Source organism: Lepidochelys kempii, chromosome 3, assembly GCF_965140285.1.
Source record: "Lepidochelys kempii isolate rLepKem1 chromosome 3, rLepKem1.hap1, whole genome shotgun sequence".
NCBI classification, from domain to species: Eukaryota; Metazoa; Chordata; order Testudines; family Cheloniidae; genus Lepidochelys; species Lepidochelys kempii.
The window spans coordinates 127641563-127713651 of NC_136382.1; the positions used below are offsets into that span (position 1 = coordinate 127641563).

General features: G+C 40.8%; 2 protein-coding genes across 6 annotated transcripts; both read left to right on the forward strand.

Annotated features, from left to right (window-relative positions):
• Positions 1 to 2008: 2008 nt before the first annotated feature.
• On the forward strand, positions 2009 to 52914 carry CEP43 (centrosomal protein 43). 5 transcript variants are annotated; one of them, XM_073337913.2, is made up of 14 exons: positions 2009 to 2323; positions 11947 to 12000; positions 15109 to 15163; positions 15888 to 15976; positions 18634 to 18768; positions 22501 to 22581; positions 34168 to 34227; positions 38880 to 39100; positions 45288 to 45368; positions 45580 to 45692; positions 45985 to 46053; positions 49264 to 49303; positions 49918 to 50011; positions 50924 to 52912. In XM_073337913.2, the coding sequence occupies exons 1-14, from the start codon at positions 2240 to 2242 to the stop codon at positions 50996 to 50998; spliced, it is 1251 nt and encodes a 416-aa protein (XP_073194014.1). In that variant the 5' UTR covers positions 2009 to 2239; the 3' UTR covers positions 50999 to 52912. The 5 variants fall into 5 exon arrangements, with proteins under 5 accessions (XP_073194014.1, XP_073194015.1, XP_073194016.1 ...); XM_073337914.2 differs by lacking the exon at positions 11947 to 12000 and having other exon boundaries at positions 50924 to 52914; XM_073337915.2 differs by lacking the exon at positions 34168 to 34227 and having other exon boundaries at positions 50924 to 52755.
• Positions 52915 to 55711: 2797 nt separating this feature from the next.
• LOC140908282 (myb/SANT-like DNA-binding domain-containing protein 7) lies at positions 55712 to 58861 on the forward strand. The gene is made up of 2 exons (XM_073335240.2): positions 55712 to 57716; positions 58308 to 58861. The coding sequence occupies exons 1-2, from the start codon at positions 57143 to 57145 to the stop codon at positions 58394 to 58396; spliced, it is 663 nt and encodes a 220-aa protein (XP_073191341.1). The 5' UTR covers positions 55712 to 57142; the 3' UTR covers positions 58397 to 58861.
• Positions 58862 to 72089: the final 13228 nt, after the last annotated feature.

Genomic DNA, 72089 nt, shown 5'->3' on the forward strand with positions numbered 1-72089 from the left:
GAAATTATTTAAAAAAACAAAACAAAACTTTTTCCTAAAGTTCTGCTGCTTTTGCTGTGAAACAGTCTACTGAAATGAATGTTACTTAGTGAAGCTGAAACAACTGGGAGAACTACTCAGTTATATTAACAGTAGAGCGGATCAGAAACATTTTCACAAACTTTTTAATGAAAAATACATGATTACATTTTAGTGATTTTTTAAAATTTTGATCAAAATTTTTCAAAACTAAATTTTTCTGAAACTTTTACACTCTTCCCCCCAACTGAAAAAAGCAATGTGGGGACATAAAAGAGTGAAAGTAGAGAAAAAATACCACTCACTCTCTCCCTTTTCTTTTACTCCTTCCTCTTTTTCCCCCCAGCAGGAAAAAAAAGCATTGATCCCACTGACACAAAACTGAAAGGTACGGGGAAAAAAGTATTGAAAACCCCGAAAATATTCATAGGAAGTTGTTGAAAGTGAAAAATTCATTTTTAAATATTTCATTGAATATACTTATCTGTTTTTAACCAGCTATAATTAATATGTGAAAGTATCAAATTAAGATAAAAGCAATTTTAATTATCTGAATTTATGTTTTCAGTTTTCACACAGCAGAACCACCCATTATCCTAATTATTCTACACCAGAGTTTCTCAAACTGTGGTCCACGGGCCACCAGTGGTCCACGGGCCACCAGTGGTCCACGACCTCCATTCAGGTGGCCGCACACAAGAGAAAGAAGGGTCACCCTCCTAATTAGTGGAGATACACAGGCGTGGCTCCACTAATTAGGTGCCTGGACCCTGGAAAAGATGCACAGGTGAGGTGATGGCCTTGGGGGAATAAGGGGTAGGTGGAAGGGGCAGTGGGGTGAGAAGAGGGAATATGGGACATGTAGAGCTGTGGTGGCCAGAGAAAGAGGTGACTTTCTCCAGGGCTGTGGCTGCCAGGGAGAGATGGCCCTCCTCCCAGGCTCAGCTCTGTGGCGGGGGGAGACCCCCTTCCTTCCCAGCTTCGGGGCTGCCGTGGTGGGGGAAAGAGGGCACATCCATTGCATTAGAAAGGTAAGACTATTGATATTAAAATGAGTTGTGTGCTTTTAATTTGTAGCACAAAAAAAGTTAATAATTATTAAGTGGTTTTTAGATAGTGCTTTAGGATAGTTAGCTAATGGTACAAACAACATTTGGAAAGATCATGAGGTGGTCCACCGAGACTCTCAGCAATTTTCAAGTCGTCCATGGGAGGGTTGAGAACCACTCTTCTACACCATTTTGCTGTTATGAGTCAAACTCAGATGGTGATTTTAAACTACGTAGCTGGTGTAAATTGATCAGCAAAAGAGTGGGACTTGATCAAGAAGCACTCTTTGGACGGATTTCACATTCAGGCCATTTCAGCAAGGCACTTTAAGCATGTACCTAAATTTAAGCACAAAACTCATCCTTATTTGACAAAACACTCAAACCACCTGGTTAATTTCAGGCACGTGCACAATTTCCCTGGATTTCCAGGGATGCTTAACCGCCCCCCTTGATTTCCTTGAGGTCCATGGGACCGTGCCTCCTTGAGCGCTTTGTTGAGCAGGGAGAGGATTGCTCACGCTCTCCACGTGAGGCAGCAGTTTCGCTGGGGGGGGCATTGGCTAGGTGCCAGACAGTGAAATAATTTGCTTGGGGAGCTGTTAAGCGTGAATAGCCTGGGCAGGAACGACCGGGTCCCGGCCCTCTGTCTGACCCCTTCCGTTACTAGCGGGTTTTCCAGCTGCACCCCGGCCCGCGCTCTCCACCCAGGGTTCCCACAACACACCCCGACAGTAGGGACGACGTTGAGCCCAGGACACCAGGCAGCCGCCAGCCCGAGCCGCTGCCCCACAAACGGGCCCCTCCTGGGAAAGCCCGCCCCGCCCCTGAGCAGCTCCAGGGAACCCCGCGATTTCCCCGGGCGCCGCTCCCCGACCCAGGCCCGGGCCTAGCCCCGCCCATTCCCTTTAAACCTCCCGCGCCCGCCAGCCAATCGCGGCGCTGCCCGTTCGCAGCCGCACATTCCGCGCGCCGGGCCCGAGGCAGGTCCTGGGCAGCTCCGGTCCCGCCCCGCCGCCTCTTGGGTGGCCAGCCGGTCGCCGCGGCCGCTTGGCCCCGTCCCCTGGAGCCTGCCCTGGCGTCGGCGCCTCTTCTCTTCTCTTCCCCGCCGCGAATCTGCGCCGCCGCTCCCGCCGCTAACATAGTTTGGGCGGTTGTCAGGGAGAAACAAGATGGCGGCGGCGGAGGAGGACACGGAGCTGCGGGACCTCCTTGTGCAGACGCTGGAGAGCAGCGGGGTGCTCAATAAAATCAAGGTATGGGCGGGGGAGGGGCTTGTCCCCTGGGGCGCGAGACACATGCGCGCGTGGTGGTGGGGGGCGGACAGAGCGCGAGGTGGTGCCAGCTGCCCTAACGGCCCTAACCGCCACTCCGCCCCGCGCCAGGGGGAGGCGGGGTCGGGGACTCGGTTCGCTTCCTCCTGTGCCGCCCCTACCCACGGTAGTCCGGGCCGCGATGGCGGCGCCTGTCTGGCCTACGGGCACCGTGGGTTACGCAGGAGCCGTGGCGAGCCTCTGCCCTGCGCGAAGGCCCTATGGGATGTTCCGCGCCCGGGAAGCGCCGCAGCCCTCGCCTCCGGCCCACCCGGGGCAAAGTGCTCGTGAAACGTCCCTGATGGCGCGGGGGGTTGGCCGGCCCGGTCAGGGATCGCTCTGCCGCTGCGCTCCCTGCGTTGCGGGCGAGTTTGCTCCCCACGCTAGTGTGGCAGCTCCGGGCCCGTGGCGCTCCTAGCAAAGCAAAGGAGTAGCTGGAGCGGATCAGCTCTTTCAGCTCATCAGAGGGGTAGCCGTGTTAGTCTGGACCTGTAAAAGCGGCAAAGAGTCCTGTGGCACCTTATAGACTAACAGACATATTGGAGCATGAGCTTTCGTGCATGTATCCGACGAAGTGGGTATTCAACCACGAAAACTTATGCTCCAATACGTCTGTTTGTCTTTAAGGTGCCACAGGACTCTTTGCCGCTATTTCAGTTTAATTTCTTATGTAAAATTCCACTCCCCCCCCCCCCCCCGTGTGTGTAAAATACACACACACACACATCCTTACCTAAATCCTCCCATTCTAATGTTCTACAAGTTATAATTGGGCTTGGAAGGTTTTTGATTTTTATCAATAAATGTTGGTATCTATTGATTTCACCAATAGAAACAAACAACACAAATATTTTCATCAATAGTTGAAATTAACAACTAGGCAAAGTAAGAAAAATGCTGCTTGAGAACTTCTTAAAGTTGGATTTTAGGATGTTTACTTTCTATGTTTTGACACGTGACATTGACTGTTTGTGTTTTAATGGTAATAAAGCTTTGCTTTTATATCCTGATGTTTACTGTCATTCTCTGATCACCCATAATTTCTTGCAAATGTGGAAAATTAAATGTATAAAACATTGGAAAATTTTTTTAAAAATACACATTGGATTTATGGGTCAAAATCATTTGAAAAAAATTGAATTCTGCCACTTTTAGCCCCCCAACCTGAAGCAAATATTCTCTAGCAACTACACACCACACAACAAAAACACTAACCCAGGAACCAATCCCTGCAACGGACCCTGTTGCCAACTCTATCTGCATATCTATTCAAGGGACACCATCATAGGACCTAGCCACACCATCAGGGGCTTGTTCACGTGCACATCTACCAATGTGATATGTGCTAGCAATGCCCCTCTGCCATCTACATTGACCAAACTGGACAGTCTCTACACAAAAGAATATCTGGACACAAATCAGACACCAACAGTTCTAACATTCAAAAACCAGAAGAATACTTCGATCTCCCTGGACACTCAATAACAGTCTTAAAAGTGGCAATACTTCAAAAATAGACTCTATCAAATTAGGCCTGAATAAAGACTAGGAGTGGATGGGTCACTACAAAAACTAATTTTCCCCTGCTGATACTCACACATTCTTGTCAACTATTTGAAATGAGCCACCTTGATTACATTTTTCAGAGTAACAGCCGTGTTAGTCTGTATTCGCAAAAAGAAAAGGAGTACTTGTGGCACCTTAGAGACTAACCAATTTATTTGAGCATGAGCTTTCGTGAGCTACAGCTCACTTCATCGGATGCAACCGATGATTACATTGGCCTCATTAGCACTACAAAAGTGATTCTCCTCCCCCCCCCCCTTGGTGTTAACCCCTTCTTGTTAATTGTTGAGAATAACCCACTTCCACCTTAATTGAATTGGCTCGTTAGCACTTGCCTCATCCCCACTTGGTAAGACAACTCCTATCTTTTCATGTGCTGTGAATTTATACCTGCCTCTGTATTTTCCACTCAATGCATCTGATGAAGTGGGTTTTAGCCTTTGAAAGCTTATGCCCAGATACATTTGTTGGCCTCTAAGGTGCCACAAGGAGTCCTCATTGTTTTTGCTGATCCAGACCATTGCGGCTGCCACTCTGATGTGGTTAAATTAAGTTGGCCTTGGTTGAGATAAAAGTAGCGAGAGACTCCTGGAAGTATACGCTACATCCTGCTCCTCACTTGGTCCGTATGCCCAACAGAGACTTGTAAATGGCTCCTGTAGCTTCTGCTGATAGCGCTTTTTTTACCAGTGGCTCCCACTGATGCCATGCGTCCCTGAAATTCAGTTTTCATATCTTAAACACAGTATTCTAAATGGCCATGTAGTAGCAGCTGTCTGAATGGGGGTAAGCACAGACTTTTGATAGGTAGTGGCAATTTATGGGAGTTGCGCTACTTCTATTGATCCAATCGATTTTGTTAGGCATCTGCCCTTCAAGTTGGTTTATATCATGCATAAGGATTTTTTCTTACAATACATTTAAATGTAAGGATGCTCAATATATTGTTTGCTTGAGTATTGTGTACCTGTTAGGGAAAACAAGCTATACTCTGATATTGCGTATTTATGTAGGATTTATACCCCAAAATTAAACAGTACTTTCCAAGGATGGGTGAGGGTAAAAGCTAGAAAGTAAGGCATAGAAGGATTTGTGTTCAGTATCCTGTGGAGATCAGTAAGACATAAATGAGAGCAAACTCTAAGAAGGGTGTGTATACGAGTCTGATGCAGATGAAGTCAAGAGAACGTGAACTTGTCATAAGAGACAAATGTGGAAGGATTCTAGTTAACATAGAATATTATCAATAGAAGATGTATTGTAAAGGTGACCAGCAATAAAACTGGGGAAAATATACAAAACCTATTTAGTTAGTTTTAGGCCTTCTGCAGAGACTTGTGAAGGAACCAAAGTGAGATCTTTGTCCTACAGTAGTTTGTATGAGGTTGTAATAATAATAGTAGTAGTTTGCTTGATTTTTGGCTTTTCTGTGTATAAATATCTTGTGCACATTGGCATTTGCGTAAATTAACTTGACAATGCAAAATGTCTATTATCCTTTAAAACTGTTAATGTTTAGAGTAATGCTGGGCAGTTATTTTAGAAGTGTTATATTTTATTTACTAGTTTTTGAGCACAAGAGAATGAGTAAAATCTTAATTTGTACATTGGCAAATACTTAAACATGTATAATTGGTATATTATCCACTTGCAATTGATACACATTTCTTCTTTTGCTTTTAAACTGAAATATATAATAGTGTTCATAATCCATGAGCATGAAAATTTACTTAGATTTTAGTAAGGCGTTTGATACTGTGCCACATGGGGAATTATTAGTTAAATTGGATAAGATGGGCATCAATAGGAAAATTGAAAGGTGGATAGGGAATTGGTTAAAGGGGAGACTACAACGGGTCCTACTGAAAGGTGAACTGTCAAGTTGGAGGGAGGTTACCAGTGGAGTTCCTCAAGGATCAGTTTTGGGACCAATCTTATTTAATCTTTTTATTACTGACCTGGGCACAAAAAGTGGGAGTGTGCTAATAAAGTTTGCAGATGATACAAAGCTGGGAGGTATTGCTAATTTAGAGAAGGACAGGGATACCCTACAGGAGGATCTGGATGACCTTGTAAACTGGAGTAATAGGAATAGGATGAAATTTAATAGTGAGAAGTGTAAGGTCATGCATTTAGGGATTAATAACAAGAATTTTAGTTATAAGCTAGGGACGCATCAACTAGAAGTAACGGAGGAGGAAAAGGACCTTGGAGTATTGGTTGATCATAGGATGACTATGAGCTGCCAATGTGATATGGCTGTGAAAAAAGCTAATGTCGTCTTGGGATGCATCAGGAGAGGTATTTCCAGTAGGGATAAGGAGGTTTTAGTACCGTTATATAAGGCACTGGTGAGACCTCACCTGGAATACTGTGTGCAGTTCTGGTCTCCCATGTTTAAGAAGGATGAATTCAAACTGGAACAGGTACAGAGAAGGGCTACTAGGATGATCCGAGGAATGGAAAACTTGTCTTATGAAAGGAGACTCAGGGAGCTTGGCTTGTTTAGCCTAACTAAAAGAAGGTTAAGGGGAGATATGATTGCTCTCTATAAATATATCAGAGGGATAAATACCAGAGAGGGAGAGGAATTATTTAAACTCAGTACCAATGTGGACACAAGAACAAATGGATATAAACTGGCCACTAGGAAATTTAGATTAGAAATTAGACGAAGGTTTCTAACCATCAGAGGAGTGAAGTTTTGGAATAGCCTTCCGAGGGAAGTAGTGGGGGCAAAAGATCTATCTTGCTTTAAGATTAAACTCGATAAGTTTATGGAGGAGATGGTATGATGGGATAACATGGTTTTGGTAATTAAATATTCATGGTAAATAGGCCCAATGGCCTGTGATGGGTTTTTAGATGGGGTAAGATCCAAGTTACCCGGGAAAGAATTTTTTGTAGTATCTGGCTGATGAATCTTGCCCATATGCTCAGGGTTTAGCTGATCGCCATATTTGGGGTCGGGAAGGAATTTTCCTCCAGGGCAGATTGGAAGGCCCTGGAGGTTTTTCGCCTTCCTCTGTAGCATGGGGCACGGGTCACTTGCTGGAGGATTCTCTGCTCCTTGAGGTCTTCAAACTACAATTTGAGGACTTCAATAGCACAGATATAGGTGTGAGGTCTTTTTTAGGAGTGGTGGGTGAAATTCTGTGGCCTGCATTGTGCAGGAGGTCAGACTAGATGATCATAATGGTCCCTTCTGACCTAAATATCTATGAATCTATGAACATTCAGAAACTACCCAGGTGTGTGTTCTTTCCTGTTATTTCATGTATTCTTGTGACATGTTTCTACAAAAGCCTGTTCTTCACATTCATACTCTTTTTTTATTACTTGTTTCCACTAAGACTGACAATGTGGTGAGTGCTGTACAAACACAAAAGAAGACTTGGGCCCTGTTCTGAAGAGCTTGTGCTTTTTCTTTTCTTATTTCAGGGAGACAGTTTTCATATGAAAAAGGAAGGCCTCTACTCAGGGCTGTCCTTAGGCATGCGCAGAATACGCATGCTGCGTAGGGCACCATGAAATTTGGGGCACCAGACTTCCCCAAATTTCATGGTGTCCTACACAGCTGCGTGCTTCATAGGTGGCAGCGCCCCCAGCGGCCAGCCCCATTCCCCAGCTGGCCCCCCATGTGCGTTCTGGGACAACTCCCTCTACCCCTGCTCCATCTCCTTCTGCCCCCACCCCACCCCTTCTCCCAAGCCCCCTCCCCCAGCGACGGATGCGGCCCAGGCGATTACCGGGGGGCCTGGCGGTGGCAGCAGGGGGTCAGGCCTACCCCTGCACTCACCGGCAGTGGTGGGAAGCAGAGCGCCCTAGCCTGCAGCACTCTGCTGGCTCCCTGCTGTGTCGCTCAGCTTCCCACCACTGGGGGGGAGAGGGGATCCCTTCTCCCTGCCACCAGTGGGAGGGGGGGGCGGAATGGGCTGGGGCCGGGTCATTCCACTTCCTGCTCCCGGCCCCCTGCTAATCCCCTGGGCCGCTCTGGGCCTGTGGGGGGCCCCCAAAGCAGCTCCCCACAGCTCCTGTCTCTTCCGGCCCCTCAGGCCTTGAGCGCAGCCCAGACCTTCCGTGGGGAGCAGGTGCTCGGGCTGCCTCTACTCTTTCCCTTCCCCCTCCCCCATATCCTGCATTACAACCACTATTTTCTGATTGGCTATGACTTGTTCAAAATCATTTTATATTCCTTTAGTTGGGTGAAATGTCACTAGTAAGGTGACCAGATATAATGGAGAAAATATCAGGACACATGGGGAAAGAAGGAGGGGGAAAAATAAAAAAGCCAGAGTGGCCAAAGCCGCAATATTGGGACAAATGGCGTCCTGACCGTGCATCGGTCAGGACATGGGACAAAGACCTAAAAATCGGGACAGTCCCAATTTTATCGGGACGTCTGGTCACCCTAGTCACTTGTGACATGGGGTTTGCAGCACTTGCAACACCTCTCGCTTGTAGCAATAAGCGAGCAAGACACTCTTTGACAACATAAAGCTAACAGCAGCCTTGATAAGTCAGTTTTATTAGTTCAGCCTAAAACTGTTTCTGTTGGGCAGTTATCAGGATTGCCACAACAGAGGGTTAAAAAAGAATAAAATTATATTAATTGTTAAGATGGTATAAAGTTGATTCTTTATTTTAAAGAACTAATTAGTTTCCACAGCCCCTTCTGTCACAGTTCAGGGCAACTTGCACCTATATTCCCCTCCCTTTGCTCTTGCATGTATGGTTACAGAAGCAGCTTCACTTCAGGAGGACAGCTTGTTCATTAAACTGGAATGACTGTCTAGGTACCATTATAAATAATGTTACTATACTTTTAACATTTTTTAGCTTCTTTGAAGTAAATGAGTATTTTTAAGAAATAATTGTTCATATTTTAAATTTAAAATTTGTGCTTGAGCTAATTTCAAGGGTCCCCTTCTTTTTATTTGTAAAGTGGCTATCTTCTACCTTGTTAATGACATGAGAGCCAGATCTGCTTGTGGTACATGAACTAAATCACTATGATAGAATCTTAGCAGGGACACTTATTTGCATTGATGTAATGTGGACTTCTAATAGGACTGTGGGATCACTTTGTATGTGGCCCAGGAGGAGGTGTCACCAGAGGCTCTCTTCTTTGAGGGATGTTTGGAAGGAGTACCAAGGTGTCCAGGATGAGTAATTCTCTCTATCATGAAGAACCACTGAGTTTGCCTCTTAACCTACCTAAGGAGCAGAGACTGCGTACCCCTTTATGCACCAGTTCCTGTCTTCCATTCATAAACAATTAACAGAATACTTTAACTGTTCAGTCTCATCAGGGAATGTTTCGTTTAACTGGCTGTTCCCTTCCTGCTGTAAGTGCATCTGGCTTCTATGGCATTAGTAGAGTGAGAGAGAAATACATTTGAAACCAATCAGGAAGTTAGTTGGCTTGTAAAGAAACAAAATGAGGTAAACTTTAAATGTTAGGTGCAGGTGGGGAACTTAACCATACTCTTTAAATTTGTAAAAATAGTATTATAATTACATAGTTGATTTCTTTAAAAAAAAAAAAAAGTAGCTTGTAAAAAAAGTTGACTGATTCACAAGGGCTGTTTTACAGCATTCCCTGAGAAAATCAAGCACTTCGTGAACTATTACCGTCAAATGCAATTGTAAACATTGAACATCCCACTGAAGGGAAATCTTTGCTGTGAACATTGTGTCCCGAGAAACCTTCTACTAGAAAACTTTTATTATAGTAACTGCTGTGCCTGAAATATTGTCATTTCAACTTCTGTGAGGGACAAAAACCCTAGTAATGTTCTGTTGTCTTAACTTGTGCTCAGAAAACATATATTGAGTAACAATGTGTCATGTTAACACCTTCATGCTAATTATAATATGTGTATAGAAGTGCTGATGAGTTGACAAAGTACTGTTTAGTGTCAGTGTATTAATATTTTACCTTAAAAAATAGCAACAGTATAAATTGAAACTTTTAATGAATATGGACATGAACAACATATACTAAAGAATTAGATTAATTTCATATCTTGTACTGCTTTGTGAGGTTTTAAAGAGAACTTGAAGAGAAGGTCAGAATCCAGTTAATTCCCAAATGATTCATTTTGGAGCAGTGATAACTAAGATCAGCTCTCTTTCTTTAAGTGTCCTGGAAAATTCAAGCACTCTAAAACCTGGAATTACTATTTTAATTTAATTCTACAAATCAAAACACACAGTTCTTGGAAAACATTGTCACCCTTGCTCAATTGAAAACACTGGCATAACTTTAACTGCTGTTGCTATTGCTCCACTGTTATCCTCAAGTATTCCTGCCTGATACTTCATAACAATAATGGCCATACTGGGTCAAACCAATGGTCCATCTAGCCCAGTATCCTGTTTTCTGAAAGAGGCCAAAACCAGGTGCTTCAGCGGGAATAAACAGAACAGACAATTGTTGAGTAATCCATCCTCTGTTGTCCACTTCCAGGTTCTGGCACTCGGAGGCTAGGACACACAGAGCATGGGGTTGCATTCCTCAACATTTTGGCTAATAGCCGTTGGTGGACCTATCCTCCATGACCTTATCTAATTCTTTTTTGAACCCAGTTGTGCTTTTGGCCTTCACAAGATCCCCTGACAATGAGTTCCACAGGTTGACAGTGCATTGTGTGAAGAAGTACTTCCTTTCGTTTGTTTTTAAGCTGCTGCCTATTAATTTCATTGGGTGGCCCCCAGTTCTTGTGTTATGTGAAGGAGTAAATAACACTTTCTTACTCACTTCTCCACACCGTTCACGATTTTATGATCATGAACCTCTATTATGACCTCTATCAGATCCTCCTTTAGTCGTCTCTTTTCCGATCTGAAAAGTCCCAATCTTATTAATCCTTCCTCATATGAAAGCTGTTTTATAACACTAATCATTCTTGTTGCCCTTCTCTGGACCTTTTCCAGTCCTAATATATTGTTTTTGAGATGGGGTGAACAGAACTGCCCGTGGTATTCAAGATGTGGGCATTCCGCTACTTTATGTAGTGGTATTATGATATTTTTGTCTTATCTATCCCTTTCCAAATGGTTCCTAAGATGCTGTTAGCTTTTCTCCTGCCGCTGCACATTGAGCGAATGTTTTCAGATAACTATCCACAATATATGAGGGACATAGGGAAACTCAAACATAAGGAAGTATTCATGCAAGACTAACATTTGAATGTTCAAGAAGAAAAACCGATGAATGAAAATGAGATCCATGAGCACAATGAATCCAAAAAATAAAGAAATAGTTTTATACCTTTAATACTGCTCAGATTCCTGAGTTTAGATTCTGTTGCATGTCTCCTGACCAGACACTGAAGAAATATCTGTACTTTACTATTAACATTTTCCTAGTTTTGAGTATGTTATTTGTGTACATTTCCTTATCATAGAATTGTATATTAAATGTGTGAGTTTCAAAGACACCTAAGGGACTTAAATGTCCCACTTGTATTCAAAATTAATAGGAATTAGGTGTCCAGTCCCCCTAGGCAGTGTTTAAAAAAAAATCCCACACTGACAGCAGAAATGACCTAATGGGCCATGTACAGTGGAACCTCAGAGTTACGAACAACAGCATTTTTTCTTCTGCATAGTAAAGTTTCAGAGCTGTATTGAGTCAATGTTCAGTTGTAAACTTTTGAAAGAACAACTATAATGTTTTTAGAGTTACGAACATTTTAGTTATGAACAACCTCCATTTCCAAGGTGTTCATAACTGAGGTTCTGCTGTAGTTCACATTCCTATTTCTTCCCTTTTTTTTCAGATTAAAAACTCTTCTTTCTCAGCCCCAAGCCACGTTGCATATAGCTTTAGTTTAATGAAGGCATTTAGGTGTATTAAATTCAATACAAGTACCTCAGGAAGAAGCTGGGGTCAGTTTTAAACAAATACCTGGCAGGCTACTTGTTGCTTGTTGTATTTGAATTGTGGGGAGAAAACTGACCGCAAAAATACGGGTTCTTTTTTCATTTGGTAGGCAGAACTACGAGCAGCTGTATTTTTGGCACTTGAAGAGCAAGAAAAAGTAGAGGTAAGGAGATAAAAGAATGTAATTTCTACTTCAGCTTTCAGTAAATGTTTAATGCAATAAAAAGTACAAAAATACAAATAAAAAGTTCATTTTTTTGTCACTTTGCCAAAAGTATGTTGCTATCCTTAAATTCTCACTGATTTCAGTGGTAACAGGGTCAAGCTTTAAATATGACAGAAATATCCCTGAAAAATATTAAACTGTCTGTTTTCTATCTTTTCCTTTTTATAAGATCTGGTTAGATTCATAACATCTCATTTACAATTGGTTAGCTCTCTTGGGTAAATATTGATCTTGGGTAGTTTTGAAATAGCATGTTGTCCAGAATGACTCTAAGGAGGATAGGAAAGAGACAAGGTGGAGGAGGTAATATGTTTTATTGGACCAGCTTTCGTTGCTGGAAGAGACAAGTTTTTGAGCTTCACAGGTCCCTGAAGAAGAGCTCTATGACTCTCAAAAACTTGTCTCTTCTACCAGCAGAAGTTAGTCCAATAAAAGATACTAGCTCCCCCACCTTATCTCTGTCATATCCTGGGACCGACGTGGCTGCAACAACACTACAAACATCTAAAAAAGATACTCCAGTTCATCAAGTATGTTCATAAATTCTTTTAACATGTTTCTTATTGACCCCATCAATATCCTATCGATCATAAAAGACTTCTGAAATACTTTCAAAAAGCACATTATGAAAAAATAATTTAAAAAAATTAAGTACTTCTGCATTTTAAAAAAAAATTGAAAGGAACTTTATCAGTTTACTCATGTATAAGCTTACATTTAAAATTAGAGCCTCTGAATTCTAAATATAAATTAAAAAAAAATATTTCTCATTTGCAAATTTTTGTGCTTCTGGTGACTCTGCAGCAATAGTTAACACAGACAAAGGCTGTTCCTGGAGATGTACAGACATCGTTATTAGACTGATGCATGAACAGTGATATTTTGGTATGATGGTGATCTTGGTTTAGAATTTGGCATTATCTAAATTATACAGTGATTTTTCAAACCAAAAACTGCAAGTTAATTTCTTCTTGATTTTACTATGTAAGTTAAATAGAACAGATCTAGTAGGGGAAATTAACACTTAGACACTTACAGGAATTTATTGCAAAAAATAGAAAATAAAACTATCATTTAGTAATCCCATGTTAACGAATAGTTTAGTCCATATTTTGCCTGAAGAATCTGCAAATTCTATTTTAAAAAACAGAGCGAGTGCAAAATAGTAGAGCTGTCAAGCAATTTAAAAAACGAATCGCACAATTAATCCCGCAATTAATCACACTGTTACTCAATAATAGAGTACCATTTATTTAAATAATTTGTGGATGTTCACATTTTCAAATATATTTTAATTACACCACAGAATACAAAGTGTATTTTTATTACAAATATTTGTGCTGGAAAAACAAAAGAGTATTTTTCAGTTCACCTAATACATGTATTTTAGTGCAATCTACATTTGTATGTTCAACTTTCATGATAGAAAATTGTGTACAAAAAACCCCTGCATTCAAAAATAAAACAATGCAAAACTTTAGAGTGTACAAGTCCACTCAGTCCTATTTCTTGTTCAGTCAATTGCTCAGACAAACAAGTTTGTTTACATTTACAGGAGATAATGTGGCCCACTTTTTATTCACAATGCTGCGTCCATGCTGATGACGGGTTTTGCTTGATAACTGTCCAAAACAGTGCAGACCAACGCATGTTTATTTTCATCATCTGAGGCAAATGCCACCAGCAGAAGGTTGGTTTTCTTTTCTGGTAGTTCAGGTTCTGTAGTTTCCACATTGGAATGTTGCTCTTTTAAGACTTCTGAAAGTTTGCTCTATACCTCATCCTTAGATATTTTTGGAAGGCTCTTCAGATTCTTAAATCTTGGGTTGAGTGCTTTTAGAGATCTCACATTAGTACCTTCTTCGCATTTTGTCAAATCTGCAGAGAAAGTTTTCTTAAAATGAAGAACATGCTGGGTAATCATCCAAGATTAGTATAATATGAAATATATGGCAGAATGTGAGTAAAATAGAGTCCGAGACATACAGTTCTCCCCCAAAGGAGTTCAGTCACAAATTTAATTAACATATTATTTTTTTAATGAGCGTCATCGGCATGGAAGCATGTCCTCTAGAATGGTGGCCGAAGCATGAAGGGGCATACGAATGGTTAGCATATCTGGCACGTAGATACCTTGCAATGCTGGCTACAAAAGTCCTGTGTGAATGCCTGTTCTCACTTTCAGGTTGATGATGTTGTAAATTAGTGGGCAGCATTATGTCCTGTAAATGTAAACAAACTTGTTTGTCTGAGCGATTGGCTGAATGAGAAGTAGGACTTAGTGGATTTGTAGGCTCTAAAGTTTTGCATTGTTTTTGAGTGCAGTTATGTAACAAAATCTACATTTGTAAGTTGCACTCTCATGATAGAGATTGCACTACAGTACTTGTATGAGGTGAATTGAAGAATACTGTATCTTTTGTCATTTTACAGTGCAAATATTTGTAATAAATATAAAGTGAGCAGTGTATTTTGTATTCTGTGTTATAATTCAATATATTTGAAATGTAGGAAAAAATTCAAAAATAATACATTTCAATTGGTATTCTGTTTAACAGTGCGATTAAAACTGATTAATTGTGATTAGTTTTTCTTTCTTTTTTTTTTTTTTTTTTTTAAAGTTAATCAGGGGAGTTAACTGATTGACAGCCCTACAGAGTAAAATTGGCAAACTTCTATTTTTCAGTGGTTGTTTCGCTCAACTGCTGAACTTGTAATTTGTTTAACTGTATGGAAAAACATAAAAATCTGTAACCAGCTGATACTGTTCCTATCTATAATGTTTTTATAGCCAAACTAAAATCCCCTGGGGGTTGGTAACAGAAATATTAAGCCTTAATTATGACCATCTAAATGTGCTGCTTTACTAATTACTACTAGTACACTTAGTATAAAAGTACATTTTTTTTTGGTTAAAATCAGTTGTTTAAGCTGTTTGTTATACTAGTGAGGCCTCTATGGCCAAAACTCTTGATGAGGTGTTAAATGTCTTTGCAGTACAGGGAAATCCTTATTAATTGTCCTTGATTTTTCATCTTTCAACAGAACAAAACACCCCTGGTAAATGAAAGCTTGAAAAAGTTTCTAGGTACAAAAGATGGTAAGCTTTTCTCTGTTTGTTAACTTATACATTGCTCGGATATTGACAAATATTTTGAAGAAAAGTGAAGGTAAATCCATTTGCTCTTGTGTTTGCAATATGATCCTGATGTTGGTCATAAACATAGTAAAGATAGAAGCCAGTCCTTCTCCCATTAAGTAAATGTCAAAAGTACCATTGCACACACTGAAGTTAAGATTGAGTCCAGAGCTTTTAAAGCTAATATTCTGTTGTTGCCATGGTCTTAGTTGAGAGGACTGATTTCTGTAGGTATTTGAATTAATTGCTGAGGAAATTTTTTTTCCATTGTTTTGTCATTTGTTGATTTACAGTAATTCAACTGAGCCTTTTTAGGGCAGCAGAAACAGCAACCTAAAGCTGTAATATGAAAGTAGACTGTAGAGGCACAGCATTAAAAGTGTGTGTGGGACAGACACCAAGATTAAGGTGTCTTTGAGCTAGACTTTTTTTTTTTTTTTAAGGTTAAACGGGGTCTGAATTTTAGAAGGAGCCTTGAGTTTTGTTCCAGCAGTTTTGGTTTAATTTAAATGTCTTCCTGATTTGGATTGAGGATTAGGTAGTTAAATACCTAAACCAGACCTGCAGAATTATGGGTGGGACAGAGGAGACCGGATTGAGGATCTCTTAAAAATCAGGTCCTTAATATAAGAGAATTTTAATTCTGTTTAATGTACCAAATTATTTTTTTCCTCTTTCGTTTTAGGTTGCTTGGTTGCTGGTCTTGTTGCAGAATTTCTTCAGTTTTTCAATCTTGACTTTACATTGGCCGTTTTTCAGCCTGAATCAAGCACAGTAAGGAAGATACTGTTTTTAATCATTTGCTAACTTGACTGTTAGAATCTGAAATGAACAAATGCAGAAGCTTTATTGGATTTTGTATTGGTCTATACCAGTTACTCAAATTTATGCTCTAAATATCAGCCGGAACTTAGTAATGTATACCTGTGTCCCTACACTAACCCAAGTCATAGACTGTCACAAGTACAGAAAAGGATGTTTATGTAATTGATGATTCATGGTGGTGGGTTTTTAAAGCTGACTAAAAGCATACATGCTTCATCAATTCTTTTCTACCTTTGTTGCTTAAAATAAATTAGTTTTGTCTGTGGAGCTATCTGTGCTCACAATAGTCGGGGATTCTATTAATCAAATGGTGACATTCCTTTGGACTGTGTGCCAAATTTTACATGTCTCTATCAGTGCAGCAATACTGAATTGAGAATAAAATAACTCACAGCAGAACCACTTTGTGGCATTATACAGTAAGAGAAACTGGAGGAAAAACAAGTGATTGTATGCAAGTGATCCAGACAACACATTAAGCAACAAGGTAACGTGCTTGGGGTGTTGGCCTAAAAGTCTGTTACAAGAGGAGGAGACTGAAAACCTTTTTTTTAAGTAGTACTATATTTTGCTAGGTCTTCAAAACACTTTTTCAGTTATCAAATACTTATATATGACATTGATTATTTCGCGTTGAAAATATTTTTCATCTGCTTTAAAAAAGAACATTTGTTTCTTTTCAAAGTTTTTTTTATTCTTATTGATCACTTTCCAGTTTAGTTTGCAAGAAGTGTTGCTAAACTAGTTATTTAAGCTTGAATTTGATCAAGGATGAATTTTTTTTCACTTGAATGAAATATTGATTTCATATCCATTTTTAAAAGTGGCTACATATAAGGCATTTGTTAATTCAATCTAGATAAACTGATAAAAACTGGTGCTTCATATTCTATCCTAGTGGAAGGACTTTTGCCCTGTTTCACAAAAGAAAATTCAGAAAAATCTGCAACTGACTTAATCCTAAAACCACCTAGACTCCATGCTGTGCCAAACGTCCCCAGCTCCATGTGTCTTCAGAATCAGCTCCCATTAAGAGGAGCTTGTATGCTAGAGAAATATTTCAAGTATTCCTGTTCATTACATAAAATGAGTGTCTGTTCTGAAAATGGTACTTCCTCACTAACAGATTTCTCCCTTGATGTCTCCAGAGTCACATCTGCTGAGTTCAGTAGCCAAAAATGCTGTTTCAACACTGTTTCTGTTAGCCCTACAGAACCAACATACGGGAGAGTGCAGGCTGAGTTCTTTGTGTTATCAACAGATTTATTTTTTACTAAAATGCAGTCAGCTATACCTATGCAAACTTAAGGAAGAGCATAGTTTGATATTGATTAATGAAAAGAAAAATGACTCTGAAAATCCAAATTGAGATTGTGGGGCTGGCATTTTTGTGGTGTGGGAATCTTTGTTTGTAAACTGAGCATATTTGAAAAGGTGCTGTATTGAAATAATGGCACATTTACAGTCATTTTTCAGATTATCATCTATTTTGAAATCTGTTTATCTTTCAGTAACTTTCCATAATTTATTTCCTGTATTTGCTATTGATTTTTGTTTCCTCACAGCACACTCTCTTATACAATCCTAGAGTGAAGTAATACATTCACTGTGCAATCTTACAATTATTTCTGTAGTAGTAGACCATTAATTTAATGGGATTGAGTGATTCAGAGGATTAGATGGTTGTATAGATGTTTTCAGCTCAAGGTTTTCGGTTTAAGTAAAGCCAGGCCTTTATGGACTAAATGAGTATATAGTTGTGATGGCTCATCAAGTTGCCTATGTGAAATATGTTGGCAATTTTAGTCTGTTTTCAATGAGATGATGTCTACATAACAAGTAAAATTTATTGTTTGATTTCCCTATATTTTTGAAGCGGACTACAGCTCCCATTAAGTCACCTTAAGAATTTAAAAGAGGAAGGATGCCATTTGTAGCCATTCTGTACTCATGTCAGTGAAACCTGGACAAACCATGCTATCACATTTTGTGTCAACGTGTGTAAGAGTTGAATTTAGAGCTACCTTTGTTCATTTTTTATTGAACTGATCTACAAGCTATTCTATAATCTTGTTGCTGATGTTGAGAACAACGGAATTTGGAAAAAAAGAATAGGAAAAATTTTCATCTGGGTCGTTAGTTAAAATCAGACTTTTTGGACCCATAGAGGCTGGAAGGTAAGGCTTTGATTCTGCATACTGCTCCACATAGGTGAAGCCATGTGCTTGCACAGTTCCATTGAAGTCACTGAAACCCTGCATGGAGGCCGTGGTCCATTTGTGCTGAGCTTGTTGCAGAATCATTGGTTGAAGTATGGTATGACCCAGTTTTAAAAGGTAATAGACTAAAATAACTTGAATATAAAATTTATTTTAATCTTAATTGTTTGTTAAGTGACTTGGAATATTTATTTGTTTTGTTTTTTGTTAGTTCTATAATGTGGAATATAATAAAGATGCTGTTTAGTGTCAGCTAGTCCTGATATGTACACGATTACAACTGGGAAATCTTGATTGGTTGGCCAAATTGTTGCTGTGCTAACTCCTAAAAAGTTTACCACTTTCATTTGCATTGAAGATTAAGATTATATGTTAACTTTTTTCCAGCTAAATGGGCTCGAAGGGCGAGAGAATTTAGCCCGAGATTTAGGAATTATAGAAGCAGAAGGTACTGTAGGTGGCCCCTTATTGTTGGAAGTGGTCAGAAGATGTCAGCAGAAAAAGGGTTCCAGTAGTGGAGAAGTAAGTATTGTTAACATGCATTATACTTTTTTTACAATTAAAATTTTTATGTAGTTTATAAACTGCTTGTCTCAGGGGTGAACTGTTTGAATACTTTGTGTGGAAATAGTATCTTTAGAGAGAGTTTCCATCTTCAGGATTTTCATTCCTGGGTCTTAGCTCTTAAGTGCAAGTCTGAGATTTTCCTTACCTCTTAGGGTCTTTTGACCCTTGAGGGCAGTGGTAGATAAACATGGGCAGGCACCCTACTGGTGGTAATTTGCCATTCCTTGACGCATATAAATACCACCATCTAAATGTTCCAGTCAGTTCCTTTGGTGGCAGTTTCCATGATAATCCAGTACAAAATGAACACACAAGCAAGAATATACCTCTAATTAAAAATGAAAACAAATAATAAAAATTGAGACACATCCATAAAAATCTTCACTTCTGAGTGGAAGTGAGAGCCCTACAAGGTCGTATCTTCAGAGAAGACAAATTACTTGTAAGTATTTTTTTCTTTATTTAGCAAGTTACCATCTGAGCAGGGTTCTCGCTCTTGGGGAATAAGTAGCTTGAGAGACGTCCCAAAAGAAGAAGAAAAATGGATAAAGCTGCAATGAGTAGCAGCAAGGCCAATGCCAACAGTGTGGATTTTTCTCTTATTTTTATTTTACCATTCTATGAATATATGGCTTGATCCTGCTCCATTGAACCCAGTGCGAGTTTTGCCATTGACTTCAATAGGAGCAGGTTCAGACCCATGACGAGGCTTTTTAATCATCCAATACAGAAACAATATTTTAGTCTAGAACAGGTGACAGCAATTAGTGAGAAACTTTGTACAAAAGAAAAATCAGTGAACTGAGAATAAGGGATGTTCCAAAATAAACTAATTTTTTTTAGGGGAGTGGACATAAAAAGGGGTACAAGAATTTTTGCTTGAGAAATCTTTTCCAAAGAAACAGAGAGCCTGAAACAAGATTCCATTCTGGAAGTTGTATCAAAGCCGTGCTTTGTAAATATGTGGTGAAGATCATGTTGCTGCTTTGCAGATGTCTGCAGTGGAGATACACCGGAAGCAGGCTGTGGCAGTAGCATATGCAGTTATAGCTCTTTCATTCCTGATCTTTGAGTTCTTAATTGTGCAAACTTAAAATTCTCAATGTTTTTTATGGCATATACATCTACTATACATGGCACTTAAATACTATGCTCACTGGTGTATTGGATTGTATGTACGCACAGATGTCCATTTTACTGTAAGCAGTAGTCCAAAAGAACAATATAAAACACAAAATATTTTTAAAAACCTGCCTTCTATATCGGGGTGGGGAAACTTTTTGGCCCAAGGGCCACATCTGGGTGGGGAAATTGCATGCAGGGTCATGAATGTAGGGCTGGGGTTGGGGTGTGGGAGGGGTGCAGGGTGTACGAGGGGGCTCAGGGTAGGGGGTGCAGGAGGGGTGTGGCAGGGGGCTCAGGGCAAGGAGTTTGGGGTGCAGGAGGGGTTCAGGGTGTGGGCTCTGGCCCGGCACCACTTACCTGGAGCGGCTCTGGGGTGGCAGTGATGCGCAGCAGGGCTAAGACAGGCTCCCTGCCTGCCCTGGCTCTGAGCAGCGCTGCTCCCGGGAGCAGTTGGCACCATGTCCCTGGGGGAGGAGGGGCAGAGGGTTCTGTGCGCTGCCCTCCCCGCAGGTACCTCCCCCGAAGCTCCCATTGGCTGCAGTTCCCTGTTCCTGGCCAATGGGAGCTGCAGGGGGCGGTGCCTGGAGGCAAGGGCAGTGCACAGAGCCCTCTGCCCTCCCTCCTCCAGGGGCCACAGGGACGTGGTACCAGCCGCTTCCAGCTCGGGTGCGGGGCCCGGGGCGCCACGGTGGTAGCAATCCCGTAGGCCAGATTCAAAGCCCTGATAGGCCGGATCCAGCCCACAGGCTGTAGTTTGCCCACCCCTGTTCTATATGGTAAATTCTTATGAAGTGCAACTTTTGCATGGCTTCCAACCAAGAGAACAAAGTCCTCTTATCTTGCCAATCTTCAACTTTAGGTCTGTCTTAATTGAGCTAATTTGGTCGAAATTATGTTCTGCTTTGAGATAACTCATTAAGCATTTATATTTGAATATATATTTAAGAAATACTGCTTCCTTTCCAGAACAGCTACAGCATTGCCAGTTCTAACTTCTCCCTCCTCCTTCAGGGCTAGATCTGATGGTAGCTAAGGGAAGATGGGAAGTTCTATAGGAATCTCTGCTCCTTTCTCTAGGCTTCCTGTGGCATCAGTTGCTGCTTCCTTTCTTACAGTTGGTTCATGTGAGACACTTCAGCTTCACATCTGCTGCCTTCCTAGTATCATCACTCAATCAGAAACAAATTCAGCAATCCCAAAAGCTGTGGGTTTCTATGTGCTTATTGTCTGGAGAGACTCCTTGTTTAATTAATCTCTTGCAGCCTGTATTTTTAAAGTCAAAAAAACATGTATACAAGCTGATTATTGTTAAAATAGGAAAATCTGAATATGTAAACTTAACCCTGTCACTTGCATAAACTAAAGATATTTTGGTCAAAAGTGTGAACCCCCCCTCCAGAACAGACAAAAGTTTTACGGATGAAAAGTGCCGATGTGGACAGTGCTCTGTCGGTGGGAGTTGCTCTCCTGCCGACAAAGCTACCGTCCCTCTTTGGGGGTGGTTTTATTTTGTCAGAAGGAGAGCTCTCCTGCTGACAAGGAGCGACTATACTGTGTAATTTACAGCGGCACCGCTGTGCTGCTGTAAGGTACGTAGTGTAGACATAGCCTTCGGGTTGTTTCGTTTTTTTTATTTTTATTTTTTCAAAATAGATTTAATTACTAGAATGTCTTTATAGAAAATTAGAATAGCTTTCCATTATGATTAGGAATGGAATGAGATTCTGTGTAACTGATTAATCAAAAGTGTTCTATCTACTGAGCTTCATCATAAAATGTTATGATAACAGCAATTTAATATACTAGGGAAAGTATTCAACATGTGTTAAGAGGTTGCAATGATGAATTCTGATTTTTTTTTTTATCCTGATGCAATCAACAAACATTTGGTGTGAGATGTAGATGAATACAGTATTTACTACTTTGTTTCTAATTTAGCTTAAGTCAACAACACTTGTGACTGGTTAGTGTTTATGCAGTGTACTATGTGCAGTATAAAGGATATTACTTCACCCACTTTGTCTCTCTGGTTCATGTTTAGTAAACTTTTGGCACATCCCTAATTGTAATGAAAATCCATACTATCTGTTAATCTGAAATACTGCTTTTCTGCTTAAACCTGTTGTATTTTAGAAAGAAAACTGAAGCATTTGTATGACAAAATACTCACTGAGATGAATATAGTGAAGTTAGAAGAGATCTCCATATGTAATGGAGTCTGCGCTGTAAGCAGAGAGAATGAAATCCCGATGATAGCATTTATTATCATTCCTGGTCAGAATAGACATTTAAACAAAAGAATGTTTACTAGACTTTCAGAAGTAGTGCATTCAGCCCTTTCACTTACACCAAGAATGTGTTTGAGTACACACTAATAAATTGGCCGGAAGAAAATTTAATTTGAAAATAGTTCTGCCTTAAAGTTGCTGAATTGGCTGCACGCTGTCAGAATTTGTACGTAGTGAAGGGCAAAGGGTTTTGCACCCTTCGTTGTCATTTGGCATTCTGACACAGTCTTATGGAATCTTAAGTATGTTGTTTCTTTGTGAAACTTTGGTTTAGGTAGCTCCAGTTGTGTCTGACATGCATTCTTCACCAAAATCACCTGATGGAAGATCAAATACACATCCAATACCAAGTAAGGTAAGTTAGCTAAATAAAAGGAAATGCTAAATAATGTAACAATTTGTAGTAAAGTGCATTAAAAAGGGTTTTTAATGTAAAAGATGGTTATTGCAGAAATGCTGACTGATTCATGTATCAGGAATATTTTGGCCATCATACTCAGCTGTTTGAGGCTCTGGCTTTTCTATCCAAACATTTTTGAAATATAGAAGAGCTGTGTAAATCCTTGCTTTAATTTATCAATACTGCCCTAAATGGGAGATGTTTAACCAAGCTCTTAAATAGTCTTTGCTCAGTGCTAATCATCCATCCTTCACATATGAAGCTGTATGCTTAATCTGAAGGTGCTCAGTCTGAAAGTAGTTAGTTAGTTGCAATGTCTCAACAACTTTCTGCATGTTGTTTTAATGTAAAATGTTGTGAAGATTGTCACAGGATGTATTGCTGCATGCTGTTAGATAAGCACTACAAAAAATATGGTTTCATTGCAAGTTATAGCCATGTGTTAAATGTGTTCGGCACAAGGTGAGGGTCTAATTGTTACAAGTGATGATATCACATCATGAGATAACACTGTTGAACACATCAGAGTTTAACAAAGTGACCCTGTGCAATTCCTATTCAAAACAAAAAAAGACTACTCTGGACACTTGCGCTCATCCAGGGTTAGTCCACTTCAGTTCCTCCTCAATAACATGGTTGTCCTTTTTATTTTAGATGCGTAAAAACTGAAACTAGTTTTGTTGCTTCCCATTCTACTCTTTTGGGGAATTGGAATGTGGATATAGAGTATGTGAAGTTTTGTATTCCAGCAGTAGTTTCAAAGTCATACTGTTTCCTTTTTCCCTCTGATACATGTACCAGCAGTTCTGAATGACCTATCACACATAGGTAGTCTCTAACCACCCTCTTGCTTCCCAAAAATACTTCAGAATAGAGAACAACAAAAACTTGATTCATTTTTTGTATGTAAAAATAAAATTAAGTTTTAAAAAGAAAATTCTTGTGATGAAGGAAGGGGGAGTCCATTTGCTATAATTATATATAAAATAGGAAAGAATAGTACAGCTTGTTATGGAGGAAGGGACAGAAAAACTCCTATGGTAGAAGCTGTTTAATTGGAACACCCTGGTGAATTCCCATAATCTTGATTTAACAGCTGTTTCATTTAAATAGTTTCCCCAAACATTACTTAAGATTATCACCATATGTTTCTGCAACTTGAATCACTTAACTGATGCTTGGTTATATGCCAGCTATATTTTTACGGCATAGATCTTACTTTAAAATTGGTAATTTATTTCAATTATCAAAACATTAAAATTGGCATTAAACTATACATCACTGAATGTTTTCTGGCTGCCACTATGTGGAACAGAGCAAAAGTGTTAACTTTCATTAATACCTGTATCTGTATTAGGCCAGAAGTCATACCAGCAAAGCACCTTTTGAACAAGTAAATTCTTTTAAAGCAACAATATACTTATTCAGTTTAATAGGGAAAACTAGTTTTCAGAACTCGTTCCACTAAAGTAGACTTACTAATTATTCACATCTTTTATATAAGTGACCATTCAAATTTAAAAATATCTGAATAAAGCACATTACAACTGAAAACATATTACAACATTTTTTTAAAAAGAACAACCACGTTTGAAATGGCAGAGTGCATAGCAAGAAAAGAATCAAGAAAACTAGTAACAAGAGTGGCTGCTTTGCAATTTTTCATTTCTTTTGTTTTGTTTTGAGAGAGGAAATTATAGAAGATCATTAGGAAAGTGTGCTTATTGGAAGTGTCAGTTTGTCATGTAATGTAGCCTCATAAAAAAAATAAGTCTGATCGATGCCATCTCAGTTTATCACTGTTTTTTACCAGGAGCAAATACGGTTTCTTAATCTTGTTCTTTAAGGAATTTGTGCACTTATGCATGTCTGTTAAGTAACCTTTGTTCAACATTTGGTGTTCAAATCCCCCAGAAAACGAAAGTAGAAGAAATAATATTCATAATTGCAAGTAACCGTTTTTTAACTCTGAAAACTAACATACTTATTAAAGATTGGCATTTTTAATAAACTTGAAGTATTGCAGTGATCATTACAAATAAAATGTACAAAGTGTCTTCATACAGTAAAGTGTAATACCTTTTTTTAAAAATATATTTTAAAAATTTTATTAAAAAGGACAAGAAAAAGTGTTAAGATCCCTTAGGACAAAGAGGATTTCATTCTGTGACACTTCAATGTATGTGCCTCAGTTGCTTCAGGATTACATTTACTTAAACAGACTATAGTTAGAAAGTGGGGACAAAAACAAAGAGGCAGGGGAGATGGTTGATATTGAGCACTTGTATAGAGCTTCACATTCAAAGGACTGTTGTTAGGGTTAGTATTTGCTCAATCTTGTGGCATAGGTGATCCCCATTTTATACAATTATCTCCATGCAATTTATATAAGGTTGGAGTTTTTACCAGATATGAGACCCTACTGATGCCAGACTCTTGTCTCCAGTTATTCTTGCTCAGAAGTTTTAGAATCTACATAAGACATTACCAAGCATTTATTGAGCAAATATATCCATTTTGGCCATTCTAAAAGGGAATTGAGGGGAGTACAAATATTCATACAAGATCCTTAATCTCATACTGATTGCCAGGGCATCCGGAAATCAAGCCATTTGCCCGTCCAGGGTAACTGCTTCTTAGAGAGCAAACAAGCAAATAATCAGTTGCTTTTGGTGCTGGCATTGCCTTGACAGTATAACTGGCTTTCCTGTTTCCTGAACGTCTACAAACTCCATCTTAGTAAATTTGTGCAATACTTTGACATACTGAACGTAGTGTCAAGTTGTTCCCTGAAAATAGGCATATAAATGACAAAATTATCTGGAAAATCCGTCATTCTTACAGAGCTTTTGTGCAGTTTGTGTGCAGTGGACATTTCTGCTGTTTCTTGATTTAGAAATAATCTTTTGTGTCTAATTATCCACTGTGCTTTTTATGATACCAGGCCCACATGGTGTAGTTCCAAGGAACTTAAGTATGAAGTATTTGAGCCACTAGTAAAACTCTGCAATCTCTCATTAAAAACAGCTTCTGGACTGGAGGATAGCAAACGTGCCTATGTTAAAAGACTCAATGGATGATTTGTGGAATACAGAGCAGTAAACCCTTTATCTGTACCTGCTAAATAGGTTAAAAATAGACTAATAAAACACCTGGTAGATCATATTATGTTAGGATCTAACTAGCATGGTGTCTGCATAGGAAAATAGTATTTCACTGATCTACTAGAATTCTTGCAACATGTCAAAGTAGTGGATAAAGTTGACATAATTTTTTTAGACTTTCAAAGGTCCTATGACAAGATGAGAAACGAAATCATGGGATGAGAGGCAAAGTATTGGCTTGGATCATAACCTGGCTAAGAGAAAAAATAAAAGGAAAAATTTCCCCATAGCAAAAGGTTGACAGGAGGCTGCCTCAAGGTTACATGTCGTATCCAGTGTTTAATATAGTTATAATCTGGAAAAGGGGTGAACAGGGAGTTATCTAAATTTAGATAAGATACAGTTCTTTGATTGCACGTGTCAGTTTCACTTCGGGGGTGTGTGTGCGCGCAGCTCTCAGAGATTTTTCCCTCAGTGGTACCCATTTGGGTGGCACATGCGCCCTGTGCTCTCTCAATTCTTCTTACGGCCTTTTAAGGTGGTTGAATAGTGTGGTTCTGTTGTTGTAGGTTTTTCCTATGTTTATATGGTTGTTACTCGTTTTAGTAATTTCAGTAGCTTAAACTGTTTACAGAAATGAGTTTTCTTTTGAAATGTTCCTTAATATTTTGGTTCCCGTTGCTGGGTTTTGCCTCAGTCACTGGGTTTAAAGCCCTGCTTTCCTTCAAGAAACTGATGCCAGCGAGTGACCTGCAGTCCAATTGCCTGAAGTGTCTTGGGGAATCTCGCTTCAGGGACTGTTTTCAAATTTGCAGGGACTTTAATCCAAGAACCAAGACTGAGAGGGAGGTCAGACTTGAGTTTCTTCTCATGGAGGCAGCTCTGTGTCCACCCTCAGTGCGTTCCCACTCGGGGTGGGTATCGAGTGCATCCATGTCACTCAGAAGTGCTCCCCCCTCCCAAGTGTTGGGGAAGAATGACCAGAAGATGGTCTGTAAGGGCTCAGTATCTGAGAGAGCGAGGTCCTCAGCACTGAAGTTTAGCAAGCATTTTTACAAGGAAAACAGAGTGAACTTGTGGCCAAGGTGCACTCTGAGACCATAATCTGCTCAGCAGGGACTGTCAGCATTGGCACCTCTGAGGTGGCTTCGTCTGGTTCAACAGTACAGGAGACTATATCCCAGTACTGTCTACTCCAGAAGTTTATGTTCAGCCTGGGACCTACTGAGTGTCTCAGGGTCAGCTTTGCTAACAATCCAGGAGTCTTCTTGCCCAGTACCAGCACCTACTGTAACTGGATCATCTCAGCAGTGGGTACCGTCCATGCCTCCAGTCTCTCGCCTGCATCTTTGCATGCCTCTATTGTCCAAAGGGAAGCTGGCCATGATCTTACCATTACTGCTGTCTCTGGGCTCCCAACATTAATCCCCAGCACCAATGGGAACAGCCCACTCCTTAGTCAGAAGAGGCTAATTTGTCTTCAGACTCTGAGGTTGTCTCTGTGTCACAGCCACACCAGGAACAACTCCCTTCCACTTCCACCACCTATCATCCTTGGTATTCCTGGAGGCTGTGTCTTAGCCTTCAAGAAAAGACCCATGGCCAGGTGGAAATTGGGCTTCGGAGCCTTATCTGTAGCCTTTTGGGGAGGATTGCTTTATGCCCTCCCTGCTCTTTTTTTTTTTTTTTTTTTTTTTTTCATTGAGTGAGCACCAAGATTTATCATACCAATTGCAGCGGGAGACCACTCCTGTTACTGAGCTCAGTGCCAAGAGGGAGGAAGTTGCTCAAGTGGATCTCCCTTTAACGCAATCAGTGGAGACCCCACTGCAGCCGCATTTAGCTTCCTCCTCTTCATCACCCAGTGAAGCAGTTGTGTTGGAAGGTTCCTCAACTCCCACTGAGGATTACAAGGCTCACCAGGATCTGTGTAAGAGTGTGGCTTCCGCTCTGTATATCCAGGTGGAAGGGGTTGGAGAAAGGTCTCACAGGCTGGTTGACATCGTAGCTTCTGTGAGACTATCTAAAGCAGTGGTTCTCAACCGGGTGTACGCAGAGGTCTTCCAAGGAGTATATCAACTTCTCTAGATATTTTCCTAGTTTTACAAGAGGCTACATAAAAAGCACTTGCAAAGTCAATACAAACTAAAATGTCATACAATGACTTGTTTATATCACTCTATATTATACACTGAAATGTAAGTACAATATTTATATTCCAATTGATTTATTTTATAATTATATGGTAAAAATGAAAAAGTAAGCAATTTTTCAGTAATAGTGTGCTATGAGACTTTTTTTTAATTTTTTTTTGTCTGGTTTTGCAAGCAAGTAGCTTTTAAGTGAGGTGAAACGTGGGGGTATGCAAGACCAGTCAGACTCCCAAAAGGGTATAGAAGTCTGAAAAGGTTGCAAGCCACTGATCTGGAGTGGTGGTCTCACTTAATGCAGTTATCTTGGAGCACAGCAAAGTGCTGTGGCAGTGTCTCTCTCTCCCTCCCCCACCCGCAGCAAAAAGGACCAAGTGCAGATATTTTGTCCCTTTTCAGGGATTGAGTATTTTTACACCCACCCCCCTCTGGGGTCATTGGTGGTCTTAGCAGCTAATGAGAGAGCACGCCAGGGTCAGCAGGCATTTACCCCAGTAGGAAAGGATGCACAGAAGCAGGATCTCTTTGGCAGAAAACTTGATTTGACAGTGGGCCTAAAGTTTAGGATTGTTTACCAGCAGGCTTTGCAGGGATGTTACAAGTTTAGCCTCTGAGACAATATATTAAAACTTAAAGACAAATTGCTAGAGGATGCAAGGAGGGGATTTCTCATCATGTTGGATAAGGTTTAATGAATGGCCAAAACTTCCCTTCAGATGTGGTTGGACATTGCTGAACTCTGCAATTAGAGCCGTGGTATTGGCCATTACAAACCACAGATGCTTATGACTTTAGTCATCAGGTCTTCACCAAGGTATCTGACAGACCATAGGGAATCTGCCTTTTGACATGTTGTTGCTCTTCTCTGAGCAGACAGATGACAAGCTGCATAGTCTAAAGAACTCACGGGAGATGTACAAATCTTTGGGCATACACTTTCACCAAAGAGAAAGCAATTCTTCTATTCAGCAGCCTCCCTGTTTTCACATCTTGTCACCAAGACCGAGCCAGGAAAAAAGGCTGAAGTTGTAGGAGAAGACCATTCCCTCTTTCTTCAGCAACAGCTCCTGGTTCATCCAGACAGACTAAGAGTTCTAAGCAAACATTTTGTCAAGGGCAGCCTACCAGTTTCCAGGGTGCCAACCTCTCCTGTCCCACTGTTTGCCAACCAGCTATCCCACTTCGTAAGCCTAAGTCTCAGTCCCACTAGAGACCAGTGGTCTTAAGCATAGTGGAGTTGGGATACACCCTTCATCTTCTTCCCATCCCTTTTCAGGGATCACTCTGAGGAGGAGGTCCTCCTTCAGGAGGTGCAATCTCTTCTTTAGCAGGGGCCATAGAGAAAATTCTTCAGTTATACAGAGGGAAGGTGGGTTTTGTTTTGTGTAGTGTTTTGGTTTTTTTTTTAATTCCCACTATTTCCTGATCCTGAAAGCAAAGGAAGAATTTGCTTCCATACTAGAATTTTCATGGTCACACTGATTTCCATTAATCCCTCTCTGGAGTTACAGTACTACCATTTGTCCTGGCTGCAGATCCACAGGTGTTCACAAAATATATGGTGGTTGTGGCAGCATTCTTGAGGAATTCAGTTCATTTCCCTACTTGAATGACTGTTTTGGTGAGAAGATGGTGCAAGGCTCAGGTGCTGCGTAGCATGTCTGTCATCCAGTCAACATTTGACGTGCTAGGGTTGCTCATTGACACTGAGAAGTCAATTCTTTCACAAAAAATAGTTGATAGGAGCAGTCTTGGACTCTGTGGAAGGAAGGTCTTCCTTCCTTCCACAGATAAGATTCCAGACAATGCTGGCCATAGCTTTAGACCTGAAGGCCCATCCTACCAGACAGCACAGATTCGCCTCATTCTGCTGGGGAATATGGCCTCATGCACTTAAGTAGTTCAGTTTGCCAGGCTTCATCTCTGGAAGTTGCAAGAGTGGTTGACATCTGTGTACTCTCTGATCTGCCATCCCTTAGACACAGTGGTTTGGGTGCCCACTCAAATCTTGGCCTCTCTAGACTGGTGGACAGACCTTTCAAATGTGTGTGAGGGGGGTTCTATTTGCTCCTCCTTAACCAGCTTTGACCCTAGTTATGGATGCTTCTGCCCTAGGTTGGGGGTCTTACCTGGGATCCCTGGAGACTCAAGGCTTATTGTTGGCTCAGGATTTAACTTTGCATGTAAATGTCAAAGAATTCAGGGCCATCCAGCTTAGCTTGTCAAATCTTCTTTCCCTATGTCAGAGGAAGAAATCTGTTCATGCTCTCAGACAACACAGTGGCTATGTCCTGTGTGAACAGGCCAGGAGGGCCCCAGTCAACTCTGCTATGCCAGGAAGTAACATGGCTGTGGGAGTTTTGTATCACTAGCTCAGTCTATCTCAAGGCCTCTCACCTTCTGGGTGTTCAAAACCATCTGGCAGACTGGTTTGGGGTGGGAAAGAGAGGGCTTTGCCCTTTGTACCTTCACGCAATGGCATGAAGCAGCAAAGGGTGCACATGTTGTCCCGATGGGTATCACTAAAGTAAACATCTCTGGCAACTGCGCACTGAGTGAACACATACCTGAAATGTAATGGACATGTGCAACACATCTTGAAGAAACAGTTTCAGAAGAGGTTAGTAACCATTTCTTATTTAGGTTAATAAAGTCTAGAGACGACTGTGTGAGGAATTTCAAAGGGACCTAATCAAGCTAGGTGAGTGGGCAATATAGCTGTATTTATTGAACTTAAATTTGTTTATTAATGTACATATGAGGGGGAAATAACAGCTAAGAAAGGGACAGTATAGTACACAAATATTTGAAAATTGTAAGCATCAAGGATAAGAATTTTTAGGAAAGTATACCACAATAAGGATAAGAAAAAGTAAGCATTCTGAGAGAAACTTTCTACAATTAGGTTTATTACAATGTGAAATAATTTCAAAAGGGAAGTGGTAGAAATGCCTTCTCTTGTTCCATTTTAAGTGTTCCTGGACAAAGCTGCAGTAAATTGACAGTAGGGAATCATTTTGCATGATCAGAAATCTGATAGAAAAGACGTACAGTATTTCTCTCTCTTCTGTGGAAAATTTTGTTTTGTGTACATAAAGTGATTAATTGCTTTGATAGCAGTCTTTACATAAGAAACATTAGAATGACCATACTGGTCAGACCAGTGATTCATCTAACCCAGAATCCTATCTTCTGACAGTTGCTGATGCCAGATGCTTCAGAGGGAGTGAATAAAACAGGGCAATTTATCAAGTGAACTATCCCTTGTTGTCCCGTCCCAGCTTCTGTCAGAGGCTTAGGAACACCCAGAGCATGGGGTTGCATCCCTGACCATCTTGGCAAACAGCCATTGATACCTAACCTCCATCAACTTATCTAATTCCTTTTTTAACCCAATTATACTTTTGGCCTTCACAACATCCCCTGGCAATGAGTTCCACAGGTTGACTGTGTTGTGTGAAGTAGTACTTTCTTTTGTTTGTTTTAAATATGCTATCTATTAATTTCATTGGGTGACCCTTAGAAATGTGTTATGTGACGGGGTAAATAACAATTCGCAATTCACTTTCTACATACATTCATGGTTTTTATAGACTTCTATCCTATCCCCCCTTAGTTGTCTCTTTTCTAAGCTGAACGGTCCAGTCTCTCTCCTCATATTAAAGCTGTTCCATACCCCTAATTGTTTTTGTTGCCCTTCTTTGTACTTTCCAATTCTAATATCTTTTTTTGAGATGAGGCATGCAGTATTCAAGGTGTGGCCGTACCACGGATTTATATAGTGGCATTAGGATATTATCTGTTCCTTTCCCAATAGTTCCTAACAATGTTAGCTTTGACTGCCATTGCTCATCGAGCAGATGTTTTCAGAAAACTATCCCCAGTTATGTCAATATCTTTCTTGAGTGGTATCAGCTAACATAATTCTGTATGTATTGTTGGGATTGTGTTTTCCAATGTACATCACTTTGCATTAATCCCCATTGAATTTCATCTGCCATTTTGTTGCCCAATCATCAGTTTTGTTAGATCTCTTTGTAACTTTTCAGTCAGCTTTGGACATAACTATCTCAAGTAATTTAGTATCTTCTGCAAACTTTGCCACGTCACTGTTTATTCCTTTTTCCAGATCGTTTAGGAATATGTTGAACAATACTGGTCCCAGTACAGATCCCTGGGGGTCACCGCTATTTATCTCTCTCAGTTGTGAATACTAACCATTAATTCCAAGCCTTTGTTTGTTTCCCATTTTTTTTAACCAGTAACTGATCCATGGGCAGACCTATCCTCTTATCCCATTGTTACCTATTTTGTTTAAGAGCTTTTAGTGTGGGACCTTGGGAAAGGCTTTTTTAAAAGTCCAGATATGCCTTATCAGTTGGATCACCCTTGTCCACATGCATTTTGACCCCCTCAAAGAATTCTAATAGATGGGCAAAACATGATTTCCCTTTACAAAAGCCGCATTGACTCTTCCACAGCATATCATGTTAATCTATGTGTCTGATAATTCTGCTCTTTACTATAGATTCAACCAGTTTGTCTGGTACTGAAGTTAGACTGACTGGCCTGTAATTGCCAGGGTCGTCTCAGGAGCCTTTTTTAAAATTCAGTATTATATTAGCTATTTGCCAGTCATCTGGTATGGAGGCTGATGTACGTGATAGGTTACATACCAGAGTTCTGCAGTTTCATATTTGAGTTCCTTCAGAACTCTTGAGTGAATACCCATCTGTCCTGATGACTTGATAAATTGAATAGTATTAGTTTGTTCCAAAACATCCTCTATTGACACTTCTATCTGGGACTGATCCTCATATTTGTCACCTAAAAAGAATGGCTCTGGTGTGGGAATCTTCCCCCACATTCTTTGTAGTGAAGATGGATGCAAAAAATAATTTAGCTTCTCCACAATGGCCTGGTCTTCCTTGAGCGCTGCTTTTAGCACCTTAGTGATCCAGTGGCCCCACTGATTGTTTGGTAGTCTTCCTGTTTCTGAGGTACTTAAAAAAAAAAAAAAAAAAAAATTGCTGTTAGTTTTTGTCTTTTCCTAGTTGCTCTTCAGATTCCATTTTTGTCTGCCTACATATACTTTTACACTTGACTTCCCAGAGTTTATGCTCCTTACTGTTTTCCTCACTAGGACTTGACTTCCAATTTTTAAAAGATGGCTGTGTCTAGCTGCTCCAAGAAGCAGTCACTAATGGTGTCTACAAATTTTATTTCTGTATCCCATCCTGAGGTGACGTGAACCCAGTCAAGATGGGAGTAGTTGAAATCCCCCATTATTATTGGGTTGTCTGGTTTTTTTTGTAGCCTTTCTAATCTCCCAGAGCTTTCCACACTCACGGTAGTAATCATCCTGGTCAAGTTGTCAATAGTATATTCCTACTGCTATTCTCTTATTATTCAAGCACGGAATTTCTGTCCATAGAGATTATATGGTACAGTTTGATTCATTTTAAGATTGTTACTATACTCCACTCTATGCTTTCTTTCCTATATAGTGCCACATCCCCACCAGCACTACCCACTGTCTTTCCTGTATATTTTGTACCCTGGTATTACTATGTCCCATTAATTATCATTGTTCCACCAAGTTTCTTGGATGCCTATTACACCAATATCCTTGTTTAATACCAGATACTCTAGTTAATACTTCTTAGCATTTAAACTTCTGCATTTGTGTACAAGCACTTATAAAATAATTTGTCAGTCTTTAGTTGTCTGCCTTCATGTGATGTAATCGAATGGGACTTTGTTTGTTTGATTGTTTCTCTTCAGCTTCTACATGTACTTTATTAACTTCTATCTTCTCCTTTTTACTAGGATAAAGAGTATTCCCTTTAATAAATCCTTCTCTAAGGGATGTATCTGTCCAAACCATGTGCTTCTCCACACCTGTTGGCTTTCCCCCAATCCTTAGTTTTAAAAACTCTTCTGTTATGCTCCTCTGGGGAGTTCGTCATGAAGCTTGTTCATATAGAAACTAGTATCTGACAGATGTTAGTCAGTATTCATTATTTTAACAACCTATCCTCATCTGGAGGAGGTCTGGCAATTAATGTACTCATGAAAATTTTCACACAGCCAGAGAGAGAACATCCTTGAAGATGGGAAAATTTAGCTGCAATGTTTTACTGCTTAAAAAAACTTTCTATATATAAATGCAGATTAGAGTGGTTTAAATGACTCATAGTTTTTTGTTTTGGGGTTTTTTTTGTTTTGTTTTGTTTTTTCTTTTTTTTCATTTCTTTGTGCTATTATTATTTTATTCTCATGCTTAGATACCAAGGTATAAAGGACCTCGTAGACAGAAAAAGTGCTTGGACAAGGCTGGTGAGCAGGTAAAATGCATGAGAGAAGAAGATGCTGGCAGGTGCTTTTAGTCTTCCTTTAGGAAAAAACAGATTATACTAAAAAATAAAATTGACAATGCAAACACTAAAGTTTATTATAATTTAGCTATTAATATAGTATAAAGGTATAGAAATGGCACTCTAAGGCACCATACTTAGAATATTGTATACATAAAAAGCTTACTACATAAATCATATTAACAAATTATGAAAAATTAAGCTTTCTGTTGGGCACTTCATTGTTAACTAATGCTGTTAAAGTGTGGAGGGAATGACAACCGCATGAGTTTAAGTGTAGACTGTCTTCAGGTTTGAATTTCTAGGGTTTTTTTTTTTTCTTAATGTTGCATTAATTTGGCATACCCTCCCAAAACTAATCTGAGAAGCCATTAACCTTCTCCTTCAGAACCCTCCTTAAGATCCATTTTGACCTTGTTATCGACAAGACATCACCAGGTGATAATGGGTAGATAGAAAGCTAGTAGGGATAAATTATATTTAATTGTAAAATAAATCCTTTAAAAATTATTTGGAATGATTATGTATGTGCTTTTACTACAGTCCTGCTTACTCATCCTCTCCCTTTCCTCTTGTTGCATATTGCATTTGTTTCTTGTCTTTAAATGATGACCAGATTCTGCTACCCTGATTTATATTTAGTACTTTACTTTGCATTCTCCTATTAAAACTGGGAGTGATTGTAGGTTAAGGTACCACTCAATCTTGGTAAGGGAAGTGGGCTCTTACTGTATAAAGATGGTATAAGTCAAGACTATAATTCATAGTTGCTGCTGTGTATTTGACCTTTCTGAAAAAAAATTTCACAGCCACCTTTCAGAGTTTACGATCTTTGTTCTTTTCTGTGTGTTTTGCATTAGAGTATATGAATAGATTAATTGTCAAAATTGATTTTATTTTAATGTGCTTTATTAGTTACTAGGCTTGGGAATAGGATCTTAAACAACTAACCTTTTAAGAATTAGCTTTTTTAAAAAATATTAGCCAGTTGAGTTTTAATTTAGAAAAAATTGTTCCTGGTTTGCAACCTTGTCTGTCTGCATCAGATTTCCACTAATTTTTACAATCCCTTTAAAAAATAAATTTAATTGGAAATATTGATAAAACTTCAGTTTTAGCAGTATTGCCATATAACATGAGGTGTTTTGCTCTCCCACTGTAATATATTCCTTGAACGAATAATTTTTCAAACTCTCACTCTTTTGCCTTGTAATGTGGTTCGAGATTAGCTAATAAACACTTTTGGAAGATAACCTGTAAATCAAAAATGATCCAACTTCCCCTGCACATACCACTCTCTACCACTTCACATTTAAAATGTCTGACTTTTTAGGATGTTTAATTTGAAAAAGAGTGTGTGGGAGAGAATGATATAAATGCTAAAACCCCATGTCTGTTAGTTGACTTGCCTCTCAAGTACTTGTAAAATGAATGAGTTTTCAATTCTGTATTAAAATTTGTCATTAAAGAAGGTATTATGGAATGGCAGTAGCTCCATAGTTAAGGTTACAACAATATTTGTATTATAAGATGAATTTTCAACATTCCTCTAAGTCCGTGGTTCACATCCAGGTGCACATGTACCCTTTGGGGGGCACACAGAGGTCTTCCAATGGGCATGTCAACTTATCTAGCATCTAGATCAGGGTTTCTCAGCCTGGGGGTTGTGACCCCAGGGTCCACAGGACAGGATGTGTTTGAGGGGGGGTGGAAGTGCAGGGCCAGCGTTAGAGGATGGCAAGCAGGGCAGTTGCCCGAGACCCCATGCCACAGGGGGCCACACAAAGCTAGATTACATGCTTTAGTCCCGGGCGGAAGGCGCTTAAGATACAGTGCTGCGTGGCAGGGCTCTTGCTTCAGGGGTACAGTAGTCTGGAAAGGTTAAGAACTGCTGCTCTAAGTTCCTTCAGAGACATTTCTTCTTCAGACTCGATGCAGACTTATCTATGGACAAACAGTAACTCTTCTGGCCACTTTGAAGTGAATTGGCCAAACTATTTTTGAAAAGGGAAGTTGGAAAACTAGGTATAATTCAGATGTGGGGAAATTACTATAATGCTTTTTGTTATGTTTAACTTTCAAAATGATGTGCCTTATTCCAAAGACCTTGCAGAAATCTAGTGACACTTTGCAGAATCGAGGCTGCATATAATCGTTCTCTTCTGTGTTAGAATTGTCAGAATTCCCTATGAGGCTGCTACTTAGGTCTGTCAGACCATGTAATGCTTACATAGGGTCTGCAGGATGTTGTAAAGATAGTAGTTCAATGTTTTTCTAACTGTGTAAGAGAGTTTCTCATGAATAACCTCACCCTCTAAATAACCAGTCATCCAGTAACTGTTTCAAATTATTTCATTCTGCACACCTGGAAAAGTATCACTGGTGTTCTGTGCAATGTCGTTTGAGAACAAAATACTTCTGAATAGAGCTGGTTGGAAAAATTCCAGTATAAAACTTTTTTGTCAGAATTTGCTGATTAATTGAAATCGAAAAGTTTCATGGAGATGGTTCCATTTTGATTAAATTCCTTTGAAACCTAGGCAAGAAACATGCCTGGCTGTCTGCTAACTTGCTCACCCAGCTCCTTGGCAGCCTGGGCTCCTAGGGTTTCTGAGGTCTGTCCCTCTGGGGCAGTCCATAATGTAGACTTGCCTTGGAGATGGGGCTCCAGTCTCTTTAGCAGAGAACGTAGACATTTTGAGATTTTTGTTCCAAAGGGGAGGGGGGAACTTACACAAAATGGAATTATCTTTCTCCACCACGCTCTACTTCTGAATTCCCGCCTTCACTGACTACCTTTAAAGTAAAAAGAAAAGGAGTACTTGTGGCACCTTAGAGACTAACCAATTTATTTGAGCATGAGCTTTCGTGAGCTACAGCTCACTTCATCGGATGCATACCGTGGAAACTGCAGCAAACATTATATACACACAGAGATCATGAAACAATACCTCCTCCCACCCCACTGTATTGTTTCATGATCTCTGTGTGTATATAATGTTTGCTGCAGTTTCCACGGTATGCATCCGATGAAGTGAGCTGTAGCTCACGAAAGCTCATGCTCAAATAAATTGGTTAGTCTCTAAGGTGCCACAAGTCCTCCTTTTCTTTTTGGGAATACAGACTAACACGGCTGTTACTCTGAAACCTACCTTTAAAGTGCGATTCTACTCTGAAAAGTGACTGTCTAAAAATAGCAATTTCTTAATCAATGGATCTGTTTCTTGTATGCATTCAGAGTCATAGCTGCTGAATATTAACTAATAAGTTTTGATTGTATTTTATTCCTGTTCAACTTGTAAGAGCTAATGCAACTCAGAGTGAGTAAACAGTATTCCATCCTTTCTTGTGCATCATCAAACTAATTGTTTAAGTTCCAATCATCTACACTTTTCAAAACCCCTTTGATGCCAGTGGGTTTGTGCAGTTGTCACTAACAGCACAGTTTGGCTTAACTGCTTGTGTTGCATAAGAAGGAAGGAAGATAATTCTCAGTTTATATTGACTTTGTGCCATAACAATTAGAATAAACAGCATTTTACTAGGAAAAATGAGCATATATGGTCATGGAAGTCATTGGGAAACATGGAGTGCTGTGGTAGCATAGTCACTTTGCATAGTTCTGCACATGAATACTTTGCACTGATATTTTGTTTGCAGTGGTGGTGTTGCCTTGTGGGTCCCAAATATGAGAGACAAGGTGGGTGAGGTAATATCTTTTGTTGGACCAATTTCCGTTGGTGAAAGTGACAAGCTTTCAAGCTCCACAGAGCTCTTCTTCAGGTCTGTGGAGCTCAAAAGCTTCTCTTTCACCAGTAGAAATTGGTATAATAAAAGATATTACCTTACACACCTTGTCTCTTGCATTTATATGGTATCTTCATAAACATTTATTTTGCAACATCCCCTATGGTAGGTAAATATTGATAACCTCTTTTTTTTATACTGTAGATGGGAAATAGAGAGAGAGAGAGGTTAAGTACCTTGATTATGGTTGTGCAAGTTAGTCTTGGAACCAAGTTTAGAATACAAGTCATTAGCTCTGTCCCATAAATAATCCAGCTGTAGAGCCCCCATACTTAATCTCTCTATCTCGATATTCCGACGCTATCTGTTAACTATGTTCGCAAGGTTAAAATCAATTACTCAGAAATTAGGAAATAACAGAATTAAGATAGATAGAAGTGGAAGGCTGAAACATGCCTAGTTAGCAACTAAATTGCCTACACAAAATAACTTTTTACTAATTTTAGAGTAAATTTTTCTGCACTACAGTATTTTTAGTTCATTTGACTTTGCTTCTAGATATAACCTATATTATAAAACCCTACAGAGGGAATAGAATAGAATTTTTTTTAAAAAAGAGCTCTTTAGATGGCTTTGAAATAGGATTTTTTTTCTTAGTTGATACAACTTTATGGGTACAAAAATAGAAATATTAAATCATTTAATTTGAAAAATTTTGATTATGTGGATAACTTGCATAGTGTATGTTCCCAGATGGTCCTTTATTAACAATTGGACTGCAGTTCAGTCATGAGAAACTATTTCCATGACTTCACTCAAGGAAAGGCATTTTCCCTTCTGTAAATTTGATTTTTTTTTTTTTTTTTTTTTTAAAGGTTGCTGAAACCAGTCAAAGTGATACAAGTATCTCATCAGGAGAAACAAAGAGCAAAAGCAGCATTTACTTTCTTCCCAATGAGACAAAGCTAGTTTCTGAACCGCACCACAAAGACTTAAATACCAAAGAAGAAAGTGATCCGGCTGTAGATGAGGATGACATAGAGGGAGATTCTTTTTTTGATGATCCCATACCCAAACCGGAGAGAAACTATGGCTGGTAAGTAAACTGTGCTCCATAGTTAACATTTATTTTATGCTTAGTAGGTTTGGGTTAGATGTGCTATTTGCACATAGCCTCTAGTAAAAGGTGGTGTGTAGGTGCACTGTAAAACACCCTGCTTGAAATGCACAATACTTTCTGGGGCTCCCTGGTTGCACTGGTGAGTAATTTTCACCCTTTTGGGGATGTCGCATCATTCCCTTCTGATACTAAGACAACTGATCTGGCTGGTGGGGTTGGAGAAGGGCAGTGGAGCCCTTGGCTCTGTTAACCCCTGCTCTTTCCAACCCATTTGATGCTAGGAGTGAGTATCTGAGGTACAAACCCTATGCTCCTTGAGCCCTGGAGATGCAACTCTGGCCAACCTTAAAGTAGCTGCACAAGTGGGAGGGGAGAACCTTTATTTCTCTGCATAACTTCATAAAGACTGGCAGAATCTAACCCACAATACTGGAGTAGGTAAGAAAATATTGGTAGCGCGCACACACACATACACACCAGCTTCATACAATACAAGTATTAGGAAAGACTCTTTTGCTCTTGGAAAAAGTTCCCTTTATACAAATCAGTGTTCACGTTTATTACCCAGTGTGTCCAAGCTGACTTGTTTTCAGTAGATTAATTGTTCTTCTGGAACATGTCAGCGTTGCAGGCCCAAACATTTTAGGGCACTTGAGGTTACGTAGTGTCGGACAATGAGTGAAATGATATTTTGAAGTGCAAGTCTGACTGAAAGGTGCAAAGGTATCAAAGCCCACGTTCTCAGTCCCTTGATCTTGCTGCACCTCTGGGCAGAACCATTTCCACTGTGCTGTGTTAGAACAACTTCAAAGTTTGGGTGGGCCAAAAATGCACCTGAGGAGGATTGATGTAGCAGGAGGTTGCCCCATCCATTCCCACTCTTTCCCTTTTACAGTGGCAACAAGCAGCGAGGTGGTCTAATCCAGTGGCTCTCAACCTTTCCAGATTACTGTGTTTCCTTTCAGGAGTCTGATTTGTCTTGCGTGCGCCCCCCCCCCCCCTAAGTTTCACCTCACTTAAAAACTGCTTGCTTACAAATCCGATCTAAAAATGTAAAAGTCTCACATCGCACTATTACTGAAAAATTGCTTATTTTCTCATTTTTACCATATAATAAAATAAATAAATTGGAATATAAATATTGTACTTACATTTCAGTGTATATGGAGTAGTATGAACAAGTTATTTTATGAAATCTTAGTTTGTCCTGACTTCACTAGACCTTTTTTATGTAGCCTGTTTATAAAACTAGGCAAATGTCTAGATGGTTTGATGTACTCCCTGACAGACCCCTGCATATCCTCAGGGGTACACATACCCCTAGTTGAGAACCACAGGTCTAAGCCCTCTTATGTTGGCCCTTCAATATCAGATGCTCATCCTTACACTAGAAGGATCCTGGTGTGGCACAAAGTAACGACATCATTCTCCCCTCTATTTCTAATAAACTGGCACACTCTTTTCAGAAAGGGATTACTTATGACTGTTATCTAGTAGGAAATAAAAATTACAAGATATGCTCCTATAATATATTTAAAGAGCAGCTGACTTCTCATGAAAAATATTGAACTACATTACAAAGAACTCTGCTATTATTCTTTTGGTAATTTTTTCTTTTTTTATCAGTAGCCATAGCAGAATTAAAATAACATCTTTGATTTGCTCCTGCTTATTTAAGAGCTTAAGTACACTTTTACCCCAATATAACATGGTCCTCGGGAGCCAAAAAATATTACCACATTATAGGTGAAACCATGTTATATCAAACTTGCTTTGGCCTCGAGCGTTTCCATTATTAATAGGCACTTCCCTCCCCCTGACTGACTCCTAAGCCTACTCCGTCTCCCCCCGGCTCCTTGTCCCCTGACTACCCCCTTCGAGACACCCTCTCCCTCCCAAGACCCCACCCTCATCTAAGTCCCCCTGCTCCTTGTCCTCTGACCACCCTGCCCCCAGAACCTCTGAGCCATCCAACCCTCCCTGTCCCCTGACGGCCCCCCAAGACCCTCTGCCCCTTATCCAACCCCTTGGCCCCAGCCTGGCACCCTTAACATGCCACTCAGAGCAGCATGTCGGAGCCAGACGCGGGAGCGTGCAGCCCCACCCCCCAGAGCGCTGCTTTACCACGTTATATCCGAATTTGTGTTATATCTGGTTGCGTTATATCGGGGTAGAGGTGTAATAATTGATTCTAACATCATGTTAATTTCTACAGCCAACTGATTGTGAGGTCATAAACTGGGATATAACAATAGGTGGGAATACCAGTGTCAGAGATCTAATAATTGTGCATGATCTTTAAACTGGCGGCTTTAAAATATTAAAATGAAACTTTCAAAGGAATTTGTTCCTCCAGTCATTGACTCTGAGATGGTGATAGTGTCTCTCGAAGCAGGTAGATTGCCAGGATTGTTGCAATTTCCAGCATATTTATCTTGTCAGATTAGCTTGGCTTTTAACTGACATCATGGTTCATAAGTAAGGCTACGTTTTTGACACCGATATTTTTAGTAAAAGTCATGTACAGGTCATGGGCAATAAATGAAGAATTCACGGAAGTCCGTGACCTCTCCTTGACTGTTACTAAAAATACCCATGACAAAATGGGTAGCCTGGGCAGCTGCAGGAGAGAAGAGGCTGGGAGCTCCAGGGTCCCCCTCTGCTGGTGGCTCCAAGCTCTGGGGATCCCCCTGCCGCCCACCGCGGCCGAGAGCTCTGGGGAGCTGCTGGGAGCTACCGGGGATCCCCCCTGCTGCCCGTTGCGCCTGAAGTCACAGATCTTTGGAAGTCACGGATTCTGTGACCTCTGTGACTAAATCACAGTCTTATTCATAGGTCAGAATTACACATCCAGTGCATCTGTGTTAATTACCGTCCTTGAAAACTAAATATAACAATCATGAGTGCAAATTCTACAGTTCATAGACCAGTGTTCGTAATCAAATAATTCAAAACAAAAGACATTAAAAATGGCCATACTGGGTCAGACAAAAGGTCCATCCAGCCCAGTATCCTGTCTACTGACAGTAGCCAATGCCAGGTGCCCCAGAAGGAGTGAACCTAATAGGTAATGATCTAGTGATCTTTCTCCTGCCATCCATCTCCACCTTCTGACAAACAGAGGCTAGGAACACCATTCCTTACCCATCCTGGCTAATAGCCATTAATGGACTTAGTCTCCATGAATTTATCCAGTTCTCTTTTAAATCCTGTTATAGTCCAAGCCTTCACAACCACCTCAGACAAGGAGTTCCACAGGTTGACCATGAGCTGAGTGAAGAAGAACTTCCTTTTATTTGTTTTAAACCTGCTACCCATTAATTTCATTTGGTGGCCCCTAGTTCTTATATTCTGGGAACAAGTAAATAACTTTTTTCCTTATGCGCTTTCTCCACACCACTCATGATTTTATATACCTCGATCATATCTTCCCCACCCCCCCTTCTCCTCTCTTCCAAGCTGAAAAGTCCTAGCCTCTTTAATCTCTTCTCATATGGGACCCGTTCCAAACCCCTAATCATTTTATTTGTCCTTTTCTGAATCTTTTCTAATGCCAGTACACCTCTACCCTGATATAACGCTGTCCTCGGGAGACAAAATCTTACCGCATTATAGGTGAGACCGCGTTATAGCAAACTTGCTTTGGCCCCCTGACTGCTCCGACCCCTATCCACACCCCCTACCTCCTGATAGGCACTCAAAAGCGGAGCAACACTGCCTCAGCCCATTCCACTCTGCCACCTCCCAGCTGTGGCGCTCTGCTCCCCACTGCTGGTGAGTGCAGGGGTTGGGGAAAGGATGCCCCCCGTACTCACCTGCAGCGGGAAGCAGAGCGCCGCAGCTGGGAGCTGGCAGAGTAAAGCAGGCTGGGGCCAGGCTGCTCCGCTTCCGGCTGCCTGGGAGGTTAGGGAAAGGACGCCTCCCCTCCCTCCCCCCATTCCCACCGTACTCACCCGCAGCAGGAAGCAGAGCAACGCGGCCCCAGCCCACTCCGCTTTCCTTGCCTCGGCCCTAGCCATGTCGCGAGGGGGGTCCCGCACTCACCTGGGAACTGGCGGAGTGGAGCGGGTTGGGGCTGGGCTGCTCAGCTTCCGCTGCTGCCGGTGAGTGCGGGGGGATCCCTTCCCCAAGCCCCCTCCCCCAAGCGACGGAAGTGGAGCAGGCTTCTCCCGATCCCCTGCTAATCCCCCAGGCCACTCTGGGACTGCGGGGCCCCCAGAAGTGCCCCCCCAGCTCCTGTCTCCCAGACCCAGGGGGGGAGCTCCTGACCGCCCCCGAGACCCTCTGCCCCTTATCCAACCCCTTGGCCCCGGCCTGGCACCCTTAACACACTGCTCAGAGCAGCGTGTCAGAGCTTTACTGCCTTGTATGCGAACCTGTGTTATATCGAGTCGCGTTGTATCGGGGTAGAGGTGTATATCTTTTTTTGAGATGAGGGGACCACATCTGTACTTGATATTCAAGATGTGGGCGTACCATGGATTTATAGAAGGGCAATAAGATATTCTCCGTCTTCTTCTCTATCCCTTTTTTAATGATTCCTTATATCCTGTTTGCTTTTTTGACTGCCGCTGCACACTGCATGGACGTCTTCAGAGAACTATCCACGATGACTCCGAGATCTTTCTCCTGATTAGTTGTAGCTAAATTAGCCCCCATCATATTGTATGTATAATTGGGGTTATTTTTTCCAATGTGCATTACTTTACATTTAGCCACATTAAATGTCATTTGCCATTTTGTTGCCCAATCACTTAGTTTTGTGAGATCTTTTTGAAGTTCTTCAGTCTGCTTTGGTCTTAACTATCTTGAGCAGTTTAGTATCATCTGCAAACTTTGCCACTTTGCTGTTTTATCCCTTTCTCCAGATCATTTATGAATAGGTTGGTCCTAGGACTGACCCTTGGGGAACACCACTAGTTACCTCTCTCCATTCTGAAAATTTACCATTTATTCCTACCCTTTGTTCCCTGTCTTTTAACCAGTTCTCAATCCATGAAAGGATCTTCCCTCTTATTCCATAACAACTTAATTTACATAAGAGCCTTTGGTGGGGGACCTTGACACAGGCTTTCTGGAAATCTCAGTACACTATGTCTGCTGTTCAGGAATTTTACTACTACAGTATTACTTTAGTACATAAGTGGTCATCAGTTGTTAAAAGGCCAATGACTTGAATGGTAATACTTATTGCTACTTGAAAGATAAGAGTTCAAGAAAAGAAGCCTTAGTTATGCAGCAAAACTAAATTGCCTTATATAGAACAAATCTCCATGGCAGAAAAGAAACAAGGTTTGTCAAATTACATGGAATATGCTAACGATCTATTTCCATATCAATTTTACATACATTTTTAGACTTGTGTATCTTAATTTGGTTTAGGTAGCATGCAGATATTAATAGCAATTTCATAGTAAGGCATCTTTGTGTGTGCAGATTGTGGTAAATGAATTAGCAAAATGCTAATTAGCAAGGTTCTACAGATTTTGGGGACTTATTGTATGTGTAGTAAAATAATAGTTTGTAATCTTCCTCCATGGTGGATCAAATTTTGTGTGTATATACATGTAATGTGGAGTCATTATAAATGTATATAATGTCCTTATAAACTTGTTTAAATATACATTAAACTCACCAAAACCATAGAAAGTTAATGCAAAATTAGATTCTGCTCATACATCATTTCATTAGATGAGCGTAAAATACATTACACGAAACCAATCACCACTTGGTCACTGAGGATATTTTCTGGGAATGGTGAAGATTAAACTTTGACTTTCAATGTGCTTGTTGCATCTTTTATTTGTAAATAATGTGGTAATTCATGTTCCATTCCTAAATGTAATAGCAGCTAAACCAGTTTATCATGTGGCAATGAAAGAAATCCATTTTGTTGCAATCTCAAGGGGCATGCTTTCTACAACACAACTGTTACTAGTTTTGTTGAACAAAAGTGATCATAACTCAAAAAGAAAAGGAGTACTTGTGGCACCTTAGAGACTAACCAATTTATTTGAGCACAAGTACTCCTTTTCTTTTTGCGAATACAGACAAACACGGCTGTTACTCTGAAACCTGTCATAATTCAAAAACTGGTTGATATATTTATTTATGCCCGAATCTTTTCCTCTTGGCTGCATGGTATTTGTGGGGATAACTAAAGGCCCTCTGATAAAAATAGTGATACTGAAGAAGATGCAAGAGATCTGTTTGTGATAGAAGGCAGGCAGAAGTCTGTGAATAGGTGAGAAAATAACTTCCTTATTGCATGTCTTGCTTGACGCTTCTACCACCGACTTCCAGTAGAAAGTTTTTGGCCTTTTTTAGATTGTAGAGCAAATATTTCCTTCGCTTGATCTTTTGCTACATACAGTATTGTTTCTAGTTGCATACATATTTAATGGATGGTAGAAGAGAGAGTCACATATCTAGTTACAAATTATTTCCCTTTTTAGGAAAACAGAGTCCAACAAACAAGGAGGAAGCCTTGCATCTCTTTCTGATGCACCCCCACTAAGGAGTGGGCTAAGCTCCCTTGCTGGAGCACCTTCACTAAAAGAGCCTGACAGTAAGTATAATATTGAAATCCTTTTGTATCTTGAGTTAGGGCAGGAGAGAAGGGGGATGGACTTAGATGATCTTGAGATCCCTTCCAGTCCTACATTTATAATTATAAATGTCTGTAAGTGTTTGCAGGATTGGCTCTTAAAATTGGAATATAATTTTAGCCTATAGAAAAATATACTAGATTTAATTGGTTGATGGATGTATTTAAGTGTGCTCTTTTTTTCTTTCTTTTTCTTTTTTTTTTCCAAACAATAACCAAACGTATTTCTGATTTAAATTTTTTTTGGTTACAGATGCAAATAGAAACTCTGTTTTGAAAGATCTACGCTTGGTGAATGCAAAATTTGGATCTCTTGAATTAGGCAAGTGGTTGTTGAGTATGAAGGAACGTAAACATACTAGTTTTGATATGCCTACATTTGAGTTCTATTTCAGCTCCTCAAGGAAACTGAGACACTGAAATATACTGATACTGGGCCAAAACCTGCTGTCTTACTTTGGTAAAAGTTCCATTGGAGACAGCAGGAGTCTTGCTTGAGTAAGAAGCAAGATTTGATTCATTATTCTGTGTACAGAATTCCTAACTGGCAGGAATTACTTGTGTGTGTAAAATAATTCTGGTAGAAACATACAACAGGAACTCAAGCCATCCCATGCATAAATTTTGGTGATAATTTTGTAGTTGGTCTGCTTGTCAGTAAGGTATTGTTGACTAGAACACCAGGGGAAAACCTACTGTAAGAAAAAATAAAATGTCTTGTCTTGTAAAGCAGCTTAAGTCCATATGATACTAGCTTTTATGAAGCATTTCCCCATATTGCTATTAATGTTACATAGTTACTTTTTTGGAAATTGTAATATATTCCTGGATATATGCTTGATGACATCAGTGTCCAGTTACCATTGTTTTCAATTCTATGGCAAAAATACATAAGACTTTGTAAATTTATCCAGCATGGAAATGCATCTCGGAATTAGTGTTCACTTAAGATCTTTATTGAAAATGGTAGCATAGGCTTTTAAGGGCAGATTTTTAAAGGCACAAGTAGAAGTTAGGCATGCAACTCTCATTGGCTTTCAGTGGGATTTAGGCGTCTGTAATTGCTTTTTGTGTCTTTGAAATTCTCCCAATTATAGTATCAACATAGAATCATAGCAATGTCCAGCCCCTTGCACTGAGGTACATCTAGACTATCCTTGACCGGTGTTTGTCCAACCCGATCTTCAAAACCTTCAATGATACAGATTCCATAGCCTCCCTGGAAGCCTGTTCCTGAGCATAACTACTGTTATGGTTAGAAAGTTTTTCCTAATATCTAACCTAAACCTCCCTTGCTGTAGATTAAGCCCATTACTACTTATCCTACCTTCAGTGGACATGGAGAACAATAGATCGCTGTTTGCTTATAACAGCCCTTAACTTATTTGAAGACTGTTATCAGCTGTCCCCTCGGTCTTCTTTTCTCAAGACTAAATATGCCTCATTTTTGTAGCCTTTCCTCATAAGTCAAGTTTTCTAAACATTTTATCATTTTATTTGCTCGCCTCTAGACTCTCTAATTTTCCCACATCTTTCTTAAAATGTGATACCCATAATTGGATACAGCACTCCAGCTGAGACCTCACCAGTGCTCGGTAGAGCAGGACAGTTATCTCCTGTATCTTAGGCCTTATCTACACTGGGGGGGAATTGATCAAGGTTGCGCAACTTCAGCTACGTGAATAATGTAGCTGAAGTCAACATACTTAGATCTACTTACTGCAGTGTCTTCGCTGCGGTAAGTTGACGGCTGACACTCTCCCATCAACTCCGCCTGCACCTCTCGCATTGGTGGGGTACCAGAGTCGACGGGAGAGTGCTTGGTGGTCGATTTATCGCATCTAGACTAGACGTGATAAATTGACCCTCCCCCCCACTGGATCAATCACTGCCCATCGATGCAGCACGTAATGTAGACAAGCCTTTACATATAACATTCCTGTTAGTACACCCTAGAATATTGGCCATTTTTCAACTGCATCACAGTGTTGACTCATACTCAGTTTGTGATCCACTCTACCCCCCCCAATTCTTTTCAGCAGTATTACCACCTAAATAGTTATTTCCCATTTTGTAGCTGCACATTTGATTTTTTCCTTCCTAAGTGTAGTACTTGTCTTTATAGAAGTTTTTCTTGTTTAATTCAGACCAGTTCTGTTTGTCAAGGTCATCTTGAATTGTAATCCTCTTCCCAAAGTGCTTGCTACCCCTCCCAGCTGGGTGTCATCTGGAAATGTTACATGCGTACATTTCACTCTGTTATCCAAGTCATTAATGAAAATGTTGAATAGTACCAGATCCAGAGCTGACCCCTGCAGCCCCACTTGATACACCCTCCCACTTTGACAGCGAACCGTTGGGGGGAGGGATAGCTCAGTGGTTTGAGCATTGACCTGCTAAACCCAGGGTTGTGAGTTCAATCCTTGAGGGGGTCATTTGGGATCTGGGGCAAAAATTGGGGCTTGGTCCTGCTTTGAGCAGGAGGTTGGACTAGATGACCTCCTGAGGTCCCTTCCAACTCTGGTATTCTATAACTACTTTTTGAGTACAGTCTTTCAGCCAGTTGTGCATACACCTTATAGTAATTTTAATCTAGATCACATTTCCCTAGTTTTCTTCTGAGAATGTCAGGTTGGACTTTGTCAGAAGCTTTAATAAAATCAAGATATATCACATCTACTGCTTCCCCCCATCCAGTAGGCCAGTAACCTTGTCAAAGAAGGAAATTATATTGGTTTGACATGATTTGTTCTTGACAAATCCGTGCTGGCTATTCCTTATAACCCTAGATTCCAAGGCCAGAAGGGACCATTGTGATCACCTAGTTTGCTCTCCTGTATAACACAAGCCATAGAACTTCTCTAAAATATTTCCTACATGCTTATAAATTGACAGTTTGTTTCGGTATCTTTCCAGGTATCAAAGTTAGGTTGACTCGTCTATAATTCCCTGGATCATCTTTGTTCCCCTTTTCAAAAATAGGTTCTATGTTTGCCCTTTTCCACTCCTCTGGGACCTCACCCATCTTCCATGAGTGCTCGAAGATAATTTGCTAACCGTTCTGAGATTGCTTTACTTCGTTCTTTAATATCCTAAAGATGAATTTCATCAGGCCCTGCCAACTTGAATACATTTAACTCCCCTAAATCTTCTTTAATCTTTTTTTCCCTATTTTGTCATACATTCCTTCCCCTTGTTGTTATTAACAGGGCTGTCAAGTGAGTTAAAAAAATTGATCGTGATTAATTGTGCGATTAATCACGCTATTAATAATAAACACCATTTATTTAAATATTTTAGGTGTTTTCCAAATTTTCAAATATATTGATTTTAATTATAATACAGAATACAAAATGTACAGTGCTCACATGATATTTGTTTTTAATTACAAATACATGCATTGTGTTTAAAAATATATATATATATATTTTTCAGTTCCCCCATTACAAGTACAGAAATATAATTTGATCTCTTCATATTTCCTGCACAGGGAATCTGTTTTGTTCAGTAAAATACTTTTTTCATTATTTAGGAACTGGAGATGAAGATGAGTATGTTGATGATTTCAACAGGTAAGAGGGAAAAATACTTATATTGCTACAGGGTAATATTTAATGGATAGTAAACATGATTCAGTTTTCTAATTACATTGAACCAGAAGTAGGTTCCATCCTATCATGATCAGTTTGACAATGCTGCCATCTGTCTGTTACACATTTGTGAATATACATCTTTCTTATACTTTCTGTAGGCAGGAGTGTCTTGAAAACCTGTCCTTAGGATGCTGACAAGCTTTAGGGTTTTTTAATCAAATTAAAAAGCCTCTTCTCAACAATACATTTTTATCATTTACTTTTTTATACATTTTAATTAGTATTTTTAGCTAACTTTAGTCCAAATTGAATCTTGCATCTAAAAAACTCGGCAGCATGAAGGGCAGACAATTGAGCAATAACATTTAAGGCCTGGATCCTACAATATACATGGCACAGCTTATTTCTCACAGCTTAATTTAGTTACAGGTGTATTCTCAAATATTTTTATTTAAATTTCTGTTCTGTAAAAATGGCGCTATCTAACCTAAACACTCTTCCCTATAGAGGTGTGTGAGTGTGGTGGGAATTCTTGTACAGCAGAAAAAGAAAATCTAATTATTTTCACCTTTTATTCATTTTTCTGTCATTAGTACCAGTCATCGCTCAGAAAAAAGTGACATCAGTATTGGTGAAGAAATAGAGGAAATTTCTGTGGAAATAGACGACTTGAATGCCAGTGATAAAGTATGACTTTTATTGTCTGGATATGCTTTTAATCTTGTCTTGGATGTGGTGATTAGATGTTGGGTTCTCCTTTCTGGACAATTGTCATTATGTAATAAACCCTTTGGGCACAGGTGGATATAGTCATGCCATTCATTAAAACTGCCTTCTATTTATAACCATTCATTTACTAAAAAAGAAAAGGAGTACTTGTGGCACCTTAGAGACTAACAAATTTATTTGAGCATAAGTTTTCATTAGGGTTAGAGTCTATACTGACTCTTTTTAAGAAAAAAAAACAAAACAATTATTTGATCTAACTGTGCAGTAACAGTTGAGAGGTTTTCTTGTAATCTTTCAGCTTATGCAAGAGTTTTTATTAACTGCCTCAGTTGTGCTCATATTTTCATTATTCAGTACTGGCTATCAAATTTCCATACCTCTGTCTGCATTGTTAGAGTATATTCCCTTTCTAAACCAGAAGACTTTAAAGTATTTTTGCTGGGCTTCTGTTGAACTCTGAGATATTACAATTAATAGGTACTGCTTCCAGCTGAATAGTTCTTTGACAGCATGCTAACAGCCTATTGCCTAGGTCACCTTCCAAAAATTTTCAGTGCATTTTTAAAATTGTAAACAGGGCAAGTGACTCCAAATCTACTTTATTTTAAATATTTTTTTTCTCATTTGAACCAATTGCTCTTTATTTGGTTGGAAAAGTAAAGCAGTGGCATTAGGAGCCCAATTCTATAAGGTACTTCTCATTAACTTAATGGGCAGTTGAATGCACACGGTATCTCATATGTTGGAATTGATACCTTTCAGACAGGGCCGTAAGCTAGCAAGATGCTTTTTGCAGGACTGTATAGTTTAATAGATTTAGAAATCTAAATAAATATATCTTGTCTGGTTGATTTTTGTTTACTCTTCTAGCTTGAAGACCTCACGCAAGATCTTACCATTTCTCAGTTAAGTGATGTTGCAGATTATCTAGAGGATGTGGCATAGAACTGGACAGTAGAGATGTTTCTAGTGCTGGATTGAGGACTCTTGTGGACTGCTATTTTCAGACAATCATTCTTTGCTGGAATGTCTGTTCCCTATTTGTGCCTTGTGTTTCAGAAAGACTGGAGGTGTACAGAGCGCTTATAAAATCATAGTAAGAACTAAATGAAATAGTTAATTCCAGCTTGAGTCTAATATTGGAATTATTGTTCTTCGTCTGGTTCAGCAAAACTTTTCACACAAGGAGTTGAATTTTTTCCGGCTGGATGTCCATTGCTGGCGATGGATACACAAAATCATCAGTCTATAGGAGAACATAACTGAAGAAATCAGCAAAGCTGCAGAACTTCTACACAGATGTATGTCTTTATAATGAATTTACACTGTTATGGTAACGGTCTGATTTTTAGCTAAGATAAGCAAGAAAACTTAAGAGTTACTGCTTCAACTTACTAAAAACTTCAGCAGGAGAGTAAAAGCAGTCTCTGAAATTTACATAATATCTAATAAATTTGCCTCAGTACCTAGTCACTTCTTGCCTACTTTAAGGGGTCAAGATTTTTCAGAAGTGACTAGTGATTTTTGGGAGCCAAACTTTAGAGGTCTGCAAGGGGCCTAGTTTTTAGCATTTTCTGGAAACCAGGCCCCTTTAAGGTGTCTCCAGCTGAACAGCCCAAACTGAGGCACCTAAAATCAGTAGGCACTTCTGAAAATCTTGGCTGAAGTATCTGTCAACTCTGAACTTTCTTGTTTTAATGTATCTGTCAGACCATTAACGTTACTCTAAACTACTTTTTGTGTGTGATAATTTCATTAATGTTAACACCTGTTAAAATCCTAATAAAAATGTGAGATTCCCTTATGATCCATAGATCATAATACAAAATAGCAAAATTTCTGAGAAGAGCTGTTTAATGGTTTGTGGAGTTCATGTTACTGGGGGGGGATCTTAATTTGTATTGACTCACTTTCATTGTTAAAAATCCATGTTTCTTTTTAAAAAGGAGCACCAAAAAAGTGTGAAGCAATTAAACTTCTCTGTGTATCAGAATCTAATGACAGATGAACAGATTTAAACCCAAATATTTAAAAATAAATACCAGGCCTAAGATATTGAACACACTAAGTTACAGCCAGGAGCACATTTCTGTACTTCCATTATCAACTCTTGAAAAACAGAGTCAGTAATGGAAACATTGACAGTTCCTTAACTATACTGTCATGCATGGCGCTGCTGTAGTATATAGGTCATGGACATTTGTAATACTGAAACAAGCCTTCAAAATGTGTACTTTTGGAGCATTGTTAAAAAAATACATTGGAAAAGATACATGTCAGTGAATATAAAGATAAATTAATCACCTTTTTGCAGGCTTTGTAACTTTATTTCAGGTAACCTAGCCATTTCAAGAACAGTAGCATGCAAGACCATATCCACTGGTACAGCTTACAGAGCTGCTTTACTTTGATTTGAGTCTGACTCAGGCTCTTACACACTGAGCTAGCAGATGTGAGGCTGTATTGGAAGGTTATACTTATACAGTAGGTAGATTATTTGAGGGCAGAGGGGAAGTGTGACTTATTTATATCTATCCCCAAATAGCCAGCATAAAGCAACAGAACATGAGCCATGGAATCAACATCTTACCTTGTGGCGTAATGTAGCGGTCTTGAGCACAGAAGAGAGACTATCCCATAATCTACATGCCACAGCCTTGAAGTAGCAAAGATCTTGTAGCAATAACTACTGAGGCTGAGATTCTTTAAGATGTGGGAGATCTTGTGCCTAGAATTACTACCTGTAAAGGAGGACATGGAAAAAAGAAAGCAGCAGCATGTCTGAAGGTGTATTCTTCCACTAGAACTTCCACTGGAGGCACTTAGAACATAAGAACAGCCATACTGCATCAGACCAAAGGTCCATCTAGCCCAGCATCCTGTCTTCCAACAGTGGCCAATGCCTGGTGCCCCAGAGGGAATGAACAGAACAGGTAATCATCAAGTGATCCATCCCCTGTTGCCCATTCAGAGCTTCTGGTAAACAGAGGCTAGGGACACTATCCCTGTCCCTCCTGGCTAATAGCTATTGATGGACCTGTCCTCCATGAACTTACCTAGTTCTTTTTTGAACCCTGTTATAGTCTTGCCAGAGGCTGTTGTGAAGGCCAAAGAGTTCTACCGGTGACTGTGCACTGTGTGGAGAAAAAAATGCTTCCTTTTGTTTTAAACCTGCTGCCTATTACAGTAAAAGCTGTGTTATCTGGCATTTTACCAACCAGAAAGCTCTAGAAACCAGCATTTCTGATATCTTCCAATACAAATCTTCAATCTAGTAACTGGGACTGATGCTGAAGCTATTCAGGATCTGAGTATTTCCTAGAGCAGTCAGACAACAATTGAGTTAGCCAAGAAGAGCCAAATGCTGTTCTTTCTGTTTGTATCCGCCATTGTGATCGGTCGGTTTATTACTCAGTGTATTGTCCTGTGTTTATCGTAAAATATCAACACAACCCTACCATTATGGCTTCCAAAATACCAGCAAAAAGCAAAGGAGAGAAGAGTAAGAGATTGTTGACATTAAAACAGAAAATAGATATCTGTACATGTCTTGAAAAGGGCGAGAAAAGTTTGTTCATTTTATTGTATTCTAATTCTTTGAAAATTGGTAATCCATTGGTAAGTATAACTCTTAGTTAACAGGAATTTTATCCAACATGTTAACCAACATGATGGATAACAAAGTTTTTACTGTAATTTTATTTGGTGACCCCTACTACTTGTGTTATGAGAAGGAGTAAATAACACTTCCTTATTTACTTTCTCCACACCAGTCATGATTGTATAAACCTCTATCATATCCTCCCTTAGTCATCTCTTTTCCAAGCTGAAAAGTCCCAGTTTTATTAATCTCTCTTCATATGGCAGCCATTCCATACCCATAATCATTTTTATTGCCCATTTCTGAACCTTTCTAATTCCCATATACATATGTATGCAGTATTCAAGATGTGGGTGTACCATGGATTTAGATAGAGGGCAATATATTTTCTGTCGTCTTATCTCTCTCTTAATGATTCCCAATATGCTGTTAGCTTTTTTGACTGCCGCTGCACATTGAGTGGATGTTTTCAGAGAACTATCCACAATGGCTCCAAGATCTCTTTCTTGAGTGGTAACAGCTAATTTAGACCCCATCATTTTATATGCATAGTTGGGATTATGTTTCCCACTGTGTATTACTTTGCATTTACTAACATTGAATTTCATCTGCCATTTTGTTGCCCAGTCACCCATCTTTGTGAGATCCTTTTTGTAGCTGTTCAGTCTGCTTGGGACTTAACTATCTTGAGTAGTTTTGTATCATTGGCAAATTTTGCCACCTCACTGTTACCCCTTTTTCCAGATCATTTATGAATATGTTGAATAGGACTGGTCCCAGTGAAGACCTTGGGAGGACACCACTATTTACGTCTCTCTATTCTGAAAACTGGCCATTTATTCCTTCCCTTTGTTTCCTATCGTTTAACCAGTTACCAATCCATGAGAGGACTGTCCCTCTTATTCTATGACAGCTTACTTTGCTTAAGAGCCTTTGGTGAGGGACCTTGTCAAAGGATTTCTGAAAATCTAAGTACACTACATCCAGTGGATCACACTTGTCCACATGCTTGTTGACCCTCTCAAAGCAATATAGTAGATTAGTGAAGCATAATTTCCCTTTATAAAAACCTTGTTGACTCTTCCCCAACAAATTGTCATCTATGTGTCTGACAGTTTTGTTCTTTACTATAGTTTCAACCAGTTTGCCCAGTACTGAAGGCTGGGATCACCGTTGAAGCCCTTTTTTCAAATTGTCATCACATTAGCTATCCTCCAGTCATTTGATATAGAAGCTGATTTTAAATGATAGGTGACAAACTACAGTTCTGCAATTTCACATTTTAGTTCCTTCAGAACTCTTGGGTGAATACCATCTGGCCCTGGATGACTTATTATTATTTAGTTTATCAGTTTGTCCCAAAACCTCTGACGGGTTGGATCACAGAAACCCCCTCGGAGTTGCCACCTGATGATGTGCCAAGACTACTTCTGCTCCTGCTTTCCTGCCTTGTCAGCTAGGACTTCAGTGCCCTGCCTGGTTTGAACCAGAGCCGCTAGCCTGCTGCAAACCCAGACCCAGGTCTGAACCACATCCCCTGACAGCTGTAGGCTTAACTGAAAGCAGCTTACAGAAGTGTTCCTGTCTTTAACACTCAGATGCCCAACTCCCAATGGGGTCCAAACCCTAAATAAATCCGTTTTACCCTGTATAAAGCTTACAAATTGTTCGCCCCCTATAACAGTGATAGAGAGATATGCCCAGCTGTTTCCCACCACCCCCCAGCCAGGTATTAATACATAGGCTGGGTTAATTAATAAGTAAAAAGTGATTTTATTAAATACAGAAAGTAGGATTTAAGTGGTTCCAAGTAGTAACAGAACAAAGTGAATTACCAAATAAAATAAAACACACAAGTCTATGTCTAATCAAATTGAATACAGATAAAATCCTCACCAGTTCCAGTAAGCTCTCTTTTACAGACTAGTCTCTTTCTCGTCTGGGTCCAGCAATCACTCATGCCCCCTGTAGTTATTGTCCTTTGTTCCAGTTTCCTTCAGGTATCTTTGGGGGTGGAGAGGCTCTCTTTAGCCAGCTGAAGACAAAATGGAGGGGTCTCCCACGGGCTTAAATAGACTTTCTCTTGTGGGTGGAGACCTGCCCTCCTCTCCCCTATGCAAAGTCCAGCTACAAAATGGAGTTTTGGAGTCACCTGGGCAAGTCACATGTCCATGCATGACTGAGTTCCTTACCAGCCAAGCCACATTCCTGGGAAAGCCCAGATGTGGACTGGCATCTCCAAGTTCATTGTTGGCTTAAGGGCTTCTTGACTGGGCACTTACTGAGAATAGTCTTTTCTCAGGAAGCTGACCAACTGCTTCACGAAAACCTACTCAGAATCAAACAAGTATGCAGCCAATATTCATAACTTCGTATATAAAACTGATACATGCATACAAATAGGATTAATAGATTCAGTAGATCATAACCTTTACAGAGATATGTTACATGGCATATGTAGCGTAACACGCATTCTAGTTATGTCATATATACACTGGAGAGGCCACATCTGGAGTATTGTGTCCAGTTTTGGGCTCCCCAATACAGAAAGGATGTGGACAAATGGGAGAGAGTCCAGCAGAGGGCAGCAAAAATTATTAGGGGGCTGGAGTACATGACTTATGAGGAGAGGCTGAGAGGACTGGGCTTATTTAGTCTGAAGAAGAAGAGTGAGGGGGGATTTGATAGCAGCCTTCAACGACCTGAAGGGGGGTTCCAGATAGGATGGAGTTAGGCTGTTCTCAGTGGTGGCAGATGATGGGACAAGGAGCAGTGGTCTCAAGTTGCAGTGCAAGAGGTCTAGGTTGGATATTAGGAAAAGCTATTTCACTAGGAGGGCGTTGAAGCACTGGAATGAGTTACCTAGGGGTTTTTAAGGCCTGGCTTGAGAAAGCCGGGATGGGATCGTTTCGATGGGGTTGATCCTGCTTTGAGCAGGGGGTTGGACTAGATGATCTCCTGAGGTCTCTTCCAACGCTAATCTTCTATGATCACAGAAACTTGGTGGAATGAGGATAATCAATGGGAGACAGTAATACTAGGGTACAAAGCATATTGGAAGGATAGAATAGGTCATCCTGTTGGGGGAGTGACACTCTTTGTGAAAAGAAAAGGAGTACTTATGGCACCTGAGCCCTGGTCTACACTAGGACTTTAGGTCGAATTTAACAGCGTTAAATTGATGTAAACCTGCACCCATCCACACAATGAAGCCCTTTATTTCGACTTAAAGGGCTCTTAAAATCGATTTCCTTACTCCACCCCTGACAAGTGGATTAGCGCTTAAATCGACCTTGCCGGCTCGAATTTGGGGTACTGTGGACACAATTCGATGGTATTGGCCTCCGGGAGCTATCCCAGAGTGCTCCATTGTGACCGCTCTGGACAGCACTCTCAACTCAGATGCACTGGCCAGGTAGACAGGAAAAGAACCGCGAACTTTTGAATCTCATTTCCTGTTTGGCCAGCGTGGCAAGCTGCAGGTGACCATGCAGAGCTCATCAGCACAGGTGACCATGATGGAGTCCCAGAATCGCAAAAGAGCTCCAGCATGGACCGAACGGGAGGTACGGGATCTGATCGCTGTTTGGGGAGAGGAATCCATGCTATCAGAACTCCGTTCCAGTTTTCGAAATGCCAAAACCTTTGTCAAAATCTCCCAGGGCATGAAGGACAGAGGCCATAACAGGGACCCGAAGCAGTGCCGCGTGAAACTGAAGGAGCTGAGGCAAGCCTACCAGAAAACCAGAGAGGCAAACGGCCGCTCCGGGTCAGAGCCCCAAACGTGCCACTTCTATGATGAGCTGCATGCCATTTTAGGGGGTTCAGCCACCACTACCCCAGCCGCGTTGTTTGACTCCTTCAATGGAGATGGAGGCAATACGGAAGCAGGTTTTGGGGACGAAGAAGATGATGAGGTTGTAGATAACTCACAGCAAGCAAGCGGAGAAACCGGTTTTCCCGACAGCCAGGAACTGTTTCTCACCCTGGACCTGGAGCCAGTACCCCCCGAAACCACCCAAGGCTGCCTCCTGGACCCAGCAGGCGGAGAAGGGACCTCTGGTGAGCGTACCTTTTAAAATACTATACATGGTTTAAAAGCAAGCATGTGAAAGGATTACTTTGCCCTGGCATTCGCGGTTCTCCTAGATGTAGTCCTAAAGCCTTTGCAAAAGGTTTCTGGGGAGGGCAGCCTTATTGCGTCCTTCATGGTAGGACACTTTACCACTCCAGGCCAGTAACATGTACTCGGGAATCATTGTAGAACAAAGCATTGCAGTGTATGTTTGCTGGCATTTAAACAACATCCGTTCTTTATCTCTCTGTGTTATCCTCAGGAGAGTGAGATATAATTCATGGTCACCTGGTTGAAATAGAGTGCTTTTCTTCAGGGGACACTCAGAGGAGCCCATTCCTGCTGGGCTGTTTGCCTGTGGCTAAACAGAAATGTTCCCCGCTGTTAGCCACAGGGAGGGGGGAAGGTTGAGGGGGTAAGCCACGCGGTGGGGGGAGGCAAAATGCGACCTTGTAACGAAAGCACATGTGCTATGTATGTAATGTTAACAGCAAGGTTTACCCTGAAAGAGTGTAGCCACTGTTCTATAAAATGTCTTTTTAAATACCGTTGTCCCTTTTTTTTTTTTTCTCCACCAGCTGCATGTGTTTCAATGATCACAGGATCTTCTCCTTCCCAGAGGCTAGTGAAGCTTAGAAAGGAAAAAAAAAAAACGCACTCGCGATGAAATGTTCTCCGAGCTCATGCTGTCCTCCCACACTGACAGAGCACAGACAAATGCGTGGAGTCAAATAATGTCAGAGTGCAGGAAAGCACAAAATGACCGGGAGGAGAGGTGGCGGGCTGAAGAGAGGGCTGAAGCTCAAATGTGGCGGCAGCATGATGAGAGGAGGCAGGATTCAATGCTGAGGCTGCTGGAGGACCAAACCAGTATGCTCCAGTGTATGGTTGAGCTGCAGCAAAGGCAGCTGGAGCACAGACTGCCACTGCAGCCCCTCTGTAACCAACCGCCCTCCTCCCCAAGTTCCATAGCCTCCACACCCAGACGCCCAAGAACGCGGTGGGGGGGCCTCCGGCCAACCAGCCACTCCGCCACAGAGGATTGCCCAAATAAAAAGAAGGCTGTCATTCAATAAATTTTAAAGTTGTAAACTTTTAAAGTGCTGTGCTTAAAGTGCTGTGTGGCATTTTCCTTCCCTCCTCCATCACCCCTCCTGGGCTATCTTGGTAGTCATCCCCCTATTTGTGATGAATGAATAAAGAATGCATGAATGTGAAGCAACAATGACTTTATTGCCTCTGCAAGCGGTGATTGAAGGGAGGAGGGGCGGGTGGTTAGCTTATAGGGAAGTAGAGTGAACCAAGGGGCGGGGGGTTTCATCAAGGAGAAACAAACAGAACTTTCACACCGTAGCCTGGCCAGTCATGAAACTGGTTTTCAAAGCTTCTCTGATGCGTACCGTGCCCTCCTGTGCTCTTCTAACCGCCCTGGTGTCTGGCTGCGCGTAACCAGCAGCCAGGCAATTTGCCTCAACCTCCCACCCCGCCATAAACGTCTCCCCCTTACTCTCACAGATATTGTGGAGCACACAGCAAGCAGTAATAACAGTGGGAATATTGGTTTCGCTGAGGTCTAAGCGAGTCAGTAAACTGCACCAGCGCGCCTTTAAACGTCCAAATGCACATTCTACCACCATTCTGCACTTGCTCAGCCTGTAGTTGAACAGCTCCTGACTACTGTCCAGGCTGCCTGTGTACGGCTTCATGAGCCATGGCATTAAGGGGTAGGCTGGGTCCCCAAGGATACATATAGGCATTTCAACATCCCCAACAGTTATTTTCTGGTCTGGGAATAAAGTCCCTTCCTGCAGCTTTTGAAACAGACCAGAGTTCCTGAAGATGCGAGCGTCATGTACCTTTCCCGGCCATCCCACTTTGATGTTGGTGAAACGTCCCTTGTGATCCACCAGAGCTTGCAGCACTATCGAAAAGTACCCCTTGCAGTTCATGTACTTGCCGGCTTGGTGCTCCGGTGCCAAGATAAGGATATGGGTTCCGTCTATGGCCCCACCACAGTTAGGGAATCCCATTGCAGCAAAGCCATCCACTATGACCTGCACACTTCCCAGGGTCACTACCCTTGATATCAGCAGATCTTTGATTGTGTGGGCTACTTGCATCACAGCAGCCCCCACAGTAGATTTGCCCACTCCAAATTGATTCCCAACTGACCGGTAGCTGTCTGGCGTTGCAAGCTTCCACAGGGCTATCACCAGTCGCTTCTCAACTGTGAGGGCTGCTCTCATCTTGGTATTCATGCGCCTCAGGGCAGGGGAAAGCAAGTCACAAAGTTCCATGAAAGTGCCCTTACGCATGCGAAAGTTTCGCAGCCACTGGGAATCGTCCCAGACCTGCAACACTATGCGGTCCCACCAGTCTGTGCTTGTTTCCCGAGCCCAGAATGGGCGTTCCACAGCATGAACCTGCCCCATTAGCACCATGATGCATGCATTGGCAGGGCCCATGCTTTCAGAGAAATGTGTCCTTGTCCTGATCACTCATGTGACCGTGCTGACGTCGCCTCCTCGCCCGGTATCGCTTTGCCAGGTTCCGGTGCTGCATATACTGCTGGATAATGCGTGTGGTGTTTAATGTGCTCCTAATTGCCAAAGTGAGCTGAGTGGCCTCCGTGCTTGCCTTGGTATGGCGTCCGCACAGAAAAAAGGCGTGGAACGATTGTCGGCCGTTGCTCTGACGGAGGGAGGGGCGACTGATGACACGGCTTACAGGGTTGGCTTCAGGGAGCTAAAATCAACAAAGGGGGTGTCTTTACATCAAGGAGTATTTCAGGCAGGACTTCACGGAGGGTTCCAATAAGAAATGGTGCACCTAAGTTATCGTTCTTATTGGAACAAGGAGGTTAGCCTGGCCTCTGATTGATACATGGCTAGATTTACCTCGCTGCACCTTCTCTGTGAGTTACTGCAGTGTGACCTAGAGGAATGAGTTCCCTAGACAGGGGAGGAGGCAAATGAGTACAAAACAAATCTGGTCTATTTCTTGTTTTGATCCACTCCATCTACCTTTTATATCTTTGGCTGGCAGCAGACGGTGCAGAAGGACTGCATGCCATCCACATCTCATGGCTGCTCGGCAGAAGATGGTACAATACAACTGCTAGCCATCCTCATCTCTTGCCTGCCCGGCAGAAGATGGTACAGTACGACTGCTAGCAATCCGTATTGCCTGCCTGCTCACCATAAGACGGTTCAATAGGACTGACTGCAGGACTAAAGAGAATGACCTGGTCAAGTCACTCTAAATTAAGTCCCTGCGCCCATGTCTGCTCAGGCGCTCCCAGCCGACGTGGCCAGGAGCACCTCGGACATGACGATGACGGCTACCAGTTGTACTGTACCGTCTGCTGCCACAAGGCAAGGGGTTGCTGCTACTGTGTAGCAAAGCTGTACCGCGTCGGCCAGCACCCAGGAGACATAGGATGACGGTTACCTGAGCGGGCTCCATGCTTGCCGTGGTATGGCATCTGCACAGGTAACTCAGGAAAAAAGGCGCGAAACGATTGTCTGCCCTTGCTTTCACGGAGGGAGGGAGGGAACGGGGGCCTGACGATATGTACCCAGAACCACCCGTGACAATGTTTTAGCCCCATCAGGCATTGGGATCTGAACCCAGAATTCCAATGGGCAGTGGAGACTGCGGGAACTGTGGGATAGCTATCCACAGTGCAACGCTCCGGAAGTCGACTCTAGCCTCGGTACTGTGGAAGCGCTCCGCCGAGTTAATGCACTTAGAGCATTTTCTGTGGGGGGGGACACACTCGAATATATAAAACCTATTTCTAAAAAACCTACTTCTATAAATTCGACCTTATTCCGTAGTGTAGACATACCCTTAGAGACTAACAAATTTATTTGAGCATAAGCTTTCGTGAGCATGCATCTGATGAAGTGAGCTGTAGCTCATGAAAGCTTATGCTCAAATAAATTTGTTAGTCTCTAAGGTGCCACATGTACTCCTTTTCTTTTTGCAGATAAGACAAACATGGCTGCTACTCTGAAAAATGTATGTGAAAGAAAGCATAGAATCAAATGAAGTAAAAAATCTTAAATGAACCACACTGTATCATAGAATCTTCATGGAAAGTAATTCCATGCTCTAATAATAAGAATATAGCAGTGAGGATATAATATCAACCACCTGACCAGGATGGTGATAGTGACTGTGAAATGTTCAGGGAAATTAGAGAGGCTATACAAATAAAAAATATAATAATACGGGATTTCAACTATCTCCACGTTGACTGGGTATATGTCACCTCAGGATGGGATGCAAAGATAAAGTTTCTTGACAGCTTGAATGACTGCTTCTTGGAGCAACTAGTCCTAAAACCCACAAGAAAAGAGACAATTCTTTATTTAGTCCGAAGTGGAGCACAGGATCTGGTCCCAGAGGTGAATATAGCTGGACTGCTTGGTAATAGTGCCCATAATATAATTAAATTTAACATCCCTGGGGTGGGGAAAACATCAGAGCAGCCCAACAATGTAGCATTTAATTTCGAGAAAGGGGGGCCACTCAAAAATGAGGAAGGCAGTTAAACAGACATTAAAAGGTACGGTGCCAAAAGTGAAATACCTGCAAGATGCATGAAAACTTTAAAGACGCTATAATAGAGGCTCACCTTAAATGTATATCTAAAATGAAAAAACAGAACCAAAAAAGTGCCACGGTAGCTAAACAATAAAGTAAAAGAAGAAGTGAGAAACAAAAAGGCATCCTTTAAAAAATGGAAGTTAAATCCTAGTGAAGAACATAGAAAGGAACACTTGCTTTTAACCTTGCATTTTTTAATATGTGTAAGATCCATGTAGAGGAAAGCAATATTTACATTTTACGTGTCTCTAGTAAAATGCAACATTTATCTCCTCACCTTTTAGCTGTATCAGATTTGCTAGTTTTTGTCGTACCAATGGGAGATAAATTAAATGTTTTTTATAATTATCATTGGAGGGTGTGGCCTTTTTAAACACCTAATTAGATATTTTAAACATTAGCATTTGAAAAAGGAGTATTGGTCTCCTTGGCATTGAGGGGAGATCTGGAGTTTAGACTGTAACTGAAGCAAACGCCAAATGTGATAAGTCTCCATGCTCTTTCTCCTGTGGGACTCTTACTGAATTCCATATGCAGTAATAGTTTGAGCTGCAAGATAAAGCTACAGGGCTGGCTGGATTGTATGTTGTGAGATTGCTTCATCTGCAAAACTTAAAAGTTTGGGAATGGAAGGCGGTTACCAGGGTTTGTTTGCTTTTATTAAAATATATATTTACAAACCTCAGCCCAAATTGTGTACTGGGAAATATAGTTGAATATATGATTCTTTCTTAAGAACAAAATTTAAAAAAAGCCCACAGAATTCTGCACTTCCAGACAGAATGCTATTAACCATAGTATGACTTGTCAAAGTTGAGAATTAATGAACAAAAACAATGTAGAGAGATTTGCCAAACAGTTGCAATTCTGTTTCAACAAGACTGTCCCTGCTTCTCAAAATCAACTCGTTTTGTGTGTGTTGATTGTTTAAATGAAAAGTGGGAAACCAGAGAACAGCCATACATATAGAAACTGAGCACTTTTCCAAAAGTGACTCTCTTCTAGCTATACTAAACCCACTCTCAGCTTTGTGCTTTTGAAGATTTATCCTGTGAAACCTCAGTAAACATAAATGCACTTAAATAGTAATACTGAGTACTAAACAGAACTTTTAAATTCTGTTTAAAACTGATTTTGGGGTAAATAGGAAGAAGATAGTTTAAAATTCTTAACTGGCACTGACTAAATACTTTTCAGCTTGGGGAGTGGAATGAGCATTTTAGGAAGTATCTCCGGTTATTTCATTAAAAGCATTTCTGTTCAGCAAAAGGTGGAAGCTGGCTTAAATATCCACTTTCTGCATCATCTGTAAGCATTCCCCATTGATTTCAGTAGCTACCTGAGTCAGACGTCCCTGCCATAGACGTCTTATGTAAGTGTCTTCGTGTGCCTTTTTGATTTTGACTTTTTCCTTTTTAGTCAGTTTGAAGCTGAAAGTAAAATTGTTTGTTTCTTAAGATGCAGCTTCACTTGACTTCAGCTTGACTTTAGTCTCTGGCATCCAGGGCAAAATTCATTATAAAACAATAGTCCAACATAGCTCAGTGGTTTGAGCACTGGCCTGCTAAACCCAGGGTTGTGAGTTCAACCCTTGAGGGGGCTGTTAAGTTGATCTGGGGCAAAAAATGGGGATTGGTCCTGCTTTGAGCAGGGGTTTGGACTAGATGATCTCCTGAGGTCCCTTCCAACCCTGAGATTCTGTGATTGTAAAATGTTGAGAATCACCACCATCACTACCTCTCCAAAAGAAAGGGACCTGCCCATTCAGGCTCAATGCATAACCCCACATCAGATCCTCTTAGAGTATGTCACTATTTGGTGAACATTTAAAGTGCCAGTTCCTCGATTCAACAAATGAATTCCAAGGAAAGCACTGAATTCTCCATATCTTTTTAAAACCACGCTCTGACGTTTTATTATCGCTATTGTCTTAAGCACTGAGATACTAAAAGCCATGGAACAGCTGAGATTTTCAATGAAAGTGAGGAATTTTAAATCTGTAAGCCTTATGGATATGTGCAGTACTTTATATCACTTTCTTTGATATTTACAGTGTATTAAAACCAGCCACAACTTTAAGCTTCCTGCCCTAGAGCTTTTTTCAAAGAGATGAAAAGAGAGGTACAACCCAATAAATTGTACAACTACTTGAACAAAAAAGTGGCATGAATGCAGCCTTTTTTCTCACAAGCCTTTATAAATTCATTTTAAGCTGTTTTGTTCTGTGTCTGGGCATTGAGTTGGATATGGAGCCTCACATTAGAAAGGTGGCCAGAAAAATGACACAAAGCTTTTAAGAATGGAAAGAGTAGAGGAGTTCTCTTTTTACCTCTGAAAGACTACACTGTCTCATGGTAGAGTCGTTCTGAAATGCCATATAGGTCACAGCAGACATAAGTAGGTGAGTAAGAGGATGCTGTGATGGGGGAGGAGCTGTTTTATTAAAAACTAGTGAAAGTTGGTCCCTATTTTTTTAACTCTTTATTAAAGGAACATACGTTTATACAACCTGTGAAGAGAAGCATGGAAAGAAAACACTCTATGCAGGATAGTTACCAAAAAGACTGGAATTGGTCTGTGTATCTAGTTGTGTGTGCATGCATGCTTAATTTAGTTACCTTGATTGCATGCAGAAATGGCCTGTTGTGGTTCACTTTATCATTTACATTCATGATCTGTGCATGCAGTAGCTGTAATTTTACCTGCAGATTAGGGCCAACATTTTCAAAAATAGCAGCCTAATTTGACCTTAGTGGGAACTGTTAGATGCTCAGCACTGATAAAAATCAGGCAGGTGTCTTAAGTACACATTTAGAAACCTAACTAGCCTCTGACCTTTGACAATCTTGACACTAGACCATTGTTGGGTGCTGGCTGTTGGGCATCTAACCATATGTCTGTATATTTAAAAATAACCATTTACCATCAAAAGTTGGTGTTTTTTTAATTGTATTAGTAGAGAAATTCAAGCAAAGCAAAGCAATGAAACTACTGAACAGCTGAAAAACAATCAGATAACCACAACGGATATTGGTAGTAAAATCAGGTCATCTGCACAGCTCCCCTGTAAGAGCAGCACATGCCTTCTGATTGCCTCAGCCAAAGCTGTGTTCCAAGGGGACACTCCTATCTTTTTCAGGTGGATGTTCAGGGGAGTCTCCCTGGCCAGAGGTTTCGATCCATCCTCAAGGACTTATCCATGAGAAACATATTGAGATGGAACTCTGTCGTCTGCCTCGTTCTCCAGTAAAACAACTTACTGCACATGGAAGGAATATGGGGTTCCCCCAGGCAGTGCAAACAGGCGTTGGTTACCAGGAAGGGCTTCTGGCAGTCCACTCAGCTCTTGAAGCTGGGGCTCTTTTTGGCATATGCTCCCTACCCCCAGAGAATAGCACTGGGGAAAGGGGTTGACTGGGGTCCCAAGGAGAGCACTGTACCCCAAAATATACCAAGTTAAACTAGAAACTGTTTCTCACTATTTACAGGTAAGGCTGTGGAGCCACAGTGAACACTCAGGCTCCTTCCCAGCCCACAACTGGTAGGAAGGAACTGAAATGGCGGTAATCTGGCAGCTCCTTTTACACCCTCAGTGTGGAACATGAAGAGAGCAGGGGCACATGCGCAGCCCAGCCAGACTCTGCTAGGAAGAATTCTCCAATTCCAGGTGCACTTCTAACCTCACATTCACTAGACATATGGACAAGCACTCAATAAAGGCGGCTTGTTTTGGGGGGCGGTGTCTGGGGACGTGTGGAGTGGGAGATGGGATATCACGTTGGCCTGCAGCTGGATTTTGTCATGGGTGAGTGATGTCTGAGGTCTGTTTATAGCTAAATATCAGTAATATTTGAAATTAATCCTAGAAACAGCTGAGAATAGGTTTAAAGTCTCTTGGGGCCAGTCTTGCTATCCTGTTTCAGGCAAAATTTCCTTAAATTCATGGGAGTTTGTTTGCATAAGGGCTGCAGGATCTGCTCTTTTAGGGAGAGGTCACAACTTAACTGATATAAAATTACTTTCTGGCTACAGTGCTGAGACAAAACTGCCTTTATTTTGCTTAAGGAGCCAAAGACAAGCACTTTCAAAAACACTGTGGTACAGAACAAGTGAGGAAATATTTGGGAAAATGTATATCTATGCAAACAAGCTGCACCAGAGAGTGTGCAGTTAAAGGTAAGAAGGGAGGTGGTATGATCCGAATGGCAGTGAGTTAGAAAAGTCACAGGTAAATTAGTACAGTGTCAGGATCAAAGTACTGATCTTCAAAAGAGAAAGTGATTCTTGCACCTACCATTTCATAAATTGAAATTTTGTCCCCTTGTAAAATAGGACAAATATGAAAAGGGGAAAAAATCATGAAACTTTTAGAGGATAATAATTCTTTCTACAAGGAATAAATCACAGGAGTTTATAAAGAACAGATCTTGCCAGAAATATCTGATTGCATAATTAGTTTATCAAATATATTTAGTGTTTTGTTAAGAGATCTGATAGTGTCTCAGAATCCTACACTCCATTAAAATAGGAACCTGAATTGAAAATCAGCAATCCAAGGTTGTGTTAAAGTATCAAGTTGAGGAAGTCTAAGGCACTGCAGATATCTGTCCGTTCCAGTCTTATTTAATTTTTAATGATCTAAAAAAGAAATTAAATGACAGTTAAATTCACAGATGGCATGAAATTGGGAGGAGTTACAAACACCCCATAGATCACAGAAATCAATACAATGGAGCATAGAGAAATTAGAAACTTGGTCAGAAACTAACATGCAAATACACCTTGGAAAAATGCAAATTAATACTGTACAACTGGGAAAAATCCAAACTACACCCATTCATAAGGGAGACATTTGGAAAGTAGTGAAACTCATAAAGCTATGGTTGATATGAGCAGCAAGTTACACAGAACTTTAATGCAACAACATAACACAGTCTAGTATACACAGAGGCATATCAGGGCAGAAAACATGTTTATGTTGCTCTTGTACAAGGGCACATAAATACTGTGTTCACTTCTATGTGTGATATTATTAATGGAAAATCAGTTAGACACAAATCGCAGGGAATGTAGAGGGAAAAAATACAAAAATGAGCAGGAGGATGGAGAAAGGGATTTATTTATGAGTGAAGTGAGACCAAGAGGGTGAAATAACAGCATGAACCCACTGTTAGCAGCAGGGATGCATAATTACTTAAGGCAGTAGGAATAACTAGGAATAATGAGATGTAATTTTTAGAAGCATGAATGTTGGCTGAAAAACGCCCAGGACATGGGGTTTATGGGTTTCTCTACGCTGCTATGTTTAGGATCTCACGAGCTAGTTTGCTGAAGGCAGAGGTGAAGCTGCCACAGTCCAGGCTCATCACCTGAGTACGTACTCATAGTCCCAAGCAAGCTTGGACCCTGGTAGCTAGCCTGGGCCACTGCAGCTACCCTATTTTTACTATGATAGCTTCACACCTCCCAGTAGCAGTGTAGACATAGCCTAAGGCACAGTTGCCTCGGGTTCAAGGGTCGCATGGTTTCCTGCAGCAATTACTATACAGGTGTAGCTTGTTCTCCAACCCAACCCCAGCCCTGCCTTGTAAGGCTAGCGTTTGGTTAGTAGGGGTCGAACCATGGAGATGCCCCCTTCGACTGTTTGACATCAGAGGCAGCACTAACCAACTCCCCCTACCTTTGGACTTTGGCTGCACAAGCTGCTAAATTACAGTTGCCTCTTTCTTAAGTGTACTGGAGAGGGAATGGCCCCTTTGTCTCCTCTCCCTCCCCTCACTGGGCCGGCGTAGGATGGTTGTGCTGTGATTCAGATTAGAGTGGTGCTTGTTTCAGATTCAGGGCTGCGTGATATTTATAAGGCAAGCTACATTTGGGGGAATAAGGAGAGGAGGTATCCAGCCTGACCCTTTCTTGTCACCCAACAGAATGTACAGATCGATCCCCACCTCTCCCCAAGGAGCAAGATACAATGCATATTTGAGCCAAAGGAACATAGCTTTGGACTGTAAGTAACAAACCTGAAAGTAAAATGGGGTCACAAATGTAGGCCAACTGCACAAGCATCATGGAACAGGAAATCTTGCAGAACGCTTTTCTTTCACACTGCTCCTCTCCCATTGTGGTTTGTTACATGTGGTCTTTGAAAATAAAAAAAGGATGCCGCCTGACTCATATAGTTGTGTAACAGCATGGTTACTTGTAGCTAGCCCAGAGCTGGAGATGACTCTGGGAGCTGAGCTGGTTCTATGCAAACTAGAGAATCCTCAGTCCTACAGTTCCTCTGTCCCCATTATAGGGTGAACTGCACTTTGTACTCCTTTAGTCCCTCTTCAGTGTACCCTGCAGGTGCCAGACCTGGCTTCCCGCACCTCTGAGTAGCACCAGGGGGCACAACCACCTGGAATTGCGTCTCCAAGTGTGTCCAGCCCCCCATTTTACAACGATATTAATGCAACTGTTTGGCCTTTGTAAGTCCTTTCACTCTGGAGACAGACTGACCAGCGAGATGATTAAAGCGACTCAAAAACAGCTTCTTCGGAACAAAGCATTATTCATTCACCAAAGATGCAAAGCATGGGGAGCAAAAGACAAAACAATAAAAGGCCTGTGTGCCCGGGTCTTACCTACACCTTACTCTTTCTTTGCCAGTTTTGTAGGTTCTGCTCAAGCCAGCTAACACGCATCTCTGGCTGGACGAAACAGACTTTGCTGCTCGCAGCATGCTCTGCATGCCCCCAGGCCAGCCTGTCAGCTCTTGCTGTCACTTCCTGGGCAGTCTCTGGTCACTGACTCAATCCCCACCCTTTTCTAAGCCCAGGGTCCTGTAATGTTTCAGCGTTTCCTTTGATCTCTTTCTTGTCACCCGGGTTGGAGCCCGAGGAGTCATCTCTTCGTGGCTGTTAACTTGGCCATCGTGTGGGAGCACTTGTTGGGATTCTCTTTATCTAGAAAAGGCATTTGATGTTTCTTTTCCAGCTTGGTTCCTTGAACAACCCATTTTGATCTAACTCCATAGCCAGTAATGCACCATAAACAAACACACAGAGGCATGCACCATATTTGTAAAAAATAATAATAAAAAATGCAGCTATTTCCCAGTTTGTCACACCCTCCCATACTAAACAGCCAGCAGACATTCTATTGTCACTAAGGCCATGTCCACACTGCCACTTACGTTGGTATAACTTACGTTGCTCAGGGGTGTGAATTAGCCACCACCTGAGCATCGTAAGTTATACCAACGTAAGTGGCAGTGTGGACAGTGCTATGTCGGCAGGAGAGCTACTTCCACCGACAGAGCTACCACCGCTCATTGGGGGTGGATTAATTACATCAGTGCGAGAGCTCTCTGGCAGAGAACAACTTCTCTAGCACTCAGGCTGTATGAACACTTAAAACACTACAGAGGCACTAGAGTGGTACATGGACACTTTTTTATCTTTGTAGTTAATCTGATCCTAGAGAGACTCAATTGGACAGATGAACAGGAATTTTAAGGGCAATTCTGTTGTGTTTTGAAAACCCATTAAATGCAGTGGAATGGACCTAAGGAAAGACATGAAAAATGATAAGGCTGGTATCACAAACCTGCTCAGTAGGCTTCAAATGTTGTTGTAAAGTGCAGGTCATCTGTAATTTCAACAGTTTCACTACCAATACCTCGCATAGTGACAGGTTTCAGAGTAGCAGCCGAGTTAGTCTGTATCCGCAAAAAGAACAGGAGGACTTGTGGCACCTTAGAGACTAACCAATTTATTTGAGCATAAGGTGCCACAAGTACTCCTGTTCTTACTACCAATACCTTTGATCTATTCTTTCTATTATTAAATAGCACAATGATAATAATTAATAATACCCTGTGCTTCCATTGTGTCTTCAGCCAAAGATCTCAAAACATTTAAAAAGATTAGCCGATTAGTCCTCAAACAGCCACATCTAACAATTGGAGAAACTGAGTCACGGAGAGGTTAGGTGACCTGCCTCACAGAGCTAGGAATAGGCATTCTGGGTTCTGTCTCCTGGTTCCCCACTCTCACCACTAGTCACATCTGTAAAACAGTTTTGTTTTAGTAGCTAACAAGTTACCTGAACATTTGGTTTCCTGACCCTCCTATAGGCTACGCAGGCAACACAGTCACCGGAAAGTCAATTGTATAAGTCAAGGTTGGTTACTGAATGTGAGCAAAGTGCTTTAACCATAGCAAATATGTTACCTATAACATTGTGCACCCTTCTAATAAATCTGATATGAATGTGTCAGTGTTTGAGGACTGCTGTATATAATGAGCCACATCACACAGCCACATAAGAGCTCAAACTTATTTTTAAATGCAGCATCATGCACTGTGAGTGACTACCACATACACTGACATATAAACTGACCCTCACATAAGACCATGGATAAAGAAACTAACAAAAGATGGGTGAGCTGTGTATAAATTGACCCACATCCTCTGTAAGCTTTCCTTTGCGTAGCACTCTTTTCACATCACGTCTCTCTAGGGCTGCCACAACCTTTTTATTCAGCTTCCCAAGTCTTTCCCCGTTTCAACTTGGATATTGACCTTTATCTTCTCTGGATTTCAGAGCTGCCCTTGACCTTCCAGACCTCCTTTCCAGCCTCCCAAGAATTTCCCCCACCCTCTCCCTCACTTCTGTCTCTTTCGCTATCTGTGGCTGTGTTAAGAGTTACTGTCACTGACTCGCTAAAGCAGCTGGATGCCGTGTTGTTGTCGCCGTGTTGGCCTCAGGATATTAAAGAGACAAGGTGGGTGAGGTCATATCTTTTACTGGTGTTTTATTTTATTCATACCAGAAGTTAGTCCAATAAAAGATACTACCTCACCTACCTCGTCCCACTAAAGTATATCTTTTTTGAGATGAGGCGACCAAATCCGCATGCAGTATTCAAGATGTGGGCTCCAAGATCTCTTTCTTGAGTGGTAACAGCTAATTTAGACCCCATTATTTTATATGTGTAGTATGGATTATGTTTTCCGATGTGCATTACTTCGCATTTATCAACATTGAATTTCATCTGCCATTTTGTTGCCAAATCACCCCATTTTGTGAGATCCTTTGTAACACTTTGCAGTCTGCTTGGGACTTAACTATCTTGAGTAGTTTTGTATCATCTGCAAATTTTGCCACCTCACTGTTTACACCTTTTCCAGACCATTTATGAATATGTTGAACTGTACTGGTCCTAGCCTTGGAGGACACCACTATTTACCTCTCCCCATTCTGAAAACTGACCATTTATTCCTACCCTTTGTTTTGTATCTTTTAACCAGTTACCAGTCTATGAGAGGACCTTCCCTCTTATCCCATGACAGCTTACTTTGCTTAAGAACCTTTGTTGAGGGACTTTACCAAAGGCTTTCTGAAAATCTAAGTACACTATATCCACTGGAATACCCTTGTGAACATGCTTGTTGACCTCCCTGAAAGAATTCTAGTAGATTGGTGAGGCATGATTTCCCTTTACAACAACCATGTTGATTCTTCCCCCAACAATTAGTGTTCATCTATGTGTCTAATAATTCTGTTCTTTACTAGAGTTTCAACCAATTTGCCTGGTACTAAAATTAGGCTTATTGGGATGTAATTGCTGGGATCACCTCTGGAGACTTTTTTTTTAATAATTGGCCTCACATTAGCTATCCTCCAGTCATCCTGTACAGAAGCTGATTTAAATGATAGGTTATAAACCACAGTTAATACTTCTGCAATTTCACATCTGA

Excerpts from the sequence above, each read along its gene's own strand:
- CEP43 (XM_073337913.2), top strand. The coding sequence starts at position 2,240 with ATGGCGGCGGCGGAGGAGGACACGGAGCTGCGGGACCTCCTTGTGCAG. Across the intron at positions 45,369-45,579 it reads AGGCAGAAGTCTGTGAATAG|GAAAACAGAGTCCAACAAAC; the intron begins GTGAGAAAATAA and ends TTCCCTTTTTAG. Across the intron at positions 46,054-49,263 it reads ATTTGGATCTCTTGAATTAG|GAACTGGAGATGAAGATGAG; the intron begins GCAAGTGGTTGT and ends TTCATTATTTAG.
- LOC140908282 (XM_073335240.2), top strand. The coding sequence starts at position 57,143 with ATGCAGAGCTCATCAGCACAGGTGACCATGATGGAGTCCCAGAATCGC. Across the intron at positions 57,717-58,307 it reads AGGCGGAGAAGGGACCTCTG|CTGCATGTGTTTCAATGATC; the intron begins GTGAGCGTACCT and ends TTTCTCCACCAG.